We start from the raw sequence: 72089 nt of genomic DNA on the forward strand, positions 1-72089 counted from the left end.
TTTTTGGGTCCAAAATCTTTCGAAGTTTTTTTTTGGGTCAAAATTTTTCTAACTTTTTTTTGGGTCAAAATGTTTTTGGTCCCAAAATTTTTCGAACTTTTTTTTTGGGTCAAAATTTTTTTTGGTCCCAAAATATTTCAAACTTTTTTTTGGGTCAAAATTTGATTGGGTTCAATATTTTTCGAACTTTTTTTTGGGGCAAATTTTTTTTGGTCCCAAAATTCTTCAAACTTTTTTTGGGTCAAAATTTTTTCGAAGTTTTTTTTGGGTCAAAATTTTTCCAACTTTTTTTTGGGTCCAAATTTTTTTGGTCCAAAAATTTTTCGAACTTTTTTTTGGGTCCAAATTTTTTTGTTCCAAAAATTTTTCGAACTTTTTTTTGGGTCAAATTTTTTTCGTCCCAAAATTTTTCGAAATTTTTTTTGGGTCAAAATTTTTTTGGTCCCAAAATTTTTCGAAGTTTTTTTTTTTGGGTCAAAATTTTTCTGCGTCCAAAATTTTTCGAAGTTTTTTTTGGGTCAAATATTTTTTCGTCCCAAAATTTTTCGAAGTTTTTTTTTTGGGTCAAAATTTTTTTGGGTCCAAAATCTTTCGAAGTTTTTTTTTGGGTCAAAATTTTTTTGGGTCCAAAATTTTTCAAAATTTTTTTTGGGTCAAAATTTTTTTCGTCCAAAAATTTTTCGAAGTTTTTTTTTGGGGTCAAAATATTTTTGGGTCCAAAATTTTTCGAAGTTTTTTTTGGGTCAAAATTTTTTTAGTACCAAAACTTTTCTAACTTTTTTTTGGGTCAAAATTTTTTTGGTCCCAAAGTTTTTCAAACTTTTTTTTAGGTCAAAATTTTTTTGCAGTTTTTTTTTTTGGGTCAAAAATTTTTCGCAGTTTTTTTTTTGGGTCAAAATTTTTTCGCAGTTTTTTTTTTGGGTCAAAATTTTTTCGAAGTTTTTTTGGTAAAAAATTTTTTGGACCCATAATTTTTTAAGCTTTTTTTTTGCTCAAATTTTTTTGGGGTCAAAATTTTTTTAACTTTTTTTTGGGTCAAAATTTTTTCAAAGTTTTTTTTGGGTCAAAATTTTTCCAACTTTTTTTTGGGTCCAAATTTTTTTGGTCCAAAAATTTTTCGAACTTTTTTTTGGGTCAAATTTTTTTGGTCCCAAAATTTTTCGAACTTTTTTTTGGCTCAAAATTTTTTTGGGTCAACATTTTTTCGAACTGTTTTTTGGGTCAAATTTTTTTTAGGTAAAATTTTTTTTGGTCCCAAAAATTTTGGAACTTTTTTTTTGGTCAAAATTTTTTTTGTCCCAAAATTTTTCGAAATTTTTTTTTGGTCAAAATTTTTTTCGTCCCAAAATTTTTCGAAGTTTTTTTTGGGTCAAAATTTTTTTCGTCCCAAAATTTTTCGAAGTTTTTTTTTTGGGTCAAAATTTTTTTGGGTCCAAAATCTTTCGAAGTTTTTTTTTGGGTCAAAATTTTTTTGGGTCCAAAATTTTTCGAAGTTTTTTTTTGGGGTCAAAATATTTTTGGGTCCAAAATTTTTCGAAGTTTTTTTTGGGTCAAAATTTTTTTAGTACCAAAACTTTTCTAACTTTTTTTTGGGTCAAAATTTTTTTGGTCCCAAAGTTTTTCAAACTTTTTTTTAGGTCAAAATTTTTTCGCAGTTTTTTTTTTGGGTCAAAAGTTTTTCGCAGTTTTTTTTTTGGGTCAAAATTTTTTCGCAGTTTTTTTTTTGGGTCAAAATTTTTTCGAAGTTTTTTTGGTAAAAAATTTTTTGGACCCATAATTTTTTAAGCTTTTTTTTGGCTCAAATTTTTTTGGGGTCAAAATTTTTTTAACTTTTTTTTGGGTCAAAATTTTTTCAAAGTTTTTTTTGGGTCAAAATTTTTCCAACTTTTTTTTGGGTCCAAATTTTTTTGGTCCAAAAATTTTTCGAACTTTTTTTTGGGTCAAATTTTTTTGGTCCCAAAATTTTTCGAATTTTTTTTGGCTCAAAATTTTTTTGGGTCAAAATTTTTTCAAACTGTTTTTTGGGTCAAATTTTTTTTAGGTAAAAATTTTTTTGGTCCCAAAATTTTTCGATTTTTTTTTTGGCTCAAAATTTTTTTGGTCCCAAAATTTTTCGAACTTTTTTTGGGTCAAAATTTTTTAGAAGTTTTTTTTTGGTCAAAATTTTTTTGGTCCCAAAATATTTCAAACTTTTTTTTGGCACAAAATTTTTTTGGGTCAAAATTTTTCAAACTGTTTTTTGGGTCAAAATTTTTTTAGGTCAAAATTTTTTTGGTCCCAAAATTTTTCGATTTTTTTTTTTTGCTCAAAATTTTTTGGTCCCAAAATTTTTCGAACTTTTTTTTGGGTCAAAATTTTTTTGGGTCAAAATTTTTTCAAAGTTTTTTTTGGGTCAAAATTTTTTTGGTCCCAAAATTTTTTGAACTTTTTTTTGGCTCAAAATTTTTTCAAAGTTTTTTTTGGGTCAAAATTTTTCCAACTTTTTTTTGGGTCCAAATTTTTTTGGTCCAAAAATTTTTCGAACTTTTTTTGGGTCAAATTTTTTTTGGTCCCAAAAATTTTGGATCTTTTTTTTGGGTCAAATTTTTTTCGGTCCCAAAATTTTTCGAAGTTTTTTTTTGGTTAAAATTTTTTTCGTCCCAAAATTTTTCGAAATTTTTTTTGGGTCAAAATTTTTTCAAAGTTTTTTTTGGGTCAAAATTTTTTGGGGCCCAAAATTTTTTGAACTTTTTTTTGGCTCAAAATTTTTTCGGTCCCAAAATTTTTCTAAGTGTTTTTTTGGATCAAAATTTTTTTGGTCCCAAATTTTTTCAAAGTTTTTTTATGCTCAAAATTTTTTCGAAGTTTTTTTTTGGGTTCAATATTTTTCTAACTTTTTTTTGGGTCAAAATGTTTTTGGTCCCAAAATTTTTCGAACTTTTTTTTTGGGTCAAAATTTTTTTTGGTCCCAAAATATTTCAAACTTTTTTTTGGGTCAAAATTTGATTGGGTTCAATATTTTTCGAACTTTTTTTTGGGGCAAATTTTTTTTGGTCCCAAAATTCTTCAAACTTTTTTTGGGTCAAAATTTTTTCGAAGTTTTTTTTGGGTCAAAATTTTTCCAACTTTTTTTTGGGTCCAAATTTTTTTGGTCCAAAAATTTTTCGAACTTTTTTTTGGGTCCAAATTTTTTTGTTCCAAAAATTTTTCGAACTTTTTTTTGGGTCAAATTTTTTTTGGTCCCAAAAATTTTGGAACTTTTTTTTGGTCAAAATTTTTTTCGTCCCAAAATTTTTCGAAATTTTTTTTGGGTCAAAATTTTTTTGGTCCCAAAATTTTTCGAAGTTTTTTTTTTGGGTCAAAATTTTTTTGGGTCCAAAATCTTTCGAAGTTTTTTTTTGGATCAAAATTTTTTTGGGTCCAAAATTTTTCAAAATTTTTTTTGGGTCAAAATTTTTTTCGTCCCAAAATTTTTCGAAGTTTTTTTTTGGGGTCAAAATATTTTTGGGTCCAAAATTTTTCGAAGTTTTTTTTGGGTCAAAATTTTTTTAGTACCAAAACTTTTCTAACTTTTTTTTGGGTCAAAATTTTTTTGGTCCCAAAGTTTTTCAAACTTTTTTTTAGGTCAAAATTTTTTCGCAGTTTTTTTTTTGGGTCAAAAGTTTTTCGCAGTTTTTTTTTTGGGTCAAAATTTTTTCGCAGTTTTTTTTTTGGGTCAAAATTTTTTCGAAGTTTTTTTGGTAAAAAATTTTTTGGACCCATAATTTTTTAAGCTTTTTTTTTGCTCAAATTTTTTTGGGGTCAAAAATTTTTTAACTTTTTTTTGGGTCAAAATTTTTTCAAAGTTTTTTTTGGGTCAAAATTTTTCCAACTTTTTTTTGGGTCCAAATTTTTTTGGTCCCAAAGTTTTTCAAACTTTTTTTTAGGTCAAAATTTTTTTCGTCCCAAAATTTTTCGAAATTTTTTTTTGGTCAAAATTTTTTTCGTCCCAAAATTTTTCGAAGTTTTTTTTGGGTCAAAATTTTTCCAACTTTTTTTTGGGTCCAAATTTTTTTGGTCCCAAAAATTTTGGAACTTTTTTTTTGGTCAAAATTTTTTTCGTCCCAAAATTTTTCGAAATTTTTTTTTGGTCAAAATGTTTTTCGTCCCAAAATTTTTCGAAGTTTTTTTTGGGTCAAAATTTTTTTCGTCCCAAAATTTTTCGAAGTTTTTTTTTTGGGTCAAAATTTTTTTGGGTCCAAAATCTTTCGAAGTTTTTTTTTGGGTCAAAATTTTTTTGGGTCCAAAATTTTTCAAAATTTTTTTTGGGTCAAAATTTTTTTAGTACCAAAACTTTTCTAACTTTTTTTTGGGTCAAAATGTTTTTGGTCCCAAAGTTTTTCAAACTTTTTTTTAGGTCAAAATTTTTTCGCAGTTTTTTTTTTTGGGTCAAAAGTTTTTCGCAGTTTTTTTTTTGGGTCAAAATTTTTTCGCAGTTTTTTTTTTGGGTCAAAATTTTTTCGAAGTTTTTATGGTAAAAAATTTTTTGGACCCATAATTTTTTAAGCTTTTTTTTGGCTCAAATTTTTTTGGGGTCAAAATTTTTTTAACTTTTTTTTGGGTCAAAATTTTTTCAAAGTTTTTTTTGGGTCAAAATTTTTCCAACTTTTTTTTGGGTCCAAATTTTTTTGGTCCAAAAATTTTTCGAACTTTTTTTTGGGTCAAATTTTTTTGGTCCCAAAATTTTTCGAACTTTTTTTTGGCTCAAAATTTTTTTGGGTCAACATTTTTTCGAACTGTTTTTTGGGTCAAATTTGTTTTTGGTCCCAAAAATTTTGGAACTTTTTTTTTGGTCAAAATTTTTTTCGTCCTAAAATTTTTCGAAATTTTTTTTTGGTCAAAATTTTTTTCGTCCCAAAATTTTTCGAAGTTTTTTTTGGGTCAAAATTTTTTTCGTCCCAAAATTTTTCGAAGTTTTTTTTTGGGGTCAAAATATTTTTGGGTCCAAAATTTTTCGAAGTTTTTTTTGGGTCAAAATTTTTTTAGTACCAAAACTTTTCTAACTTTTTTTTGGGTCAAAATTTTTTTGGTCCCAAAGTTTTTCAAACTTTTTTTTAGGTCAAAATTTTTTCGCAGTTTTTTTTTTTGGGTCAAAAGTTTTTCGCAGTTTTTTTTTTGGGTCAAAATTTTTTCGCAGTTTTTTTTTGGGTCAAAATTTTTTCGAAGTTTTTTTGGTAAAAAATTTTTTGGACCCATAATTTTTTAAGCTTTTTTTTGGCTCAAATTTTTTTGGGGTCAAAATTTTTTAAACTTTTTTTTGGGTCAAAATTTTTTCAAAGTTTTTTTTGGGTCAAAATTTTTCCAACTTTTTTTTGGGTCCAAATTTTTTTGGTCCAAAAATTTTTCGAACTTTTTTTTGGGTCAAATTTTTTTGGTCCCAAAATTTTTCGAATTTTTTTTGGCTCAAAATTTTTTTGGGTCAAAATTTTTTCAAACTGTTTTTTGGGTCAAATTTTTTTTAGGTAAAAATTTTTTTGGTCCCAAAATTTTTCGATTTTTTTTTTGGCTCAAAATTTTTTTGGTCCCAAAATTTTTCGAACTTTTTTTGGGTCAAAATTTTTTAGAAGTTTTTTTTTGGTCAAAATTTTTTTGGTCCCAAAATATTTCAAACTTTTTTTTGGCACAAAATTTTTTTGGGTCAAAATTTTTCAAACTGTTTTTTGGGTCAAAATTTTTTTAGGTCAAAATTTTTTTGGTCCCAAAATTTTTCGATTTTTTTTTTGGCTCAAAATTTTTTGGTCCCAAAATTTTTCGAACTTTTTTTTGGTCAAATTTTTTTTGGGTCAAAATTTTTTCAAAGTTTTTTTTGGGTCAAAATTTTTTGGGGCCCAAAATTTTTTGGGGCCCAAAATTTTTATGAACTTTTTTTTTGGCTCAAAATTTTTTCGGTCCCAAATTTTTTCGAAGTTTTTTTATGCTCAAAATTTTTTCGAAGTTTTTTTTTGGGTTCAATATTTTTCGAACTTTTTTTTGGTCAAAATTTTTTTCGTCCCAAAATTTTTCGAAATTTTTTTTTGGTCAAAATTTTTTTCGTCCCAAAATTTTTCGAAGTTTTTTTTGGGTCAAAATTTTTTTCGTCCCAAAATTTTTCGAAGTTTTTTTTTTGGGTCAAAATTTTTTTGGGTCCAAAATCTTTCGAAGTTTTTTTTTGGGTCAAAATTGTTTTGGGTCCAAAATTTTTCAAAATTTTTGGGTCAAAATTTTTTTCGTCCCAAGATTTTTCGAAGTTTTTTTTTGGGGTCAAAATATTTTTGGGTCCAAAATTTTTCGAAGTTTTTTTTGGGTCAAAATTTTTTTAGTACCAAAACTTTTCTAACTTTTTTTTGGGTCAAAATTTTTTTGGTCCCAAAGTTTTTCAAACTTTTTTTTAGGTCAAAATTTTTTCGCAGTTTTTTTTTTTTGGGTCAAAAGTTTTTCGCAGTTTTTTTTTGGGTCAAAATTTTTTCGCAGTTTTTTTTTTGGGTCAAAATTTTTTCGAAGTTTTTTTGGTAAAAAATTTTTTGGACCCATAATTTTTTAAGCTTTTTTTTGGCTCAAATTTTTTTGGGGTCAAAATTTTTTAAACTTTTTTTTGGGTCAAAATTTTTTCAAAGTTTTTTTTGGGTCAAAATTTTTCCAACTTTTTTTTGGGTCCAAATTTTTTTGGTCCAAAAATTTTTCGAACTTTTTTTTGGGTCAAATTTTTTTGGTCCCAAAACTTTTCGAATTTTTTTTGGCTCAAAATTTTTTTGGGTCAAAATTTTTTCGAACTGTTTTTTGGGTCAAATTTTTTTTAGGTAAAAATTTTTTTGGTCCCAAAATTTTTCGATTTTTTTTTTGGCTCAAAATTTTTTTGGTCCCAAAATTTTTCGAACTTTTTTTTTGGTCAAAATTTTTTCGACGTTTGTTTTTGGTCCCAAAATTTTTCGAACTTTTTTTTTGGGTCAAATTTTTTTCAAAGTTTTTTTTGGGTAAAAATTTTTTGGGGCCCAAAATTTTTTGAACTTTTTTTTGGCTCAAAATTTTTTCGGTCCCAAAATTTTTCGAACTTTTTTTGGGTCAAAATTTTTTTGAAGTTTTTTTTGGGTCAAAATTTTTTTGGTCCCAAATTTTTTCGAAGTTTTTTTATGCTCAAAATTTTTTTCGAAGTTTTTTTTTGGTCCCAAAATTTTTCAAACTTTTTTTTTGGGTCAAAATTTTTTTTGGTCCCAAAATATTTCAAACTTTTTTTTGGGTCAAAATTTGTTTGGGTTCAATATTTTTCGAACTTTTTTTTGGGGCAAAATTTTTTTGGTCCCAAAATTTTTCGAACTTTTTTTGGGTCAAAATTTTTTAGAAGTTTTTTTTGGGTCAAAATTTTTTAGAAGTTTTTTTTGGGTCAAAATTTTTTTGGTCCCAAAATATTTCAAACTTTTTTTTGGCACAAAATTTTTTTGGGTCAAAATTTTTCAAACTGTTTTTTGGGTCAAAATTTTTTTAGGTCAAAATTTTTTTGGTCCCAAAATTTTTCGATTTTTTTTTTTGGCTCAAAATTTTTTGGTCCCAAAATTTTTCGAACTTTTTTTTGGGTCAAAATTTTTTTGGGTCAAAATTTTTTCAAAGTTTTTTTTGGGTCAAAATTTTTTGGGGCCCAAAATTTTTTGAACTTTTTTTTTGGCTCAAAATTTTTTCGGTCCCAAATTTTTTCGAAGTTTTTTTATGCTCAAAATTTTTTCGAAGTTTTTTTTTGGGTTCAATATTTTTCGAACTTTTTTTTGGGTCAAAATTTTTTTGGTCCCAAAATTTTTCGAACTTTTTTTTGGGGTCAAAATTTTTTTTGGTCCCAAAATTTTTCGAACTTTTTTTTGGCTCAAAATTTTTTTGGGTCAAAATTTTTTCAAACTTTTTTTGGGTCAAAATTTTTTTCCAACTTTTTTTTGGGTCCAAATTTTTTTGGTCCAAAAATTTTTCGAACTTTTTTTTGGGTCAAATTTTTTTTGGTCCCAAAAATTTTGGAACTTTTTTTTGGGTCAAATTTTTTTCGGTCCCAAAATTTTTCGAAGTGTTTTTTTGGGTCAAAATTTTTTTGGTCCCAAATTTTTTCGAAGTTTTTTTTGGGGTTCAATATTTTTCTAACTTTTTTTTGGGTCAAAATTTTTTTGGTCCCAAAATTTTTCTAACTTTTTTTTTGGGTCAAAATTTTTTTTGGTCCCAAAATATTTCAAACTTTTTTTTGGCTCAAAATTTTTTTGGGTCAAAATTTTTTCAAACTTTTTTTTGGGTCAAAATTTTTTTGGTCCCAAAATTTTTCGAACTTTTTTTTTGGCTCAAAATTTTTTCAAAGTTTTTTTTGGGTCAAAATTTTTCCAACTTTTTTTTCGGTCCAAATTTTTTTGGTCTAAAAATTTTTCGAACTTTTTTTTGGGTCAAATTTTTTTCGGTCCCAACATTTTTCGAAGTTTTTTTATGCTCAAAATTTTTCCGAAGTTTTTTTTTGGGTTCAATATTTTTCGAAATTTTTTTTGGGTCAAAATTTTTTTGGTCCCAAAATTTTTCGAACTTTTTTTTTGGGTCAAAATTTTTTTTGGGCCCAAAATATTTCAAACTTTTTTTTGGCTCAAAATTTTTTTGGGTCAAAATTTTTTCAATCTTTTTTTTGGGTCAAAATTTTTTTGGTCCCAAAATTTTTTGAACTTTTTTTTGGCTCAAAATTTTTTCAAAGTTTTTTTTGGGTCAAAATTTTTCCAACTTTTTTTTGGGTCCAAATTTTTTTGGTCCAAAAATTTTGGATCTTTTTTTTGGGTCAAATTTTTTTCGGTCCCAAAATTTTTCGAAGTGTTTTTTTGGGTCAAAATTTTTTTTGTCCCAAATTTTTTCGAAGTTTTTTTTTGGTCAAATTTTTTTTCGTCCCAAAATTTTTCGAAATTTTTTTTGGGTCAAAATTTTTTTTATCCCAAAATTTTTTGAAGTTTTTTTCTGGTCAAAATTTTTTTGGTCCTAAAATTTTTCGAAGTTTTTTTTTTGGGTCAAAATTTTTCGAAGTTTTTTTTGGGTCAAAATTTTTTTCGTCCCAAAATTTTTCGAAGTTTTTTTTTTTGGGTCAAAATTTTTTTGGGTCCAAAATTTTTGGAATTTTTTTTTTGGCTCAAAATTTTTTTTGGGTCCAAAATTTTTCAAAAATTTTTTTGGTCAAAATTTTTTTCGTCCCAAAATTTTTCGAAGTTTTTTTTTGGGTCAAAATATTTTTGGGTCCAAAATTTTTCGAACTTTTTTTTGGGTCAAAAATTTTTTGGTCCCAAAGTTTTTCAAACTTTTTTTTCAGGTCAAAATTTTTTCGCAGTTTTTTTTTTGGGTCAAAATTTTTCGAATTTTTTTTGAGTCAAAATTTTTTTGGTCCCAAAATTTTTCAAATTTTTTTTGGGTCAAAATTTTTTCGAAGTTTTTTTGGTAAAAAATTTTTTGGACCCATAATTTTTTAAGCTTTTTTTTGGCTCAAATTTTTTTGGGGTCAAAATTTTTTCGAACTTTTCTTTGGGTCAAATTTTTTTTGGGTTCAATATTTTTCGAACATTTTTTGGGTAAACATTTTTTTGGTCCCAAAATGTTTGGAACTTTTTTTTGGGTCAAAATTTTTTTGGGTCAATATTTTTTCGAACTTTTTTTTGGGTCAAAATTCTTTTGGTCCCAAAATTTTTCGATCTTTTTTTTGGGTCAAAATTTTTTTGGTCCCAAAATTTTTCAAACTTTTTTTTGGGTGAAAATTTTTTTGGTCCCAAAATTTTTCGAACTTTATTTTGGCTCAAAATTTTTTTGGGTAAAAAAATTTTTTCAAACTTTTTTTTGGGTCAAAATTTTTTTGGTCCCAAAATTTTTCAAACTTTTTTTTGGGTCAAAATTTTTTTGGTCCCAAAATTTTTCGAACTTTTTTTTGGGGTCAAAATTTTTTTTGGTCCCAAAATTTTTCGAACTTTTTTTTGGCTCAAAATTTTTTTGGGTCAAAATTTTTTCAAACTTTTTTTGGGTCAAAATTTTTTTCCAACTTTTTTTTGGGTCCAAATTTTTTTGGTCCAAAAATTTTTCGAACTTTTTTTTGGGTCAAATTTTTTTTGGTCCCAAAAATTTTGGAACTTTTTTTTGGGTCAAATTTTTTTCGGTCCCAAAATTTTTCGAAGTGTTTTTTTGGGTCAAAATTTTTTTGGTCCCAAATTTTTTCGAAGTTTTTTTTGGGGTTCAATATTTTTCTAACTTTTTTTTGGGTCAAAATTTTTTTGGTCCCAAAATTTTTCTAACTTTTTTTTTGGGTCAAAATTTTTTTTGGTCCCAAAATATTTCAAACTTTTTTTTGGCTCAAAATTTTTTTGGGTCAAAATTTTTTCAAACTTTTTTTTGGGTCAAAATTTTTTTGGTCCCAAAATTTTTCGAACTTTTTTTTTGGCTCAAAATTTTTTCAAAGTTTTTTTTGGGTCAAAATTTTTCCAACTTTTTTTTCGGTCCAAATTTTTTTGGTCTAAAAATTTTTCGAACTTTTTTTTGGGTCAAATTTTTTTCGGTCCCAACATTTTTCGAAGTTTTTTTATGCTCAAAATTTTTCCGAAGTTTTTTTTTGGGTTCAATATTTTTCGAAATTTTTTTTGGGTCAAAATTTTTTTGGTCCCAAAATTTTTCGAACTTTTTTTTTGGGTCAAAATTTTTTTTGGGCCCAAAATATTTCAAACTTTTTTTTGGCTCAAAATTTTTTTGGGTCAAAATTTTTTCAATCTTTTTTTTGGGTCAAAATTTTTTTGGTCCCAAAATTTTTTGAACTTTTTTTTGGCTCAAAATTTTTTCAAAGTTTTTTTTGGGTCAAAATTTTTCGAACTTTTTTTTGGGTCCAAATTTTTTTGGTCCAAAAATTTTGGATCTTTTTTTTGGGTCAAATTTTTTTCGGTCCCAAAATTTTTCGAAGTGTTTTTTTGGGTCAAAATTTTTTTTGTCCCAAATTTTTTCGAAGTTTTTTTTTGGTCAAATTTTTTTTCGTCCCAAAATTTTTCGAAATTTTTTTTGGGTCAAAATTTTTTTTATCCCAAAATTTTTTGAAGTTTTTTTCTGGTCAAAATTTTTTTGGTCCTAAAATTTTTCGAAGTTTTTTTTTTGGGTCAAAATTTTTCGAAGTTTTTTTTGGGTCAAAATTTTTTTCGTCCCAAAATTTTTCGAAGTTTTTTTTTTTGGGTCAAAATTTTTTTGGGTCCAAAATTTTTGGAATTTTTTTTTTGGCTCAAAATTTTTTTTGGGTCCAAAATTTTTCAAAAATTTTTTTGGTCAAAATTTTTTTCGTCCCAAAATTTTTCGAAGTTTTTTTTTGGGTCAAAATATTTTTGGGTCCAAAATTTTTCGAACTTTTTTTTGGGTCAAAAATTTTTTGGTCCCAAAGTTTTTCAAACTTTTTTTTCAGGTCAAAATTTTTTCGCAGTTTTTTTTTTGGGTCAAAATTTTTCGAATTTTTTTTGAGTCAAAATTTTTTTGGTCCCAAAATTTTTCAAATTTTTTTTGGGTCAAAATTTTTTCGAAGTTTTTTTGGTAAAAAATTTTTTGGACCCATAATTTTTTAAGCTTTTTTTTGGCTCAAATTTTTTTGGGGTCAAAATTTTTTCGAACTTTTCTTTGGGTCAAATTTTTTTTGGGTTCAATATTTTTCGAACATTTTTTGGGTAAACATTTTTTTGGTCCCAAAATGTTTGGAACTTTTTTTTGGGTCAAAATTTTTTTGGGTCAATATTTTTTCGAACTTTTTTTTGGGTCAAAATTCTTTTGGTCCCAAAATTTTTCGATCTTTTTTTTGGGTCAAAATTTTTTTGGTCCCAAAATTTTTCAAACTTTTTTTTGGGTGAAAATTTTTTTGGTCCCAAAATTTTTCGAACTTTATTTTGGCTCAAAATTTTTTTGGGTAAAAAAATTTTTTCAAACTTTTTTTTGGGTCAAAATTTTTTTGGTCCCAAAATTTTTCAAACTTTTTTTTGGGTCAAAATTTTTTTGGTCCCAAAATTTTCCAACTTTTTTTTGGGTCAAAATTTTTTGGGTTCAATATTTTTCGAACTTTTTTTTGGGTCAAAATTTTTTTGGTCCCAAAATTTTCCAACTTTTTTTTGGGTCAAAATTTTTTGGGTTCAATATTTTTCGAACTTTTTTTTGGGTCAAAATTTTTTTGGTCCCAAAATTTTTCGAACTTTATTTTGGCTCAAAAATTTTTTGGGTAAAAAAAATTTTTCGAACTTTTTTTTGGGTCAAAATTTTTTTGGTCCCAAAATTTTTCGAACTTTATTTTGGGTCAAAATTTTTTTGGTCCCAAAATATTTCAAACTTTTTTTTGGCTCAAAATTTTTTTGGGTCAAAATTTTTCAAACTTTTTTTTGGGTCAAAATTTGTTTGGTCAAAATTTTTTCGAACTGTTTTTTGGGTCAAAATTTTTTTAGGTCAAAATTTTTTTGGTCCCAAAATTTTTCGATTTTTTTTTTTGGCTCAAAATTTTTTTGGTCCCAAAATTTTTCGAACTTTATTTTGGGTCAAAATTTTTTTGGTCCCAAAATATTTCAAACTTTTTTTTGGCTCAAAATTTTTTTGGGTCAAAATTTTTCAAACTTTTTTTTGGGTCAAAATTTGTTTGGTCAAAATTTTTTCGAACTGTTTTTTGGGTCAAAATTTTTTTAGGTCAAAATTTTTTTGGTCCCAAAATTTTTCGATTTTTTTTTTTGGCTCAAAATTTTTTTGGTCCCAAAATTTTTCGAACTTTTTTTTTGCTCAAAATTTTTTCGAACTTTTTTTTTGGGTTCAATATTTTTCGAACTTTTTTTTGGGTCAAAATTTTTTTGGTCCCAAAATTTTTCGAACTTTTTTTTTGGGTCAAATTTTTTCAAACTTTTTTTTGGGTCAAAATTTTTTTGGTCCCAAAATTTTTCAAACTTTTTTTTGGGTCAAAATTTTTTTGGTCCCAAAATTTTCCAACTTTTTTTTGGGTCAAAATTTTTTGGGTTCAATATTTTTCGAACTTTTTTTTGGGTCAAAATTTTTTTGGTCCCAAAATTTTTCGAACTTTATTTTGGCTCAAAAATTTTTTGGGTAAAAAAATTTTTTCGAACTTTTTTTTGGGTCAAAATTTTTTTGGTCCCAAAATTTTTCGAACTTTATTTTGGGTCAAAATTTTTTTGGGTCAAAATTTTTCGAACTGTTTTTTGGGTCAAAATTTTTTTAGGTCAAAATTTTTTTGGTCCCAAAATTTTTCGATTTTTTTTTTTTGGCTCAAAATTTTTTTGGTCCCAAAATTTTTCGAACTTTTTTTTTGCTCAAAATTTTTTCGAACTTTTTTTTTGGGTTCAATATTTTTCGAACTTTTTTTTGGGTCAAAATTTTTTTGGTCCCAAAATTTTTCGAACTTTTTTTTTGGGTCAAAATTTTTCAAACTTTTTTTTGGCTCAAAATTTTTTTGGGTCAAAATTTTTTCAAAGTTTTTTTTGGGTCAAAATTTTTTGGGGCCCAAAATTTTTTGAACTTTTTTTTGCTCAAAATTTTTTCGAAGTTTTTTTTGGGTCAAAATTCTTCCAACTTTTTTTTGGGTCCAAATTTTTTTGGTCCAAAAATTTTTCGAACTTTTTTTGGCTCAAATTTTTTTTGGTCCCAAAAATTTTGGAACTTTTTTTTGGGTCAAATTTTTTTCGGTCCCAAAATTTTTCGAAGTTTTTTTTGGGTCAAAATTTTTTTGGGTCCAAAATTTTTCGAAGTTTTTTTTGGGTCAAAACTTTTTTGGGTCAAAAATTTTTCAAAGTTTTTTTTGGGTCAAAAATTTTTTGGGTCGAAAATTTTTTGAAATTTTTTTGGGTCAAAATTTTTAGAAGTTTTTTTGGGTCAAAAGTTATTTGGGTCCAAAATTTTTCGACGTTTTTTTTGGGTTGAAATTTTTTTGAAGTTTTTTTTGGGTCCAAAATTTTTTGAAGTTTTTTTGGGTCAAAATTTTTTTGGGTCGAAAAATTTTCGAAGTTTTTTTTGGATCAATTTTTTCCAAGTTTTTTTGGGGTCAAAATTTTTTTGGGTCCCAAAATTTTTCGAAGTTTTTTTGGGCCCTAAACTATTTCGATGTTTTTTTAGGGTCCCAAAATTTTTCGAAGTTTTTCTTGGGTCAAAATTTTTTTGGGTCCCAAAATTTTTCTAAGTTTTTTTTGGGCCCCAAAATATTTAGAAGTTTTTTTTGGGCCCCAAAATTTTTCGAAGTTTTTTTTTTGGGTCAAAAGTTTTTTGGGTCCCAAATCTTTCTAAGTTTTTTTTGGGCCCCAAAATATTTCGAAGTTTTTTTTTGGGCCCCAAAATTTTTCGAAGTTTTTTTGGGTCAGATTTTTTTGGTGACGAAGTTTTTTCGGGTCCCAACATTTTTTCGGGTCAAAATTAGTTTTGCTGAAGTTTTGGCTCAAAGAATTTTGGGACATGAAAAAACTTCATCACCAGAAAAAAAAATTGTCTCAAAATATTTTGGGATTCGAAAAAAAAATCTTCACCAAAAAAACTTTGAACTAGAAAAAAAAAATTAAAAAAAAAAACTTTGTCTCAAAAAAATTTAGGGACCCGAAAAAATCTTCGACTCCAAAAATGTTGGTACACAAAAACTACCTCTCTGAAAAAAATTTTGGAAATGAAAAACTGTCTCCAAAAATGTGGGTACCCCAGAAAAACCTTAGTCACTAAGAACTGTTGGTAGCCGAAAAAACTAAATTAAATAAAAATGATTTTTCATTTCCCTCACGACAAAGATGTGATGGAAAATATGACAGATATTGTGACATAAGTACATTTTTGTAATATATATTAAAAAGTGATCAGAAAAAAAAAAAAATTCCACAAATTTCCCAGAATTCCCACTTTTTCCTAATAGATTTCCTTTGCATTTTTGACATGACATACTTTAGACAAGCACCTGTTTCCTATTGTTTAGAAATGACTACAGAGTAAATACATTAGAGCCTGGGAGACGGGAGTCTTTTAAAGGACGGTCCCAGAGCGCTGTACTTCTTCATGGTGACTGTTTAGAATTACCAAAAACACAAAAAAATGCAAAACAACAACCCTAAAACATCTATTTCACCACAAACTAACACCCCATTACCTCAGAAAAAATCCTCCTTACACAATTCCTTAATAATTAATCAAATTTAAAAAATCAAGTGCGTCCCAAAGCATCATGGGAAAGCTCTATGTCACAGTATCACATGACACTGTGTGGGTCAGTGTTTGTTCCTTTTTATATATTAAAAGGTACACAGTAAATACAAAGCCAGTGCAACAAAATAACTTTACTAACACACTAAAGAGCTCATGACAAAGATGTGATGGACAATATTACGGATAATATTACGGATGTAACATAAGTACATTTTTGTAAAATATATTAAAAAGTGATAAATAATATTCCACTTATTTCCCTGAACTACCACTTTTTCCCATTAGATATCCCTTTTATTTTTGACATTACACACTTTAGACAAGCACCAGTTTCTCAGTGTTCAGTAATGACTACAGAGCCAATAGATTAGAGCCTGGGAGACAGGGGTCTTTTAAAGCACTGTCCCAGCACGCTTTACTTCTTCATGGTGACTGCTCAGAATTACCAAAAACACAAGAAAACCTAAAACAAGAACCCTAAAACATCTAACACCAAAATACCTCAGAAAAAATTTCCCATACACAATCCCTAATAATTAATCAAATTTAAAAGTGTGCCCCAAAGCATCATGGGAAAGCTCTATGACACAGTATCACATGACACTGTGGGGGTCAAGGTTTGTTCATATTTTATATATGAAAAGGTACACAGTAAATACAAATCCAGTGCCACAAATGAACTAAACTAACTCACTAAAGATCTCACCACAAAGATGTGATGAAAAAATAGGAAGGATATTGTAACATAAGTACATTTTGTAAAAGATAATTAAAAGTGATCAGAAAAAAAATAAATTTCCACTCATTTTCCTTAATTCCCACTTTTTCTTCCATGAGATTTCCTTTGTATTTTTGACATCACATACTTCAGACAAGCACCAGTTTCCCAGGTTTCAGTAATGACTATTGAAAAAACTTTGTCTCAGAAAAAATTTTGTTAACCAAAAAATACTTCGTCTCTGAAAAGTTTTGGGAACCAAAAAAACTTCGTCTCCGACAAAAAAAAGGAAAAAGCAAGTTTCATGAATGGTCGAAATTTATATCGCGCCCTCACGTTTTTTTTCTGATTTTGGTAAAAAATGGAAAAATACATTTTGTCACATACCTGAGCAAAATTTGGTCTAATTTGCCATGCCCGTGCATTTTCCACTCGTTTACCTTACTTTTTATGAAAAACAAGGTTGCATGAACGGTGGAAATTTTCACCAAAACGACATACCGCCTTACGTTTTTTCTGATTTGAGTACAAAATGGATAAGTGCATTTTGTCTTTCATCTGAGCAAAATTTGGTCCAATTTGCCATGCCAATGAACTTTCCCACTCGTTTGAGGCATTTTTCATGAAAAAAAAAAAAACATGGTTTCATGAATGGTGGAAATTTTCACCAAAACGACATATCGCTTCCTTGTGTTTTTCTCTGATTTGGGTTGAAAATGGAAAAGTGCCTTTTGTCGCATATCTGAGCAAAATGTGGTCCTATTTAGCATGCCCATGCATTTTCCTAATCGTTTGAGTAAATTTTTTGGGGGAAAAAACAAGGTTACATGAAAAGTAAAAAATGTCAAACAATATACCGCATCCTTAAGTTTTTTTCTGATTTTGGTGAAAAATGGAAAAAAGCATTTTGTCGCATATCTGAGCAAAATTTGATCCAATTTACCATGCCCATGCATTTTTCCACTCGTTTGAGTCATTTATAGTAGAAAAACAAGGTTTCGCGAATGGTCGAAATTTTCACCAAAACCGCATCCTTAAATTTTTCTCTGATTTGGTTCAAAAATGAAAAAATGCAAACTGGGCCACATTTTAAGACACATTTGTTATTACTGTTACTTCAGTCACACAGAGACGAAACAGTGGAATAGAAACAAATGTTTATGAACAAGAGATTTCAGTCCATCAATGAATAGTTACAATGTTGGAAATATAATACAAATATTAACAGTAAAAAGCCATGTTCACCCCAAACTACATCTTAAATTGACATAGAGCTACATTTTTACAACTTTTAATGTATCAAGATACCATCCCACCCCAAAATACATTAGTTATTAAACAAGCAAGTGCACAAAGATCTAGAGATGCTTTCAAGTAGCACTAAAGCTCTTTAATCTTTGTTGTAAATTACAGCATAATATGGTACCATACTTCTGAGCAATCATACAGCAGATTAGCCATCAGATACATCTGTTACAGACGAATCAGAGTCTTGAATTGGTTCTATAAGCTCCTCTTCCTCAGGAAGCTGAGATGGTGACAGTGGAAGGGTATGTGGAGCAGGGGAAGAGCTAGAATTTGAAGTTGTCTCACTTGAGTCATCCAAATTTTCATGCATACTTTCCTGTGCTTTCTGTTCAGTCTCCTTTTTCTTTGTCTCTGCTTCATGACCAGCTGTTTTTGACTCTGCCTGTTTAACATACTCTTTTGTGTGTGGTGATTTCTCAGTGATTAATCTGGTATTTGCCTCCACTGCACCCTCAACACATGTCTCCATAGACTCATCTTCAGATAGGACCTCGGATTCTACTGCCTTTGGTCCAAGCAAGGCTTCTGTCAGTTTATTTATTAGCTCCAACTGCGCATTAGCTTCCTTCTTACATTCCTCTTGCTCAGCTATTACATGAGAAAGGCAGAAAGAGTGCTTAATCAGCTCAGGCCTGCCTGAACAACAAGCCAAGAACTCATCAAGCCAGGTCACCAGGACCTGTGCCAAGCCTACAGGTGTGACCTTGGTTTGTTGGTTGGCAAACTGCGACCAGCGAGCTAGCAAGAACTTCTTTAGCACAGGATTTACACACATCTCCAAAGGCTGTAGCTGGCCAGTGCACCCAGGTGGAATAATGACCGGCAAGGTTTTGGTTCCACTCATAGTGGACACAAAGCCTTCAGACATGTGGCTATGATGGCCATCCATAGCTAGTATGGTCTTACTCCCATTTTGTGAGTTTAAATGCTGCTGCCACACACGAGAATTCCAGATTTCTAGCTCCTCGTTCTCGGAAAAACCATAAACTCGCGATTCAAGAAGAAGGGAATCGGGCAAACTTTTGCTAAAAGGGGTGCCTTTTAAAAACAGGAATGTAGGCAGCATCGTACCATCTGCCATTGACGAAAGATAAATATTCATCCAAGGTTTCTCTCTACCCTCTAACCGAAAGGCAGCCTCTCTGGAAGTGCTGTTCGCTTCAACGAGTGAATCAAAGTCAACAAAAACAGAAAGTTCATCCATGGCCCCGACAGCAGAATGAGGTACACTGTGCATTTGTATCTGTCTCTGTACAAAGCCAGTAAAATGGAGGCAGTTTTCCTCCATGCTGCGTGGAAGCTGATGATAGGACAGCATCATGACAGGACTTTGCAGACCAAGCTTATGCTTCAGCATAAAGCTCACTGCCCACTCGTACGAAATCCGGAAGGAACTGCTCTGAGAAGTTTGCATGTGGATCTCTGAGGCTTTCTGGAAGAGGTTCTTCTCATTGACAATACGCTGCTGCTCTCGCTCAACCAACACCCACTCCACTAAACGCTCTATAGCCTCTTTACTGCTGTTGCCTAGACCCTCCTGGTCCAGTCTTTTCTCTTTGTCTCGAAGCCAGGCTTTGATGAGCTGAGGGTTTGTGTTCATTTCTTTGGCTGCTTTCTTGATCCCAGAGCACAAGGCGAACAGTAGTATTCTGAGCTGCCTAACAGACAGAGTCTCCTCTTTTTCTATACTGGTCTTTGGAGAAATTGGATTTTCTCTGGGCCCATCTTTTGTCCTAGGGGGCTCTTCCTGACTACTGTCGTCTGTCTCAAATTCTGAATCTGAGCCCTCCAGAGGGGCCAATTCCTGATCGAGGTCTTCATCCTGCATAGAGGATGCTTCCATTGATGTAGCAGATTCATCTACTGACGAGCCACGAGCAATGCTTCGGGGAGTGCTGGAGCCCAGGGCAGGGGGAATGCTTTCTCTGAAAAAAGACAAAAGTTTACATAAGGAAATTTTACAATTGAGCAAAGACTACAAAGTTCATAGTACATGCAACAGGTTTTTTGTAGACCTGTTCCCGCACACTGGCAAATGATGACAGCAATTTTATTTTATGAAGGTGGAATAGAATATAGGACAGGTTTTTCAACTGGAGTTGTTTCTATGCAAACCAGCAAATTAAGTATGGATTTATAAAAAAAAACAGGTGCCTAATAGACCCCTGCAGTCATGAGTCATTCTGTAGTCTTTGTACGCCCATATTTGGGGTTTCCGTGTCTAAGCAGCTTTTGTATGTCTAAAATGAATGGCCTTTTTTTTTTTTTTAAACTGGCCTATATCACATTCTATGATAAATATGTTCAGCACCCTGAACGTTTTATTCTGTGCACATTTTCCTCCTGAACACTAGATCCTCAGAATTATTAGATTGTTTAAGAGTCGCTACAGTGCATTGAACTGACCTCACACAGCACAGCAGCAGAAAATGCGAGCGCACTCGAGTTGGCGCAACACCAGCGAACTCCGGTCATATGTTTACAGCATATTACACCCAGCTGAGGCAAACTGGTTATGTTACAGCAGGACATCACTAAAACAAGCAGCACAGCGTTACTCCAGAACCAGGAATAAACCCTGCAGCTTTACCAGTGTAGCCAAAAAGAGTGGTGTGTTTAATTAAAGAAGCAGATTCTACGCTGTTCTACATGCTACTCTGACAATATGAGCTATAATCATACTGACAGACTACCCTGATAATACTGACAAACCACCAACAGGACCATCAAACTCAAATTACATAATTTGTTGTGCTGTTCAAGATTCACTCAGCCAGCCTGTTTACTCCCCAGTGACTCTGAAATTTTACATCGGGTTAACAATGTGGGTTACAGTGGTTTGTTCATCTTAAGAATGATTAAGTTTATTATGCATAAATTAGAGAAGTTTGGTGTTTCTGGCTTGTTGTTTTAGTACATTAAGCAACGTTAAGATTTTTCTTTATAATAGGTTTAGAAAAAAAAAAGAAATCACATATTAAGCCTTTTTACCCTTTAGACTCTTACTGGTGCTTCAGTTAGCTAGGCTAGGCTAGCTCTGTGGTTTTGGAGTAACACTGTCCTGCTTGTTTTCCTGTTTTCCTGCTGTAACACACTCAGCTTGTTTTAGCGAGGGCAGATAGGTAGTTGTTAGTTGAGTATTTGGATCAGGTGTGCTGTAATTTATATAAACCAATGACCGTGATTAAATAATAAATCCACTGTGAAGCGCTGTTTCTGAACCAGGACAGAGAACCACTTAGCAGCTAATGCTTTCTTTATCTATTATTTTCCTTTTAAATCTTAAACACAAAGGCTACACTGCAGAACATCACCAGACAGAAACTGTTTTCACTTCCCTGAATGCTTAAATGATCCTCTGTGAGGAAAAATAATAATCCACTATTTCCAATATTTCCACTGGCCCCCTCTCGTTCTCTGCTGCTGTGCTGTAAGGTCAGTTCAGTGCTTTTTAGCATTAGCTTAAAGCTACATTTTTAAATTCAGAGAATTCAGTGTTGTTTAAGAGCAAAATGTGCACAGAAAAAAAAACATACTGGGTTCTGAACATATTTTACCACAGAATGTGATAGAGGCAGGTTTTTGAAAAGTCAATTTATTTTGGCCATATACAAAAGCCACTTTGACATGGAAACCCCAAATATTGGCATAAACAAAGTGGCGCCGACTACAAAATAATGACACAACTGAAGTGGTCTATGGTGTATACAAAGACTGAGATCTGATTTAGGTTACATAAAAAAATATGTAAGCAGTTTTAATCAAATCTAGGTCATTTGTATTTGTAGTTATTCTAATGCTGGTGCTTTTATAAGCGAATTATTTTTTCTATATCAAACATGTATTTGAAATGGGATAATTGAATAATTTAATGCAAATCATAAATGTTTCTAATGTCCACGTATTCTATAGGGTTTTTTTATATGGTAGTGAGGTCAAGGTAAGTTTGACAGCACATGCAAATTTACTGAAAACAACAAAACATTTACCTCTTATGCTCCACAAATCCAATTGAGGGGTTACCTGTTGAGAAAAAGAAGAAAATTATTAAGAGAACAAATGTTATCCAACAGTAATAAAACGGATGCATAAAATGAATGAATGTTCTGTTAGGCTGCATAACTCACACACATACTCCCCCACCCACCAACACACACTGATGCATAAAGCTGCAAAGAAACCATGGTAGTCCCAGAAGCAGCAAGGACCCTTGCACAGGTTGACACAGCATGCAGTGCAGCCACAGACACACTCATGACACCGTTTCTTTAGGTTGCAATCTTCTGCTCTTACATGCAAGTTTAGCTAAATTCTGCCTGACCCCCTGAAAAACCTCAGAAACACCTACCCTCATTTTTTCTTTGCTGAGCCCGGTCAGCGAGCACTTTCTTCTGGAGAGCTTCCTTTTCAGCACACTTGGCAAGCTGGTATCCTAGGCGTTTACGATAGTCAGCCTGAGAGAAGTGGCCCCCTGGAAGCCATGGGGGTGGGTTGCCTTTTCGCGTCTCTCGCAGTATGATGAAGGAGTTGATGACAGTTAAATTGACAAGAAACCAGAAGAGGCGACGCCAGTTGGTGTCCAGGACCAATCCACCCAGCTGGTTGCAGGCCAGCAGCTGATTACAGATGTCCACACCACGCATGTTATCCTGAAGCAGCTTAAAAGCCAGTGGTCTTGAGATGGTGTCGAGTTCACCTGCCTTGTTCATGGACTTTCTCCACACTGTGTCAGGATGGCCAGCCACCGCATTTGTGGAAAGGCAGTTCATCTCCTTTGCATCCTTCCATCTGGTATACAGTACTGGAGGATGCTTGAATTGAATGAAGTTCCCAGGGCTCTCCAGTGGGGGCTGGCTCCAGAAGTCCACAGGGAGGATTGGACAACGAGTGGGGATAGAGCTGGAGCAGTATATGTTCTTTTTGTATAACTTTTTCATGAGTGGAACACTTGCCAGATGGCTAGATATGAAAATCTGGTGATGTTTTCCTTCCAAACCGTCCACAAGACAAGGCACAACCATGCTTCCCAAGTCCGTGTGCTTCTCCTGTTTTGTCAGGATTACCAGTTTATGACAGTATCCAGATTTCGAGTCACACAACAGCCATATTCGTGGCTGAGAATCTGCGTGATCGTCCCTGTCAGCTCCTTTCTCCTGGGTTGGCAGCAAGGCCCGATCAATGGTCAAACATCTGTTTGGCTTGTATGCTTCCTTCATGCTTGCTTCTAGGATTTTTAGCATTTGCTTGAAAAAAAACTGTTTGTCTGCAGGGTGGTTGTCATCTTCAACAAGCATGCTACTCATTCGAATATGAGACCTGATCTGCTTGAAGCGTGCAATGGACATGGTCCTGTAGAAGGTGGTACAGCTGTGGTAATGCTTCCAGGACCAGTACATGTCTAGTTCAGGAAGAGACTGAACACCCATCAGGATACAAAGGCCTATGAAGCCCTTGACTTCTTCAACGGTCAAAGGGCACCAAGTTGGGTCTCCATTGCCTTGAGATTTCCGATATTTGGCAAAAGCATTAGTCTCAAAGACAATTTGGTCGATGAGCTTGTCAGGGAAACTTTGCTGGAAATACTCAAGGACATCGCTGCTCTTGGACGTGACATGCTGCGCTCCACAGCTGTCTGTAAACTCTGGCACTGATTCTTCATCATCTGGAACCTTCCAGCTCTCCATAGACAGCCAGTCAGGCTCAAGATTTGTCTCAACATCACTAGCTTCTTCCATTGGTAACCCCTCCATAATCTCCTCCTCCTGCTGCTGAGGCTCCTCCTTCTTCTCTTCAAACTCCTCCTTATCCATCTCCTTCTCTTTCTTCTCTTCCTCTTCCTTCTTTTTTCCCTCCTCCTCTTCCTCCTCCTTTTCTTTCTCCTTCTTCTCCTGCTCCTCAACCTCCTGGCAAAACTCAATATCAGTCTCTAGACAACCTGTAGAGGAGGAGTGAGATCACACAAACACACTGTTAGTGATCTTTTCTGGGGGCATATGACCATTACTACTCTACCTAACTATGCTTAATACTTAAGCAATTCATATGTGCCTAGTTATGTGTTAGTTAGGGCTGGTTAATTAAATTATTTTGATAAATCAAATGAATGTTTTCATTTTCAAAATATAATCATCTAGATCATACATCTTTACATCTAGAAGCTGTGATAATTCCAGTAGATAGACATTTGCTTTGAACAGAAACATGTAAAAAAACAAAAAAACAAAAACTTGTGGCAGTGATTTTCATATTTTACACTTTTTATTTAATGAAATACAAGGCTATGTTTGCGGCATATTTGTTCATCTGATCAATTTTATTTACAGAATGTAGGAATGCTGGGTTAGTGCTGGAGATAAAACTAGCTAATTTACACTTTGAATGCTTTACTAAAATGTTTTACTTTGCAAAATTATTTAAAAAATATATATAAATCTTGTTAAATGTAAAGGAAACAATAGCTTGTGCATCACTGTTTGTTGAAATGTTGATGTTCTGTAAGAACTAAAAAAAACAATTGAAAATTATTATATTTAAAGAATATCAAGTTTTTTTAAACAATAATCGCCCAGCCCTACTGTTAGCCCTTTAAATCAATATTTAGTTCAGAAGCATGGCATTTACTTGGAACACAGTCCTTTTGCAATTAACAGCAGGGGGCGATATGGCAATAATATTCTTGGTAATGACAAATACCAAAAATTTTTTTTTAATTTTAGGAGCTGAATTTTTTAGTACTGCAACAGAATTACATGTTACAGTTTTATTTATCATAATGGTTTTAATCATTTAGATTTCAGGTTTCATATTGTTATTGTGTAAAATATTATATGGCGCACCCCTGGAAATGACAGAAAAATACTTTACTCTAAATACTAGATATTCTTAAGGCTTCTGGCTGTCTCTCTTCATGTAAATGACTGAGATAATATTTGTACGCTTAGGTAGACACCTACACCACACACCCATTGTATAATTCTAATGTTTTTTGTTTTGTTTTTAATACATGTTAATTTTAGGCCTGTGACGATACTCAATTTTTGGATGATATACTGTCTTAGTAATATTGTTTCTCCCAATTATTTCTGTCATGTAAGATCATTTAATGCTACTGATAAAATAATAATAATGTGATTAAATAATTTTACAGTTAACTTTTAATTATTTCAAATAGATATTGAAGTATAAAAAAATTAAATAAAACTGAAATAAAATAAAATTACTGTTTTTAAACAAAATTAAAATGTACATTAATGTACATTGGGCATTTTAAGGTTAAAGTCAGTGTGTGAGTCATCCCACAGTAAGGGGGAACTACTACTTCTTAGAGCTTAAGTCTTTATTTATTTCAAACTGGCTTTTGCTGTACAAAATAAGAAGGAAGAATCTAATAAGTGTAATCTTGTGATCTGTGTTTTCCTTCAAAACCAGTAGGTCTCACAGACTCCATACCTTGTTCTTAAATTTACTTTCAGGTACCCTTAAAGCCTTTGCATTTTAAAAACTCATTCATGTTTGGCCCACAAATAAATTTATGTTTAATGGCAGATCAAAACAAGAAAAATAGTGGGCTGATGCCCAGTTACTTGCAGACTGCTTTACATATTTATACATTAAAGGCTTGCGAGTACACTCACCTTTCATGAAAAAGGCACAGTGATGGTGATCTGGGAACTGGACCAGGTGCTTAGCCATCAGGTCTCCCTGAGTAGTCGTGTAGTTACAACATGCACACGTCAGCTTTAACCAACTGCAAAACAAAGTCAGTTCTTAAAAGTAAATTTAAGCCTTTTAATTTGATATTTTTCTGTTTGACAAAAGAACATACAGTACACAAGCGTGGAAGATATAAACATTACCTGACAGTCACCTTCTTAGTGCGGGATTTATGAATTCTGCCTGGAACGTGATAGCTAAAATAAATTACAAAAACAAATGTTACCAGTAATATTCTGGGCAAGAATAACTGCAGATATCACTAGCTTTTAACAGATATTATAATATGCTACATACAATGACATGCCACACCAATATAATATATGAGGTGTTGCAAGTGCTCATGGCAAGGCAAAGTGAATTATCAGATTTCAAACAAGGCCTGATAGCCTAGACCAGATGGATGGCATTTAATTTCTGAAATCATTCAGGCATTTAGCATTCTCAATCCACAGTGCCGTGTTTGTGCTATGAATATGTTATAGAAGGCATTATATTATACACACTCTGCAGTGGACAGCGATGTGGTGGCTAGAATTATCCATGAGAACTGTGTGCTGAGTTTTAAGTTAATTTCAGATGAAAACAGGGTTGTAACTTCACTCACTTGATCATGTGGTTAGCGTATGCCCTGGAGCAGCATGTACTGTACAGGCACAGTGAGCAGTGGACATAGGTAGGATAGTGATTGGCAAAGTCTGGGATGTCAAAGGTGCACTCTACACACTTCTGTCTCCCAAACAATACTCTGAAAAAAGGGCACAAGAAACATGATTTTCAACCAATTTGTCCTAAAGCTATAGACAGATAATTCAAATCAATAACTTTCATAACTGCTTAATCCACTGGGAACAAGACAAACAATTCCATTCTTTCATTCATGCATTAAACCCAAACACATGACACCAAGCTGTTTATTCTTCAAGGTAAAACAATAATAACAATAATAATAATAATAATAATAATAATAATAATAATAATAATAATAATAATAATAATAATAATAATAATAATAATAAATATAGCCGCAAGCGGCAATCATCGGGTTCAAGCACCAACTTGCACAATGGTGCCTACTGGAGCATTGAATGGTGATGTGTAAGAAGGTCTAATATGATTGGAGATGCCCTGTCACATTTAGAAATTATCAAGTTTTTCACCTGTTATTAATGTTGAGCAGAGGCCTTTCAACCTGATCAGTGCTTAAATTCACATGTAAATCTAGTGAACTTTGTAGGATATTCATTAAGTGAGTTAGAACTAGTCAAAAGGTGTCTACATGTTATTGGTATTGATCAGGTGGCTTCAACCAGAATGTTCACAAAGTGGTATTCAGATTGACTTTTGAACCTTTGCAGAACAAGCTGAAATGTTTGACCAAACAAGTTTAAATTAACACAAAGGAGTGAATGTTCTGATATGACATGTAATTACGAAGTTATTATAAATCTAGTTCTGAATTAAATGGCGCTTCATCAAGCACCAACTAGCACAATGGTGCCTACTAGAGCATAGGATGGTGATGTGTAAGAAGGTCTAACACAATTGGAGACATTCTGTCACATTTAAAATGATCAAAAGTCTTTCACCTGTTATTAATGTTGAGAAGAGGCACAAAGGAGTGAATGTTCTGATATGACATGTAATGTCAAGTTATTCTTAATCTAGTTCTGTATTAAATGGCGCTTCATCAGAGTGATATTGTACAGAGGTCTTTAACATTGTGAGATTACAGCAAATACTGCAGAGTTACAGCAATTTAGGTTAGAAATTCCAAGTACGCACAGATTGCTTGATGCCTGGAGAGTATTGTATGTGAAATTTTCACAAATATTTTTAATGAACATTTACCTAGAGACTCTACAGTGTGCAGCAAGACTGAAATGGAGGTGATAGGCCAAATATCCAGAGAGTAGTTTCAATATAGCTATTTTCAAACAATTAGCAATTATGAATGAACAAAGCACTTTTTAAACATAGTTGTATAGAGAAATTTGTCAGAGCCACTGTACTAAATATGGCAAAAACAATTAGATGTCAAAATAGTACAGCATGATTGACATATACTCGTTTTTTTGGAACAGCGCCCCCCAGTGGGCGGATTGTTTCAGCACTTTGCAGGTCACTACAGTGTCTCCACCTGAACATAACTGCCAAATATCATCCAGATTGGGCAACATTCAGCCTGCCAAAATGTCTGCTGAATGCTGATTGGCTGATGGTGTTCAGACATGTTGATTGATTAAGTTGCCCTTTGAACATCCTTTAGAGGCTGTATGATAGATTCTGCATGCAAAGTTTCAACTTGCTAGGTTGCACGGTTGCTGAGAAACAGTGCTCCAAATTTACCTCTTGAAGTGAATGGGGCATATATCCGGAAGGACTAATTTGCATATTGCGGCCATATTGTTTACATATTTCAACTTTTTCTTAATGAATATTGAAGCGCATGCTCTCACGAGTGTTTTGATACCAAACATGCCAGGATTGGTCAAAATTCCTAGGACTAGTTTGCAAAAGTAGGTTTTGCATATTATGCAAATTAGCACAAAATCTATATAGACGGAAGTGCATGGTCCAAATTGGAAAGTTGTTGGTATTGACCCAAGGAATCCATCAAAAAAAGAATTTTGAATGTAGGTCTTATGGTTTTTGAGTTATTGAGAAAATTGTGAAAAATGAATTTCCTTGTTTATAGCACCACCACTTGACCAATCGGTGCCATTTTTGTTGTCCACCGAGATGCACTGATCCTACATCTACCTACCAAGTTTAATTTCTCTATGACTTACGGTTTAGGCTGCACAACTGTTTTTACAGGAGAAAAAGAATAATAATAATAATAAGAAGAAGAACAAGAAGAAGAAGAAGAAGAAGAAGAAGAAGAAGAAGAAGAAGAACAAGAACAAGAACAAGAACAAGAACAAGAAGAAGAACAAGAAGAAGAAGAAGAAGAAGAAGAAGAAGAAGAAGAAGAAGAAGAATCTTAGCAAAAACAAAAACTACGCACCTTCGGTGCTTGAACCCTAATAAACATTTCAGAAATATTTTGACAGTTTATTGTTTATATACGTTTGCAGGCATTCACTTTAAAACATTGCACAAGCTAATGTGTCTCTAATCCTACATTAACCCGAAATAAAGTAATTAAAGTAAATAAAATGTAAAAGTTTCATACAGCTCTCGGTCCTTCACTGTAGTGACAGCTCCTATGTGACATGTACTGGACATCCTGAGAGCATCACAGGACAGTGTTTGAATCTGTGTATTTGTTCATCTGATCTTATTTATACAAGGTAGAAGTGCTGGGTTAGTGCTGGAGATAAAACTAGCTCCTTTAATTTATTTATTTATTTTTTTGCATCTACAGGTCTGTTTTAACACTTTTACAATTTAAAATTGCATAAAACTAGTTCTGACCTGATTTCTAGAACAAAATTGTAAAATTCATTAAAAAAAATGTTGTAACAGGTACATCGATATTTTGACCCTAAAATATTAACCGCCTTTTCTCTTTTTTATTACAGAAGAAAAAAATGAATGAGCTGTTCAATCCATGTATTAGATTTCATTTTAGATTTTGTATAAATGTTTAGAAAAAGCTCCTAAAAAGCTAATTTGCTCCTAAAAAGCAATGAAGCAAATTAGTGTAGGCTACTGTATTTAGAGCTTTGACTGGATTCTTGTTTATGGTATGTTCACAAGCAAGCTTTTATGTTAAAAATTACTGATGTGTATTACAAAGGAGAAATTATGTTTGGTTGGTTTAAAACCTAACGGACTTCTGTTACTGAATATTAGTATTACTTAATATTAGTATTGGTTAATAAATATATTGGTTATGAGTCATTTACCCCAACTAGAATGAAATGTTTCTACTGAAAGGGAACATACTATAAAATGTGTGCTGTTACAAAACATACTTATACATCCTAAAAACAAGCTCATAAGAATGCACAAAAAAGTTCCTATGACTGATACTGTTAACTTAATACTGTTAATTTAAAAGAAACTGTAAACTAAGCCAAAAGACTGAAGTTGCATTGCTTCTTGATCCAACAGCTCCTTCTAGTGGATAAAAACTACAATTTCTAGTGCTAGAAGCTGCTTACTGTGCAATTTTGCCCATGTTAACTTGTATGTGTAAACTTACCTTTGCTCCTGAAACTTGACCAGGTAGTCGTACATCTTGCTGACTTGTTTCCTCCCAGCTGCAGTGTTTTGTGGTGAAAGTAGCTTTAGGTTATTTCCTGCGGAAGCTTGGCCAAACTGAGATGTGTTGGTTGTCTCTTTACCGATTTTTGAAGACAGTGGGCCTGCAGTTTTCTTTGCTGCATATGCCCTAATGGTCACCTAGACAGTAAAGTGAGATAATTAAGACCAACACAATGTTAGGTGGAATGATGATACATGTTATTTTTAACATTGTAACATGACATTATGGAAGGAATGTTTCTCTGAGAATACTGAGAACTGGTAATAAGACTGATTGGCTCCTTTTACAATGAAGGGACAAATAGTTATTAAGGCTGTGCCACCTAGTTCTACAACAATATGGACCTGTAATTTGCCATCAAGATTAGCATCACATAACTTAATTTGTGAGATTGTTATCAGAAACAGCCCTGGAAAAAAAATAAGAGACCACTTCAGGTTTTCAGACCTCAAATAATGCAAAAGAAAATAAGTTCATATTAATAGTTTTCAACTAATAGTTCAGAAATTAACATTTGGTGGAATTATCCTGATTTTTTCAGTTTTCATGCATCTTGGCATGTTTTCCTCCACCAGTCTTATACACTGCTTTTGGATAACTTTATGCCACTACTGGTGCAAACATTCAAGCAGTTCAGCTTGGTTTAATGGCTTGAGGTGATCCATCTTCTTCTTGATTATATTCCAGGTGTTTTCAATTTGGTAAAATCGAAGAAACATCATTTTTAAGTGGTCTCTTATTTTTTTCCAGAGCTGTATGTTCAGTCTTACATTGCATACAAACTTGATGGAAACAGTAAAACAAAGCATATGCTAACTAAAGCAAAATGCAGACCTGTGTTCTCTAAATGGCTACAGGCCTACACACCAGCTACAGGCCATGTCCTACATCACTATAGTGATGCCTACACACCAGCTACAGGCCTCGTCCAACATCAGTACCACATTGTAAGCACACCGGTTACCAACATTGTCTTACATTACTACTGTGGCATTAGCATGGCCTGGCTAGCCCTTCAATGGATCCATATGTTGACAAGCCCTCCCACTGAACAGTTCTATGGCCCAAAGTACTTTTAGCTTACTATTCTGAGGAAACTGGGCTTAGTACAGTTTCTAAGCATTCAGTGCCAAAACATGTCTGTATGGAAAAGCCTCAGCAACAGTTACCTTTTATGTCCAGAACTGTTTGTACCTCCAGTGAAAAAGAAGAATATATTCTTCAGATAAACACAGGTACCAAACACTTACCTTAGTCCCAGCCTGAAGCCCCTCCAGTTGACTTGGCCTGCGGAAAGTTTTGTGGTGATTGACTTTATGCTCAATCTTCTCCTTCGTGGCGAGAAACTGAAGTCGGCATTTGTTACAATGGTACACTGACGAATTCTGCAAACCAAACAAGAAATCAATACTTTACATATGCATCCATTATAGCTTAACATCACACACTACACATACTGTAGAGTGCCAGATATTTGGCAACAGTACATCTTTAAAGAGGTATCTTGCATACCTGATGGCGAGAGAAGTGCTGCTGGTAGGTACTGGAGTGTTTAAAGACCTTTAAACAGTAAATACAGAGCAGGAAGCGTGTATCCTCGTGCCACGTGCGGAAGTGGTCGTGCACATCAGAGTATAACGAAGACCGATACTCACACACCTGAAGATGTAGGATTGACAAAAAGCATTTATGATTTACACAGAGTTCTTGCACCATTTTAAAAGCAAAATTTAATGCTTTTTAAGACCTCAATAAATATAATTTAAGACCCCAAAATGTAGTCTTAATTTTTTTAAGGAGAAAATTATTTGTTGTATTGGAAACTTCTGCTAATCTTCCCAGAAGCTTTGCTAACTCGCTGACAAGGTCAGTATGTATCTTGCTCACCGCTCACGTAAGCTAGCTCTCCGCTAACCTTAGTTCTCTCCTCGGTACTGTAGCTAGCTCTCCGCTTACCTTAGTTCTCTCCTCAGTAACGTTGCTAGCTCGTCGATAATGTTGGCTAGCTCTCCGCTAACCGTAGTTCTCTCCTCGGTAACGTAGCTAGGTTGCTGCTAATGTTAGTTAGCTCTCCGCTAACCTTAGTTCTCTCCTCTGTAACAATGCTAGCTCCCTGCTAACATAAGCTAGCTCTTTGCTAACCTTAGTTCAATCTTCTGCAACTTAGCTAGCTTGCCGCTAATATTAGCTAGATCTCCGCTAACCTTAGTTCTCTCCTCCGTAACAATGCTAGCTTGCCACTTATGTTAGCTAGCTCTCCACTAACCTTAGTTCTTTCCTTGGTAACTAGCTAGCTCATCGCTCATGTTATCTAGCTAACCTTAATTCTCTCCTCAGTAAGGTAGCTAGCTTGCCGCTAAAGTTAGCTGGCTCTCCACTAACCTTAGTTCTCTCCGCTGTAATGTAGCTAGCTTGTCGCTAATGTTAGCTAGCTCTACGCTAACCTCAGTTCTCTCTTCGGTAACTAGCTAGCTCCCCGATAATGTAAGCTAGCTCTCTGCTAATCTTAGTTCTTTCCTCGGTAACTAGCTAGCTCGCTGATAATGTTAGCTAGCTCTCCGCTAAGCTTAGTTCTTTCCTCGGTAACTAGCTAGCTCACCACTAATGCTAGCTAGCTCTCCTCTAACCTTAGTTCTCCCCTCTGTAACTAGCTAGCTCATTGCTAATGTTAGTATGCTATCTAGCTCGCTGCTAACATTAGCTATTTCTACGCTGATGTTAGTTCTCTGATCAGATTAGATGTTGACGGTGGGCCACTGTGTTTTCCCACTGGCATTAAACACACAAATTTAATACCTACAGCAAATTTCTAGTAAATTTAAAACAATTTAACTATCCTCAACTATCAGGATTTTAATTTAAGACATTTTAAGAATTTTTAAGGACCTGCAGGAACCCTGTTACATACTAACAAACACATTACGCATCATGAAGGAAAGCTGTTCTTAATAATAATAATAATTTTGAAAGGTGGTGGTTCACCTGACAGACGTATGGCATCTCTCCAGGTTTATGAGTGTTCTTCATGTGTTGCAGGAAAACAGGTTCACTCTCAAAGGCCCACTCACAAATTTTACACTTGCCTGCACAAACAAACAAAAAATAAAAAGAATAAAATAAAAACCAACCAAGCCAATCACTAAGCAGAAATAATCTTACAAAATGTAGGAGCCATTAGAAAACAATTACTTTCAAAAGAACTGAAATGAATTGTTCATTATCTTAAAAAAGGTATTTTCTTACTAGATGACACACGTGTGTTGTGCACACTCTCCACGTGGGACTGAAGGCGAGACGGAGATGGGAACTGGCGAAAACAGTGTGGGCAACATGTGTGTTTGTCTGCCTCATCACTCTGCTGCTCTACATGGAACTTCATGTGGTTCATGAGCCTGCAAGAGCAGAAAATGTTCGAAGATGCAGCAATTAACCAGACATTACTGACAAGCAAGCATTCCATAGGTCAAACATATGCAAACTTTTCTGAGATATACAGCATTCTCAATCTAAGCCTAAGAGAATGCAAAGCAAGCAATAGCTGACTAAAGAAAATGCATTAAATAATGATATTTATACAAAAAATGTTTAGGACATAGTAATTGTAATACAATCAATAAGTAATATGGCAATATTTATCACACCATTAACAATTGTGTTACATAATCGGTGTGGGTGATAAGGCTCCAAAAAATTACAATATTTGAGGGCATTTTTGCAATAACAATATTCTTGGCAATATGAAGACACTGAAAAATATTTAATTCACTTTAAAAAAAATACTAGTTTCAATCATTCGATACAAACAAAAGAATCTGTTAACTTGTCTCTTTTGTAAACTACAGTAACTTCACAAGATTTTTTGAAAGAATAAAACAACAGCAAAACAAATATCGAAAAATACATTTATCATGAAATACTACAACAATATTAAATTATAGAATTAATATTACTGATATTTTATTACGCGAGTCTGCTGGACCTCTCAGTGCTAAAATATTAACGTCAAAATTAAAGTTTAAATTGCTACTGCTAAAGAAAAAAGAAAATACTGTACATAAATTATAACAAAGAAAATCAGTTAAATTAGTCCTATTTAATCAGATATAGTGCAGACTGTTTATCTGTGGATGAAAATAGTGTAATAAATATTATGTATTGTACAAATACATGTAAAACAAAATGTGTTACAATATTTTTTACCATACTGCACAGCTCTATTAGTTATTAAAATACATTGAGTGGCTTCTGACCTGATATTGCTCTTCAGCTTTTTTCCACAGGTGAGACATTTGAATGATCTAGGCCCTTTCTCGTTGTCTGAGGCTACATAGACTCGATTTCCTTCATAAGTTCCGTAGTAGAAGTCATCCACCAACATCACAATTCTCGGCTGGGGCTCCTCTGGACTGTTGTCTATGCTTTCGCTCTTCACTTGCACTGGGAGGCTCTTGTTCTGAACGATCAGAGGCTTCGCTGCAGGTGCATCAGTGCTGGCGGATCGAGTCACATCCGGACAGCAGAACTAAATAACAAACAAGCAGAAAAAAAATAATCCTCCAGCACCTCCCTGAAAAAAAAACCCCTGTTTGTGTTGCAAATTGGTGCATGTATATACTTACACACATATGTCCCTGGAGAGCCTCAGCCATTTTGAACTTTGCTTTGCATCGAGGGCAGGTGTGGTATAACGGTGCTGTAGGATTAACTGAAAGGAAGTAAAAAAGCTGTTGGACACATCCAGGTTGTATAAGGATTCATGCATAACTACTAGATCAATGACCTAAAATGAAATAGCAAAACATGAAACCAAAATGAAAGCCAGATCACACATAAGAGAGCATGCATACATTTACCTTGCACTGCACTGGTCTGAGTTACGGGAACACTTGTCTGGACAGCAGCAGGGGCAGCAGCGGGGGCAGGAGCGGGGGCTGGGGCAGCAGGGGAAGCACCATTAGCCTTTTGATTGCTCATGACAATCAAGGTCTGAGGCTGGCCCATGCCAGGAAGACTGACAGTGTTCATAAGACTCATCAGGTTCTGCACATCCAGGTTGCCATCTCCTGCTTTTACAGTCACTGACAAAGACATGAGAGCATGCAATGAGACCAACAGATGACAAAATGAACAGAGTAATAAAATAAGAACAAATGTGTGATGTGCATTCTGCCAAGACTGGCCTGAAGAGGACATGAAACATTACAGTTTGTACAAGTTTTCTAAGGGATTAAATATAATGAAATTTATTTGGGGGGAATTTTTTTAATATAAAATGTTTACACACTAAATTATAATATATTTATGTTTGTTACGTTTGCGCTAGGGCGCCGCCATGTTGCCCGTGCAGCACTGGTGACGTCACGAGGTTGGTTGGTGAAGAGCCCAGGTACATAACTAGCGTAAAAGAGCTTATTGTTTGTGGAGATTATGGATGAAGACGAAGCTGAACTTGGCTAACGTGAAGCATTTACTCAGATCTTTCCTGTATAAACCTGAGAAGAATTTTTTTAATGCTTTTCTGAGAGCGAGAGGTTTTGGAGGTGTCTATTCTCTCTCTACGTGGAGCCGTGCAGAAATCCTGCAGCGCGTCCACAGCAGGTAACTTACTGCCATCCCGTTAACTAGCTTGTTTATATAACTTACATTTAACATGTAAAGTCCAGAGTTCAGTAAGACTGAATGAAACGTACATGATTTAAGTGAATATTGAAACACCAAGGCGCTGTTTGGTTGATAAACCGTTCAGTTTGGAAGTTAGAAGGCTTACTGGGTACTCAGCTTCATCAAGTTAATGTTAGTTAGTTAGTTAGCTAGCATTGGCTAGCTATTGTAAGATAACTAGATAAGTAGCTAGCTATGTTATCTTTTAACTGTTAGCTTATCTAGACTTTCGGTGAGTTACCTCTCGGTGCTCTGCTGGGTGAGCACGTTGTTTGGCTCGTTCCGTGCGGCTCACAGCTGCTGCTGTTACAGGACCTCCAGTCGGACGGTCTGTACATCCCAGTTGTTCAGAGGAAGAATAAAAATGGAGGAAAAAAGCCTCGGACTTCAGCTTATTTGTCCGGCACTAATGCTCCCGACTCAAAACCCTCTCCTCCACATAGTCCTGGTCTAGAAAGTGCTCGCTCCTAACCCCTAGCATTGCAGCTAACAGGAGGATTTTCGCACTTCAGCACCGCTAGCCACCGCTGAAGAACAGCTGGCCGAGGTATGAAAGTGAAAGTGAACCTTTTTCTCATTCTTCCCCCTTTAAAAGTATACTATACCCAGTATTACTACACCCAGGGGCAATACAAAAGTGCCCCCTGCTGATTTTTGGTTTGGATTTTATTATCTATTGAGGAAATAAATTACTGTAGACTAGTAGTTTATGTTAGTGAGGCGTTCGGGAACCAACCTTCGCTTTCAGCGCTGGGACAAGATGGCGCTACGCTTACTTAAGAAAATAACAGTTTGATTTTTTTATTATTTTAATTCAGTTTCCCTGACAACTGTTAAACTTATAAAATTTGTTAGAGTGAAAATACATCTTGTGAATTATACTAAATACTTGAACTGTTTCATGTCCCCTTTAATTAAAACTTGGTCTTGTTTTTTCCATAATAGACAGAAATATGGTTTTAAGGTATATTTTAGTTTATGTTTTGCAGTAATAAAACACAAAAACTGGGCGAAGTGACTTTGTTATTTGCTATAGTGTTATTTAAAAACTAATTTAACAATTTATACAGATAAATATTACTTCATCGGTTTAAAGCAAAACTCTCAGATTTCAATTCTGTTACATTACTGCTCTGTAACCAAGTTACTGACTCACCAATTTTAGTCTGCGTGTTAATAGGGATGGTCCTCGCTGTGGCGGAAGGCTGAGTGACCTGGGATACAAACTTCACCCTGGGCTGGCTGACTGGTGCTGTGGTTCGTATGGTGAGGGTAGCAGGGATCTGCACGGTAGAGAAGGGACCAGGAGCCTGTGTCCGGGTCACCACTTGAGTTGTAGGCCTCATTGGAGCTTGCTGGGTAATTATTTGAGCTGGTTTAAAAATCCCAGGTGTCCCAGGGGCTGTTAAAGAAAAACAAGACTGCTGTGTTAATGACAAAAACACTAAAATCTTTCATTTTTAATAAAAAGTTTTATTTAAAAATAAACTAAAGAAGTTAACATTCAAAAGTGTAAATTTAATTCAGCATGGATTACAATGATCTAGCTCTGTTCACACTTAAACCATATGGGCAGAAAACAAAGAAACCAACAAAAAGAAAAAGAAAAGAAAACAAATACACAGATTATTCATGTCAATAAATGCTGGTATAGACTGTGTTCAATTACAAAACAAGATAATTCACTAGATCACACCTCCAGTAGCATGATACTATCCTGACTATAGTCAAACAAAACAAAAATAAAAGCCATCAATTACAGAAACACCATACCTTGGACTAGAGTAATGGGTCGGACAGCTTGGCCCTGCTGCACGTTCAACACAATACTCATTGGGCTCTGAGCAGTCTGGAGATTTTGGACAGGGATCCCCTGTAAAAGTGCAAAATGAATGAGACACTTTAGCCAATCAGATGATGCACGACTCTTTTAACAGTTTTTTTCAATAGTCAATCGATGATCCCATATTCATTTCACCTGGAAAAACATAAAAGACCACTTACAATTATGAGTTTCTTTGATTTTAACAAATTGGAATTTTAACCTGTGGAATATAATCAAGAGGAAGATGGATGATCACAAGCCATCAAACCAAACTGAACTGCTTGAATTTTTGCACCAGACGTGGAATAAGGCTATCCAAAAGTAGTGTGTAAGACTGGTGGAGGAGAACATGCCAAGATGCATGAAAACCAGGGTTATTCCACCAACTTTTGATTTCTGAATTGTATGAATATGAACTTGTTTTCTTTATTTAAGGTCTGAAAGCTTTGTATCTTTGTTATTTCAGTCATTTCTCATTTTCTGGAAATAAATGACTACAATTTTTTTATTTGGAATTTGGGAGAAATGTTGTCTGTAGTTGATACAATGACACAACAATGTTTATTTTACTCTAACATATACCTTTAAAAAGCGAAATCTGAGAAACTGATTCAGAAACTGAAGTGGAATTATTTTTTTTTCCAGAGCTGTACATAAAGTTCAGCAGAACTGCACCTGTGTGGTCAAGTAAATGGGCTGGCCTCCAGCAGCATTTGCTCCAGGCAGAATAACCTGCGACAAAGCCATTGGTGTCAATCCTCCTGCACCCTGTGTTAGAATCAGCTGTTGCCCAGGTGCAGCTTTAGTGATCCCAGCAGCTGTAGGCACTTCAAAAAGAGAAAAGGAAGAAATAATCAAATCATGGCTCAAATGTTATAGAAAAACAAAAGCCAGGATGGTAGCAGATGAGATATCTGACACTTACATGTACTGGTGATCAATGGGACTGAACTTAAGCTATTGGTGGCTGGAGGCATGGTGGAAATTACAACAGGTTTGGGCAAAGCTGGATTCTCAGCTCCAATAATAGTTTCTGTGGACGTGAGAACAACAATAAACATTAAACACAATACAATCTCAGAATTTCACAAAATTGAAGCCATCTAGCCAAATTTAAACCCTGTGAAGAAATCATGAATTTAAGGAGATTTTATTGTCATTTCACATCGCTTGTAGTACATGAGGTGGAACGAAACTGTATTCCCAGTGTTCAGTTACACCCTTTTTAATATGCTGTCTAAATTGTAAATAGGAATTAGTTCTGGTGAAATGTAGGGGTTGGCTGCACTGAGGGCTCACCAACAAGCTATTTGAAGAATTGCCATCACACCAATGCAGATACCAGGAGTTTGCAAATTATCATTAAGATACTAACATGGCCAATATCTGGCCCAAACCATCCCAAAATATCTATTCTATTTAATAAAAAATATATACTATGAAATTTAGATACACACCACCACATGCAGATCCAATGTGTAGGAAATAAATTTTAAAGCAAAATGGATTTAGATCAACGGTTTAGATCAAGCGAACGCAATGTATCTTACTTGAAAGACATATGGAGTCACACAGACAAGATGCAACAAGCTTCTCTACCTCAAGCAGAGCAGTGTAATGGTACAAACCACTGTTAATTAAAAACAATGCAATGAATATCGCAGCAATAAGCTCTCTTGTGTAAATTCATTTTCTGACCTTACACCAAATGTATGAAAATTTATCATTACTGCAATATTTAAAATGTCAAATAAGTTGCAGTGCTTCTGTCAGCTCATCAAAATATCCATAATCTCTAAACCAGGTTTAATATTGATCACAAACTTTTAGTTTTGGCTCATGCAAACTTTGAATTACCAATAGGTGAGCTTTCTCCAGCACTACACAGGATGCAGCTGTTCCCATTCATTTATTCAGGGTTAGGTCCAGATTCTGCTGTGTATTCTATTGCACACAAAAACAGATGTGGCCAAAAGCTGCTTCCGTTTGTGCCCCAAGGGCATGATGGGAAATTATTTTTTAAGAAACCCAGTTTTAACTGCACTTTTCATTTGTAGCCTTTAGATAATGTGTAGAGACCATGCTGACCATGTCTCCCAATCCATCAATTTATCAAACATTTTTGTTTTCTCAGCTTCTGCACAAATGGCAGCACAAACAACAACTGCAGCAGCAAGCTTGTGCCCCTCCATGTTGGCATCTGAATCTCCTAGGTAACGTGAGTCATGTGGTGCATCATGTCCAATCATGTAGTTTGTGCTCCATACTGGTTTAGATTCTAGAAAAAAAAGTCAAAAAAGTTGTGTAGTGTATCCAAGGCTGTGAGCAGCGGTTGCTAAAATTTTCTCTGTAATATTTAAGAATTTCCACAGAACTAACTGTGTAATCTGTTTCCCTATTCTACCCATCTGTTCATGCTTGTCAGCTGACTTCATTTCAGATGTACACTTTTAAAGTACTTAGTGCCTCATTTAAATGTCAATTATATCAGTAATACCAATGAAACTACTTTAAGTATGTAAATGGTATAAAAATAGTGTGTTTCTTTTCAAGGGCAATGCTATGCCCCTGTCTATATAAGCAGACGTGTATAGTAACAAAGTAGAACTACTTCACTACAGTACTCTTGCACTTCCCACTCTTACTTCACTACATATTTTGAATGAATTTAATACTTTTTCCCTGATAATTTTTTTGAGCTGCATCATTATCCGTTACAATTATAAAAATATTATGATTAATTTAAAACCCACATCACTGCCAGAGTAAATGCTCTCTCTGCACTTTTACATGGTTTAATAAAGCTGCTCATTATTGAGCATCAGTCTGCCAACTTTCCACTGTTGTCTGTAATAACTACATAACACAGTACTGTACTTTTACTTCCAGTACTTTAGTACATTTTAGAATAAACTACTTGAAATAATTAAGTACAAAAATGCTTTAGTACTTCTACTGAAAGTGTGGTGCTTAAAGAACACTTTAAATTCTACTCAATCACCGTTTTAATAGAGCACTTGTACTTTTACTGAGGTCGGGGTCTATAGAACTTTATACATCTCTGATTGTAAGCCTATTGGGAGCATCAGCTAAATGCTTTGTATTTCGGAATGCTGAGGATAAATGGGGCTGGACTAATCCCTAAAAGTCCATAATTGTTACCATGTTTTACTACACCCCAAATCCATTTCAAACTGGTTGTTCCCTTTCAAGTGTAATCTGTAAAACCAGTCCAGGAAGATGAACAAGTTCAACAGAGCTCAACAGAGCATTTTTGTTGACCATCGGTCACATTATCATCTCTGTGACCAGAAACGCTTAACGCTAAATGTTCATGTAAAATAAACATACGGACTGTAAATGTACAAAAATACAAACACTTATCAGCAGTCGATTTACTTTCAGAAGTGACCAGTGTGTCCTCTGGCTCATTCTGGTTAAACTGTTGCCATGGCTCCAGCTCCTCCTCCTCACACTCCATAAACAAATCAGCATCCTCCATCTTGCTGCAATGAGCAAACAGGGAGTTGACAATGAATTAATGAATAAACAAATTAATGAATTAATAGTTTCACAGTTACCTCCACTATAAGTTCATGATTCAATTTTCATCTTTTCATTTCAATACAATAAAGATAATAGCAATATGGATTACAGATAAATTAATATTAAGAAAATGACTTAAAACTAAAAACTCACCTTATGCCGTGCCTCCACAGAATTCACCAATTAACCCCTACCCCTTTTCAATTACCTCCAGGGGGGCTGGTCTACAAACAACGATTGTGAGCCTTCAGTACAGGTTAGGGCAGTACTGTATTGATGCAAATGAGGCTGGTGGCTGCCATTGTGTAAAAATAATACCTGTAAATCATGCAGAAATAATAAATTAATTTATGCAAAACACATATTAGTTAAAATTTATAAAATAAAAATACTGTAAAACAGTGGAGAGAATTCACGTAACAGTTATACAGCGTGGGTCTCTCTCTGCTTCTATAAATAATGAAATTCCCTAATGGCACACGCAGTACAATTTCACAGATCTGACTAAAGGGGCGGAGAAGAAAGTAGTCCCTGCGCCGCACTAAACAGCATGCTGCAAAGCGCCAGAACTCGCTTCAGGAGTTCGGCTCTATCATTTATAACTGTATAATGTGACGGAAAATAGATAGAGGCGGAAGCTGCGCACGAAAGGCTAAATATTATAGAGTAAAAAGGCACGTTCTGAAATTGCGCGGTCTCAATTGGCTGGCATGGCGAAGTGCGTCCTGCGGCCGCTTTACTCCGCACATTGTTCACTGCGCGCGGACGGTAAAGAAACACGAGCGCGTGTAGGGGCTGCGCGAGCCCTAAACACCGAAAAAACAGTGTGAGCGAGCGCGCCCGTGTTCTGAATCGTACTCACCGCTTTAAACCAGAATCGAGGAAAGACTTCAGTAAGAAACACAGGATAAAAAAAAAACGACGCGGAGAGGCAGTTTTCCGTTTTCAGGAGCACCTACCCGACTGGTGGAGGCTGCGGTCGCGTCACTTCCTGCTTCCTGCGCCGCGCTCTGATTGGCTACAACCGGTCAGACAGAAAACATTACAGTTCAGGAACAATGGCTGCCACACTGGCACATTTAGTCGGGTTTATGTTGGAGAAATGAGCTCGTATGAGTGCACAAACACGCACACACCAACATTAACGTGTGAATGAATCGGTGGGTGGCTGTAGATCTCTGTAATTCAGCCACTGTGCTTATTGCCCCATAGACCACTATATATTTCACATTCAGCTACTGGGGGGAGGGAGCCTATTTCCCCTCTGTGGCATAGTGTTGACCTCAGGGAACAAACCATATTTTTGGTGATTACACCACACCATACCTTCTGTTTTATGTAGGTATTTATTTGTTTATGTATTTTTAATATAATGTTACAAGGCATATCTACAGCCATTACAATGAGATGTACAAATGGGCCATAATTAAACATATGTAAATGTGCATGTATATGTAAATATGCATAGAAAACTTTATATTCTTATTATATTTTTGTTACTTACTTACTATTACTATTACAGTGTTTTTCATTTGTTGCTTTTGAGCAATGTTATACAGATAGAACACTCCTGTATAATTTGGGTGCTTCCTAGCAAAAATAGAAATTTGCATTTGATATATCCACAGGGACTCCAAAGCTTTCAAAATAAATAAATAAATACATATATTTACATTATAATAATTTTACATATTGCTCTTTCTAGTGAACTGCCAATTTATTGATGTTTATTTGTTTTACTTCCATGTTTATTAATTTTCACCACTTTAATCAATAAACCAGTCCACATTTAAGTTTATATATATTTTTTTTTTTTTGGGGGGGGGGCGGTAATCTGATGAGATTATCTAAATTTAGCCTGCATGCCTTTATAGTTTTGTGTGTAAATTTGAGGAATTAAATGTACTTATCTGTTACAACAAGTTTATTTTTAATGTTTCTCAAGTGATTAATAAAGTCAGCTATCTATCCAGCTTGCTATGGCTATCCACTGCCGTTAGAGTGTGATCCAGAACAAAACACACCCCCAGCAAACAGAGTTACGTTGTGAGAACGTTGTGACAACCTATTATTTTGGATTGTTTTGTTATAGATACATTTTCATACAATTAGTCTAGTTTATGATGACTGTTTGTGTTACAGTGTAAGCATAGAGGGGTCAACCTTTATCTACCAGGTCAGAGGGGTGTACTGTACTGTAGGCTGTTCAGTCGTGCTCCCCCATCTGGGGGAACTGGAGACCTTTAGACCCTGCATCCATGACAATGCACATCATATATTTTCTTTATTTTTAAATGTTTTGTTGTACATGACACTATTTGAGAGCTGTTGTCAATCAGAATAGACCATGAACCAGCCAGTGAACAAGTTTCTAAACCAATGAAACAGTAGCTTAGCCCCCCAGGTGCCCACTGTACTGAAAAAATTTGTAGTACCAGAGCCATTAAGGTAAAGTAACTGGAAATTAAAAAATAATAATAATTTAATGTGATTTAGAACACTTTTTAATCATGGTATTTTTATACTGTTTAAAAAAAATAAAAAAGGTCAATATGAAATATAAAATATTACACACATACTTCCAATGCAGTAGAAATAAAAAAGATATAAAATATTTTAGCTGCATTTATTTGCTATATATATTTTATATTAGAATATTAGAATCGTCTTTTCTGTGCATCGCAGACAGAAAACGGAATTCTTATATATTTTCCATCACTGTAGATAATTCAGATCTGAAAGGGTTAAATTTGGGTTACTGAGAGGGAGCAGGCTGCTACCCTTGAACTTGCCTGAACTAGCTAAACCATTATACAGCCTCCTGTAGCGCTGTGACAGCAGACGCTTTATGACACGAGGAGGCAGGGAGCCAGTGGGCAAAGCTTAGCGGAGTCACTAAGCCGCTGTTTCCATTCGCACCCGAGAGAGAGAAAGAGAGAGAGCGTGAGAGCGAGAGAGAGGTGTAGATTCTCGAGCGGCAGATACTCTTCGCCGACAGTCCACACACGGACAGACAGACAGACGGACTGCACCTGAGATGGGGGATGAAGTTGAGTCGTCTGCCGCTGGGACGTGTGGCGCAGTGCTGGTTCTGACAGCAGTCTGTGAGTTTTTGTTTCAGTCGCGCGCTCCGGCTTATTGACCCACTGCTGCTGCTGATCTGTGATTGTGTGACTGACGGTGTTGTTTGTGTCCTGTATCATCCCGCGTTCATCTTCTTCCGCTGTTATGTACCAAATAACAGTAATTGCATGTAAACTGAGCTACAGATAATTCAAATAAAGTTGTAAAATGATTAAAAACAAAAACTAATGTCTAACAATGTAGAGTGTAGTTATCTATTTAACGCTACACTTTACTGACATTACCCTAGCATTTCTATATAACAGCCTACTGTTACTATTATTCCTATTACTACTATTACTACAATTACTATTACTAACACTATCACTACCACTATTACTACTACTACAATTACTATTACTAACACTATCACTACTACTACTACTACTACAATTACTACTACTAACATTATCACAACTACTACTATTACTATTAATGCTACTACTAATACTACTTCTATTACTAGTATTACTATTACTACTACCTTCTAATATTATTACTACTACTTTACTACTGTTACTACTAATAATTACTACTACTACTACTACTACTATTGGCTACTACAGATGCTACTACAAGCTACTTATATTACTACTACTACTATTAGTACTACTATTACTAGTACTACTATTACTATGACTACTAGTTACTAAGATTACTACTACTATGCTTCTATTACTGTTTATTACTATTATTACTATATTATTACTACTATTGCTACTGCAACTACTATTACTACTATACTACTACTACTACTATTACTACACAGCAGACACAAAGGTACGGTACATATAAAAACAATCAAAGAGTAATTAGTAAGTCAAATATCTATAAATGCAATGAATTATTATTGTACTGTAATATTTATTATACACATTATACATAAACAAATAGTGTATAACTTTTTTTACTTTTTAAAATGACCTTTTTCCCATTTTTTATATTGTTAATTTAATTTGTATAAAATTATGTAGATTTGCATAACAAGCTAAATGTATAATGTAAGGACACATTTATATTTTAGATTTGAACAGATCTTATTAAAAATTAGGGTTGCACTTAATAGCTACCAAAATCATTTAGCGGAAATGGCAAAGAAGCGTCATATTTACACAAATATGTTAAAAAAAGTAATTTATACAATATTGTTGTACTTTGTTAATATGTCTGCTGGGTGTTAAAAAGTTCAGCATGAATTAAATATTTTAAATGGTAGTTTTTAGGGGTGGAAATCTCTAGGACCACTTACAATTTGGTTTGATTATGACTCAGAGGTCTGCAATATGATTATAAAATGATTATCAGTGCATATTGATGAAAAATTTCCAGGTAATATATTTTAGACATGCGCCAATACAGGAATTGTGGAGCAAAGCTGATATCTAATATTTTCAATATAGTATAATGTCAAAAATATTTCTGGTGCTGTTACCTATCATTTAGAAACAAAATGTAGAATCCTTAATCTAAATCTGACATAGCATTGTATAGAAATGTAACATTTCTCTGAGTCATTAAGAAGTTTAAACAACTGTCTGTCAACACCAAGTATGATTTTGAGACCAGAGCTGCAGCTCATTCCTCTCGGCCACCTTCGACACAGTCAACCATGACTTCCTTCTATCTATACTGTCAAACATGGGGATCTTAGACAATGTGCTGTCATGGTTCAGATCATACCTCACTGGGCGCTCGTTCAAGGTGTCATAGCAAGGACAGCTGTCCTCAGCCCACTTCTTATTCACTGGGGTTCCCCAGGGTTCGGTACTGGGACCCCTTCTCAATATACACCGCCTCTTTAGGTCAGGTTATCCGGTCACATGGCTTTTCCTACCATTGCTTTGCTGATGAAACCCAGCTATACCTGTCATTCTCACCTGAAGATCACTCAATCTCTGCAAATATATTGCAGTGTCTCTCTGACAAAAAGGAGCATCACCTTCTACTAAATCTTTCAAGGACTGAACTTCTGGTTATACCAGCAAAACCATCTTTTCAACACAACTTCACCATAACCATCGACTCTCTCTCTCTCACCGACAAAAGGTTGCTAGGAACCTGGGTGTTATGGTTGATGACCAGCTCTCCTTCACGCACCATGTGGCCTCAGTTGCTTGATCCTGCCGCTTCGCGCTTTATAACATCAGAAAAATGAAACAGTTTCTGACGCAACAGGCCACCCAACTCCTGATACAAGAAGTCATCATCTCAAGCCTCGACTACTGCAATGCCCTACTAACTGGCCTCCCGGCCTGCGTAGTAAAACCACTCCAGATGATTCAGAATGCAGCAGCATGTCTGGTCTTCAGCCAGCCAAAACGGGCACATGTCACCCCACTGTTCATTGAGCTCCATTGGCTACCAGTTGATGATCGCATCAAATTCAAAGCTCTTACAATCGCCTACAAGGTGATGACAGAACAGCTCCTTCCTACCTGCACTCACTCCTGAAGACTTACGCTACCTCCCGGCCGCAGCGCTCCTCCAATGTACGTCGCCTCGCTTTGCCAAACATTCACACAAAGCAATCCAGACTGTTCTCATACAGAGTTCCCCAATGGTGAAACAAACTACTTTCCACTACCAGATCAGGAGAATCTCTCGCAATCTTTAAGAAACTCCTGAAGACAGAGCTCTTCAAAGAGCACTTACTCTCCTAACACCTCTAACACACTAACTCATTTCCTTCTTCCCCTCCTTCACTTCTCCTTTTGACCTCCTTTAGGCCCTATCTAAAGATGTTTTTACCTTTAACTTCTATTACTTTTGTACTTCACTATTGTAAGTCACTTTGGACAAAAGCGTCTGCCAAATGTAATGTAATGTAATATAATGTAATGTTATATTTCTCATACAGGCATCTTCCTGTTGCGATTATGGATATCTGGTGGTGTATGCAAAAGTAAAGCTCGACTCGATGGAAAGACAGTGTTGATTACTGGTTCCAACACTGGCATTGGGAAGGAAACAGCACGGGACCTGGCCCGCCGAGGTATGGCACATCTTTCTGAGCTGCTTTTCATGCAATGCTGTCATGCTGCTCTTTGCTGTGAGTGGTATGTGAATTTAAGGGGCTCGAGTGGTGATGGCTTGTCGGAACCTGGCGCGGGCTGAGGCGGCTGCGGAAGAGATTCGGCGGTCTATAGGAAATGGCAATGTGGTCGTCCGCCACCTGAATCTGGCCTCTCTCCATTCTGTTCGTGAATTTGCTCAGGAGTTCTTAGCCACAGAGGAACGGCTGGACATCCTCATCAACAACGCAGGTAAAAAATAGGTAATCATCTAATGTAAAGGCTCTTGTCTGGGGGAATTAACACACCTGTAAAAAAAACTTATTATCAGAGATAACATTTTAAGTCTTTAAGGAGCAGTGACCCCATGTTTAAGTTCTACATGGATATTCCATAAATGTAGTTTCATGTCATATTCAGGCAGAGCTTAGACAAACGCAGGTGTAAAATAATAACTTTAGTATTTAAAGGAGCAGTACAAAGAGTAGTTAGACAAAGCAGGGGTAAAACTGGTAAATTTGGGGCATACAGGGAAACACATACCAGGGTCGAATAAACAGTCCAGAGATCAGTACACAGGAAGGGCAGGCAAAAATCGAGGTACACTGAAAAAAAAGTATTATATGGAGATTAAACAAAGTAGCAAGGAATTGTGTTGTAATGCAGGACAAACTAAAACAATACTGAGCAATGAGGCTGAGTTTTGGGCAGTCTTACGTACCCGGCTCACCAGGTGTTAGTACTCAGGTGAATGACTTCCTGAAGGCAGCACATGATCATGTGAGTAACCGAGTGGTGCGTTCTGGGTAGTGTAGTCTTGTGGCTGGGAATGGCAGGTAGAGCTAAGTGTGGGGGAGACAGGCGTGTTTTTTTGCACAAGGTATGACATGTGACAATCCTTGCTCCAAATGTTGGAAGTAACAGAGATAGTGGTGGCACATTTTAAATATATTTTATCTCACACATTACTTTATTCAGAAAGAAGGTATAATATTTAATATATATATATATATATATATATATATATATATATATATATATATATAAAATGTTTCGTACAGCCTTACATGATAGAGTACATATTTAAATAAGTATCATACCCAAAGTTTTAGATGTGAAGTTTCCAGTAGTGTAAAGTGTTGAAAGTTCAAATCAAGACACAGCAAAAACGTCCTGATAACTGTAAAACTGTGAAAGGTTGTTACTGTAAAAGATTGTATTGGTCAGTAGACTGATCCTAATGTGCAAATGCTGCAAAAGAGATGTTGAACAAGCACTGTTAGAAAAGGCTCTCAGCCAGTGTGCTATCATTGCATTAGTGATGTTGAATCAGGCTGGTAGGAGGCGTGCTAATATTGCAGTTGCAATGGTTTAAGGAGGCCAGAAGCTGGCTTGCTTATAAGAAAATGCTTCTTTTAGACAAACAAGAGCCAGTCCTTGTACATGTACATCCAGTCCTTCAGGATGACATCTATGCTTCCTGGGCCCTGCGGAAGGCATTCAGTATTATTAAGGACCAATATCACCTAGTACATAAACTGTTTGAACGTATTTCCCCAGGATAGAAATACAGGATCATACAAGCACTGACTACAAAATTGCTGAACAGTTTTTACCTAAAATACCATATTGCACTGAAACAGAACACTGGAGTGCACTTTACAGACAACTGTGCAATTTTTGTATGTGCATTTTTATTGAAATAGATTTACATTGAGCATCTCCCCAGGGTATGCACCTGAATTTCGTTTTATATATAACATGCAATGACAATAAATGGAATTTAGTCTAATCTAATCTAATCTAATGTGTGTTTTAAAAAAGTTTAATTTAGTCAAAAAACGAAATTGCTACAAACGGTTCCTTGAGAGATACCATTAACCATTTAGTTTCATGAAGAACTAGAGTGTGAATAACCTTTAAGTAACCTGCATTTCATGAAGAGATTCAATTCAAAGGTTATTCTATAAACATGGTTCTTCCATTGCATCGCTTAAAGAACCCTCTGTAGCACTTCTATTTTTAAGATTTCTTTGCTATATTGTTATTTGCCAAATTCCATTACATTAAAAGATTAGACAATAATATGAAAGAAAATTGTATGTAATTGTGTGTAAAAGAGTATGTAATATAAAAAATGACTGAGAGCTTTAGAATTTGTATTTACAGCTTTAAAAGACAGTCTGGTGTCTTCTTTTTAACAGGTGTAATGATGTGCCCCAAGTGGATCACAGAGGATGGCTATGAGATGCAGCTGGCAGTGAATCACTTGGGCCACTTCTTGCTCACCAATCTCCTGCTAAAAATGCTAAAAAACTCTGCCCCCAGCCGTGTAGTGACTGTGTCTAGCATTGCACATGGTGGCGGTAATCTTCTTTTCCTTTTCATCTTGATCTTGACAGATCTGATTCTAGGTCAGGCTGTCTGAGTATTAAAAGCAGTATAATTCCGGAATTATCTGAGAGCTGTGATTAAATCAGAAGTGCTCATTGCTTGTAAATGACAGTATTTGCTTAGTAATTTGTTTACTTGCAGGAAATATTGACTTTGATGATCTGTTTTTCGACAAGAGGCCATACAGCTCTCTGGTTAGCTACAAACAGAGTAAGCTGGCCAATGTTCTCTTCTCTAAGGAGCTTGCTCGTCGGTTGAGAGGTAAAAATGCAGCTGTTGGGATTTTATTATAAACATTTCTAATTGCATATCACCCATAACTGATGAGTATTTATCTTTCATTTGTTTGTTTTGGGTTCTCCAAAGGTACTGGAGTGAGTTCTTACAGCCTGCATCCTGGAATTATCTACACAGAGATTGGACGGCATTGGGAGTCTTGGTACCCGCTGGTGAAGGCTATACTCTGCTTGCCTTCCACCCTGCTGATGAAAACACCCTGGCAGGGTGCGCAGACATCCATCTACTGTGCAGTGACTGAAGGCCTAGAGAACAAGTCTGGATGCTACTTCAGGTAGGATTAACAGCCTTGGCCAGGTTGGTTGTTAGGAGACCTTATGCTAGAAATATATTTGCCGTTAACTGTGCCTGTCTCTGTTTGGTGCATTTATTGTGTGCATCCTCAGAAAATACTGCATCACGTATATGAGGTGCAGAACACACTAAAATGCTAGGGGCATTGCAGGCTCTCAAAAGCATCATCAGTGTGGTCTCCTTGCTGCTTTGCCAAGGGAGAACATCTAGTGTAAGCCTCTACTAACACATGAAAGTCTAATTATGTCAATGTGTAAACATTTAAAAACTCCAGAAATTGAGACTAAATGTTTCTGAAGTAGCTTTGTAAAAAATGTTTACTTCTAGAGGTACAAATGCAGCCAAATAACATACAAATGCAATAAAAAATAACATATTAGCTCAGTAGTGCAGTATCACCTACATTTTTTTTCTCCCAAATTTTAATGTGTAACGAAACATTGGTTTCAAATATTGGCCAAAAAACGTAAAAAATAAAGGTGCTTTAGAGGATTCTGTCTAGAAACGTCATAGAAGAACCACTTTTGTTTTCGTAAAGAACCATGCCTGTTATATGTCTGTAATATGTGAGAGAAGAGAGAGAAGAGAGATGTGTGAGAGTAAAATACACACAAATTTCTATCACAAACATGATTCTTTATTTTTAATGCTGTCATTTGTTTTCATAAGAATCTGCAGATACAGATTTAATTCCCTAATTAATGTACATTCCTAGCTGTAATTTTTTTATGACATGAGTAGTAAAAATGTTAGTTGAATAATAATGTAATGTACACTCTGGAGAAGTACACCTCAAGACTTAATGTCTTATATACATGAAAAATTTATGGATTAACTATTGCTAAGTGTTTCTAATGTGTGTTTGTGTTTTGGAATCACAGTGACTGTGCTGAGAAGGAGCCAGCTCCGGTGGGTAACGATGATAAAGTGGCTCAGAGACTGTGGAAGGAGAGTGCTCGGCTGGTGGGTTTGCCCGAGGAGGAGTAGACTCAGCTACAGCTGCCTTTCACACTGCACAGACGTCTGGATCGGAAGAAGTTATACCTTGGAATTATGACGAGTGAAATCTCATGGTTATCAGCGCTGTGGATTAGTATCTAAAAACTAACAGCATTTTAATAAATCTGCCTCGTAAATCTGCCTTATATTGGCCTGTTAACCCATAAGAGCCCAGAGCCATCTCTGAATAGCGATGATACATACAAAATTGAATCAGATAAATTCAGTTACCAGCTCATTCATGTACATTTCTTACTGTGGGCACATGAGCTTTTTTAAGGTTAAAATCCTCTTGTAACGTAAATGACACAACAACATTTTAGAACTTGTATTAGTTTTATCTCCAGCACTAACCCAGCATACTTTAGTAAATAAGGGCACATGATCACACATTCACACACTGTTCTGTAGTGATGCTCTCAGGATGTTCAGTTTATGTCACTTACAGACTTCGAGAGATAAAGGGAAGGACAAAGTGCATTAAGGAACTTTACACAGCATTTAAAGGCTCTGCGACACATACGTCACTATAGGTTCTTTTGGGTTAAGTCTTCTCTAATTACCAGGGCTGTTTGGTAAGATTTGCTAAGGGCATGGTCTCAGCAAGGTAAAGCTAAATAGATAACACTTAACACCTACTGTACGTAAGCGCATCATGATATCTGACATTGAGATTCATCCTTCACTGAGACTTATAAAGAATAATTCCAACGAAGAAGAAAGTGCTATGACAACTGGCATTTGTTGGAATACGTTTTTATAATTGTTTATGTAGGTGTGTTGTCTTGGAAAAATAACAAATGTCTCTCAGAGACTGTGGAATCTAAGGCACATATTTGTTTCTTATTAACAGAGATTTTCCTTCCTTTTTTTTTCAAATGATTTCCATCCACACAGAGAATAAATGCATGAGCATGCTAGCCCTGTATATCCCACTCTATTCTCTAAGTAATGTTTAGTGCAAGTCATGAATTAGTGGATTCTATACACTAAAAAAGAGCATTATATATTTATAATAGACCCACATGTAAATTTATAACTTTGCAAATAAACTCAACTGTTTTTTTTTAATCTAGATTCATGTGAATGGGGACAACACAAACATACACATACATTTCTAAATGTTTATTCCAAAAGGTAAATGGTTATAAAAAGGATTGTGATGTGATTTTACCCTAGAGAGTGTGATTACAACTGACATTATAATGTAATGTAGATTTCTATTGTCTTGAAAGATGATAAAGTGTCTCAGAGAGTGTGGAAAAAGAATAACATGAATCAACAAAAAACATTTCTAAAGACTTACTACAACAAGCAAATTCATAAGGGCTGTTTTAGTTGATTGTGATCTTATAATAAATGGCATTTGTTGGAATAAGCCTTTATATGTGTTTTGTCAAGCAAAACTAAAGTTTTTGAAACAATAGAAATAGGGTTTTTGCATGACAGCAAAGTATTTTGGTTTATGTCACTTTTTTATTTACTAATTTATTAATTTATTTACATGGGACAATGCATATAAATCAATATTTCAGTTTCCAAATCTGTTTAGATGTGCAAACGTTAACTAATAAACTAATTGTCATCTGACCAAGTCCCTGAGCATGTTATTATGGATTATAAGTTTAATGACATTTATTTATATATTTGTGATATTTATAGGCATAGTGTTTATATACACTCCTTTCCCTGTTAATTGTACAGTTTTGTCCTGAAATGTATTCTCTGTTTATTGATATGTGTCATTCTGTGTAAGTAAAACACATGAATTATCTGTTTTTTAAAAGTTTTAAAATGTCAAGGAAGTTCATTGTAAAATAAAAAATGTTTTCTTTGTTAAAAATGAGAAACACACATTTTTATTCCCACACATCATTGTCAAATACTAGTTGCAAGAAATATATGATTTTTTTTTACACTGTAGGTTTATGGTTATTGTCACTAAGAGCTCAAATGTCACGTAGCCTTACTAATGGTGCCCTACAGTAAAATGTAACCACTAAATAAATACTGTAGGTGATTTTATGTACCCCTTGCTGCATTATGTCATTTGCTTTTGGCTGATTCTCCGTAAAGCTACTAGACAGGAATTTAATTAGATCCTTGCCTCTTAAAAGGGCAAGCTGATTGCTTTTGGTAGCGATCCCAACTGCAGTCTAAATAGCAGTGACTCATCTCTGCTGTGTGTCACACTCTAACACTTTTCCTCTTTCTCGATACAACTGCAGCCCACGTGCTTACAAGCGTCCGCGTGGCAGAGCCCAAAATAGAAGGACAACTCAAGAAGACACAGAATCACTGGTGTCACCAGGACAACAATCTTGGTTCGCATCTGCAGATTCTTAGGAAACATTTTTCGTTTTCTGCTTCATTTGTAACCTGTTGAAGAAAGGGCTGTTTTAATGAAACTGTTGAGAAGAATATGAGTTTAAGTTTTATGTTTTTTGATTTTCCAGTTCCAATGTCAAAATAATGTTAATAATCCAATGTTCATTACTCTTTAAAAGTAATGTGTAAATACATTATAAATTTACTGTATTATCATTATATAAACTTAATGATAATATAAACAGTAATAATTTTATTGCTATTATGTCTGGGACAATATATCATCCAAAAACTGGTTATTGTAAAAGGCATAGTTATAGTCATGTTTAGATCCCTGGTGATACCATAGCCGTTTATAAATGTAGTCAGGAGTCTTTAAAGAGCACTCTCGGAGGGTAGTAGGCTCTCCTCCACACTTGTTTAGCTGTCCAGTGAGGTTGGATATGCAGCACTTTGAAAAAATATCTGTTAGGGTTTATATGATCCTTGAGTAAGCACACTGTAGCCCCAGGGTTTCTGTGATAGGGGGAGTCCTAGCTACTGGGTGGGAATTGTGCCCAATCTTTTTTCACCCCTTGGCCCTACCCCTTACCCCTTACCCTTATTCAGAGGCACACTTTAAATGAAGGCGTATGAGAATCACTGGTAAGATGGCATATTTTCCTTGAGTAAAATGCTAAATTACCAAAGTTTAAGGTGTAGTTTCAATGTTGTATGGCCAAATTCTTCATACAAGCATCATAAACATTGCTAGTTTGTCTTAGTAGCTAGCTAACTTTCCCGTTACACCTTAAATGATGCAACAGACAGCATGGAAAGAATGGCAGAATGGAAAAATAAAATAAAATTTTAGCTCCACATCACAGAGGAATTAAGGAACAGACAATAATAAATAATTTCTGCACCATCTCCCCCCTTTCTGAAGACATACAAGGCCCTAAAGTTATCTAGTTAACTAACAGCTAGGTTATTCTTTCATTCTTTCAATAAACATTATTGAAAGAATGAGTCGCTTTCAGGAGCTCAGTGAACTCCAGTGTGGTACAATGATAGGAAGCCACATGTGCAACAAGTTATCACTACTAAATAATCCACAGCCAACTGTGACTGATATTATATCAAAGTGAACGCGATTGGAAAAGAAAGCAACTTGCACTGTTAACGCAAAATAACAGAGCTGGGTCAGCGGATGCTAAGGAGCGTAGTGCACAGAGGAACCAACTTCTGTCAAGCGAGTCAATCACTTCAAACCTCCAAACTTCAAGTGACTTTTAGGATTAGCTCAAGAACAGTAGAGCGTAGAGAGCTTCATGGAATGGGTTTCTATGACCAAGCAGCTTCATCCAAGCCTCACATCACCAAACGCAATGCAGGTGAGCGGATGCTTTTGCCAATATATTGTACACTGTACATAATCCTTGTAAAATGTACAAGGTAAAAGTACATTAGAATAATTATATGGATATTTACTATTTACCACAAACATTATGTGAAACATTAAAAAAATATTGCAAAAGCATTATAAAAAGAAAAGACATGGATCAGAGTATTTAATCTGGTGTGGATTTCAGAAAGAAGTAAAATAATATTTAATTTTACAATTATGTTTTAAATAAGCACTGTCCATACTTTTATAATCCATATACTGAGAGTGCATACATTGATAATATAATAGTATAATTTAGTTTTTTCTTGGTGGGTAAATGCTAAGTTTGGAACAGCTTCATTTGTCACTTGAGGGATTCCTATAAGGTTAATTTTATTTTTAAGGGCATGTGAACAATTGGCTTTTATAGGTGTAAGAGCCCTGTTTGTGCACTAGATGGCAGCAGAGTAAGATACAAACATCCCTAAACAGGCTTTTGTCTGGATGTTGGTTTATTGAGGTTTTAACCCACACAAAAGATCTTACATTCCAAATGTATTATGTTTCTTTGAAATGGTAACGGCAGATGCAACAAATAAGAGATGAATACATGAACAATTATGCAAGATCCTGTCAAAATAATACATCGCAGTTTGACACTGAGACTGCCAACCATAATAATGATGTGTTTTTTCTTTGAGTGTATTTGCCTTTGAAATGCATGTAATCTTTAATCTATTTTAATTCCACTAATTACATTACTGATATACGAAGGTGTCAAAAGTATTGACATTTATTACTCAGGTAGAAGTATAGAAACTAGGGTTTAAAAATACTTCTGTAGAAGTATAAACTCAAACTTTTACTATTAAAAGTGTAATAGTACTGATCCTAAACCTACTTAAAGTAAAAGTGAAAGTAATGTAACAGAAAAATGCCATTAAGGACAAAAGCTTAGCCCACGCCACAGGATCCTATAGGGAATTCCTTCCATCCCTCCCCAAAACACATTTTTGTAAAAGCCATAATGATTTTATGTAATATTAAAATGTTAGTGCATAAATGCATTTTAGTACAATGCAAATATAATGAAGAAGCTTAGTTTGGACATTTTTTTTTTATCATACTAGGCTAAATACGTCTGTTGTGTTCTTGCTGGAGTGTGAAGAATGTGCAAGTGTGATGGATTGCGTTTAAACCAATAAGATATTGGAATGCTATATGTTAATACTTTTCATCCAACAACAATCAAATTCACACTATCGGGATGGAGTGATTTATTGGGATAGGTTTTTTTTTTTTATAATGAAAAGCCGGAATGAAAACAAGCTAAAATGAAACAGGACTAATGGGGCTATTTTTAAAAGAGTAGAAAGTACAGACAATTAGGGGAAAATTAATTAAAGTTTCTACTTAAGAAATGTAACAGAGTATTTGTACTTTGTTACTTTACACCTCTGCTGATATACCACAAAAGTGAATGTGTCAGTCACTGCATTGCCTTGCATCTTTGGTTAGGACAATGCTTTAAGTTTGCTGCTGTTTAAAACTGGCTTTATTTACAGCCTTTAATCCTGAACTTCCTCTTGACCTCCTTACACTTGGCACATGCAGGTGAGCTGTCGTAGTCTGTTAACTGACTGCTGCTGTTAATAGAAGAGCTTAGGACTGGATTTATCTTTCTCAGCGATCAGACTGACTTACAATGCATAGACATCATATGAAACAATTCCTCTGTAGGCACTATATATGGTTAACATAGGAAGTGCATGATGCTCAGTGAAAATTTAATAAATCTGTTATGACCCTAAAGCAGCAACAGAATAGAATACTTTATAAAGTATTTATAAAAATGTTTCTTACACTAGCACTATTTAGTCCGGTTAAAACGGACTTATAAAACAGTTAATTTGTACTCTTGTTAATCACACTTGGGTGTAGACCAAAGCAAAGACATCAAGAGCCACAAGAGAAAGTGGTTTTGGTCCAGTCCTAAACAAACACCAGAGCAGTTCCCTGGTGGTGAGTAAGTGATCCGACCTTGACCCAGCTATCACCCTTATTTAATCAAAACGACTGTTCAGGCACAGTTTAACTTGATTTATTACCCAGATAATTACCACAGCTATAAACAAACGCTTTCTCTGCTGCTACTGCTCCATGCTTAGCTGTTTTTATACTGAACACGGTGTGTTCAGCGCTTGCCCCTCATTTCCACGCAACTATCAAATATACTCCACTTCAAATCCTGGTCATGTAGCTTGCCATCAGCTGCCAGAGCCCTGAGAGAGCACAATTGGCCTTGCTCTCTCTGGGTGGGTTGATCGCGCTCTCTCCCCACATCACTCTAAAGGGTGAAGTCCGCAGCATAAAGTGTACCAGAACCGAGTGCGCTGTGATGCTACTCAACAATGCTGCATTTGTAGCAGTTCGAAAAATAGGAGGTGGCTGACTTCAAATGTATTGAAGAAGGCCTGTGCTAGTCTTCACCCTCCTGGTGTTGGAGCATCACTAGTGATAGGGGAAATCCTAATGAATGGGTTGGGTAACTGACTGTGTTAATTGGGATTTTTAAAAAAATAAAATTATAAAACAAGTATACTCCCCATATTTGCACTAAATGGCTGTTCAGATACAGTTAACCTTAAATTAATACCCAGATAATTACTAATACTAATACTTACTCTGCTGCTGCTACATGCTAAGCTGTTTTAACACAATATATGCAGTGTTTGCCCTTCATGTCCACGCAACTTTATGTACCGACATATTTACATTTTTACACTAACCAAATTAGCATGCTTACTATATATGCATTAAAGAACATATATTACCAATTAACAATCTCAATAGATGCATTATGTGTTGCATTTAATAAGAGCAAGCTTTCATATAAAGAAGGTTTAAAATAATATGTACATTTGATCATTTTGGCACAGGCAGGGTATGTGACATCCTGTGAAGTTGTCTGACACAGCTTGAGCCATTAGCTTTCACTTTATGGCCAATATTGCACTTCCCACTGAAAGTAGGAATAAGAACAGTCTAGTCTGTCTAGCTCCATTCAGGAACTCTGGAAGGGGTGTTGGCCGATCAATGAGCTGTCTGTTCATGCTGTCCCACAGGAGTCTGCCGCTGGACTGCCTTCAGTCTTCATGCAGACAGCAGAGCATTGACTCTGACTTTCTGTGGGCTTTCTTGTCTGCAGTCCACTTATCTTTTGTCTGTTAGTCATTGGAGGCAGACACCAGATAAAACACTCTGAATTCTCCAGTGCAATTCAATTCAAAACAGATTCATAACGGATCAATATGATTTTATCAAAAGTGGGTTGCATTCATTTGACTGGCTCTATGCAAAAATGTCAACACTTGTTGAAGATTCAATAAACCTCTAAAACTTTGTGTTTTGCATTCATAGCTTTTCAAATTTAGCATATCATAGCTTGTGTGTAGTTAAGGGATATGTACATTGTCAAAAAAATAACTCTTAACAACTTAAAAATTAAAGAAAATAAGTTGAAAATGAAAGTCTTTTTTTTATTGGCTTCTGTCATAATCTAATTGTATACTGGGTGTGTCCAACAGTTTCTGACTAACACTCACCATCAGTGTGTAGTGATTCCCCCAGGCTACCTTACAAATAAATCAACTTCCCCTTCAGTTGTAATAATGGTGTTTTATTTTATGCTAACTCAGATTTTCATTTCCCATTGTTTAAATAATTTGAGCAAACTGGCTGCCTTAAAAAAGTTACGTAAATTCAACTCATCTGGTCTTACAGTAGAACAAAAGTTAAAAAGTTAAATTAACTTCTCTGTTAGTTGTAATAAAGTGATGTTTTAAGTTATGCTAACTTAAGTTTTCATTACCCATTACTTAACTTTTTTAAGGCAACCGATTTCCTTAAATCTTTTAAGTAAATTCAACTTATCCGGGCTTACAGTGCAGTTGAACAAACTGCCAATTTTATGCTTAATCAAATACATGTAACATACACTAAATGTGATTAAAGGAAACACTGTAAATTAAAGCATTTTTATTCGTGTTGTTAGTTGGCCTCATTTAGGTTATGTGAAATGTGTTTTGTAAGTTCTGCTGAGTATCCTTTAAAAATAACTAAGAGAATTACCTGAGAATTTAGGACAACTACATATGTGTCTTTTTGTCACTCATATATAGTCACACTGAGCAACAAAAAACCCAGTAACTTGCTCTTATAGCGTTTAACACTGAGACCACACAGTTAACTATTGTGTGACACGTATGAAAATCCCAAGAAAAGGCAGCAACTTGTAGAGAATAACTACACACCGATGGTGAGTGAGAGATGGGAGGACACATTAGGTGAAAACCCCTGCATGATGGCTTAGTAAACCCCGTTTAGCTAAATTTTTCGGTGCAGTTAAATATTTCTTGTTCAGATTAAAAATCACCTTAAGGAGAACAATTTTACGTTTTGCTTTTTACAGTGTAAAGAAGATGAGCAAACTTATGATAAATGCTTAGTCAGCTTGCTCTATTTTTATATCATTGACAGCAGAGCAGAGCCTCATATGACGCAGATTAAATCGTACTCATGTAACACTGATTATGAGGAAAATGCATTAGCAAAAGATCATCATCCCATGTGCTTTCTTCCATTACTGTAGACTAATTTATTGTACATTCTGATTACTTTAAAATATAATCTCATTAGGTATGGCACAGTAGCACTATTTCTTTTTGCAATACAACAAGTGAAATCCAGCATGACATATAACACCATCTGAATATGAAGTAATGCATTTTTAATGAAAGCACTTCATTTAAGAGCATCTAACAGTAGGCTATTATTTGCACTGCTCCGACACTCTACTAATATTCTGGGAAAAGCACATTGACATTACACGATGTGTATGCTGTTTCAGACAAGATTTGTTACAGGATTTAGGTTTGGGCAATATGTCTCTATCTTGATATTTCACTGTATTTTCATGATAAGGATACTCTATTAAAAATATTTCAAGAGTACACTACTGCAACAAAATAAAAATGTAATTATAGTATTGCATACAATATGATCTGACACACTCCTAATTGAGATATTAAAAAATACAAGAATTTTCATCAGATTGTAACAGAAGTCTATGATCCAGAATGGATAGTAATAAACATGATTCTAATAATGAACTCCAAATATCTCCATATACCCAAAACAGTGTGAATTTGCTTTTGCTGAAAACAGCACAAATTAGTCCCCTAATGTGATAATTGGTGGTGAGTGATATGGCACAAAATTTTAGGGTATGATATCATTTACAATTTTTCAAAAATGTTGGTGATATTATTGCGTACCGTTTGGCATATTTCCACCAACAAAAATAGGTTCTAGAACCCAAAAGAATTGTTCCCAGCTGGAACCAAAGAACAGTAGGTTCTTCAGTGTGAACCGAGAGCCATTGTTCAACTCCTTCTGTGGGCTATGAGAGGACAGCAACACTCTAAATCACACCCTGGTAGCACTCTAAATCACACCCAATTTTATGTTTTCCATATAAGTCATTAAACCAGATACAGCAAAACAATATAGACAAAGCATTCTTTCCTCCTTCATGACAATCTGGTTCCAATACAATGTTGGCACTTGTGACGCACATCAGCAGTGACCACACAAGACACTGTAAAGTCACTGGGCTTCCTGTCTCTTGCCCCTGGAGGTTAATGCTGAGCATGACCCCTGCCAATGGCTTTTGATGAGGCAATTGGGAGGATTTGTGAGCAGTTGAGCTTTGAATAGATCCCAGATCTCCAAGGGCTTGTGTATGGCTGGCCCTGGGGACTGAGATGTCACAGTAATACTGACCCATTTAGTTGACTTGGACATTTTGGCACTCATTAAACTAAACTAGACATAGAATTACATATTCTAAGAGTAGGTTATTATATTTGCACAGCATGTATTCTGTTTCAGACTAGATTTGTTATATGATTAGATTAGATTCATACTTGTGTCCCTCCAAGCATTTCTAATAATGCCAGACTGATATCAGTACCCTTTGATATGAGTATAGTGTCTTTAAATCTGTTTTGTTTATATGTTTGGTAAATCAGTTACTGCCTCTGCTGACTAATAATATTTATGCACCCCAAAATACAGTAGATATAAGTACAATGTACATAACGAGTGCTATCAATACAAGGCTAAAAGCTAATGCTAGGTCCCTCAAAAACAATCTGGACATAAATATTTGATTCAGAGTGATTCAGAACAAGGAGGATATGGGTAATAGAAGGCCCTGGTAATGGTACAAGTCTGTGATCGGTGGTATCAGGCAAGAATTGTCCATGCGAACAGACAAGCTAAATCATTTTTAATTGATCAATGAGGGAGGTCCTACACACATATCCCACAGGTCAGTCCAGCATTCTTTAGCTTACATCCAACATGGCAAAAGTCATGGGACACAGTACCAGTTCTCATTCCGTGACTTTTGGCATTAGTGTGTATAAACATGCAATGAAAGTTTTTTTTTTAACTTGAGCTACCCTAAGCAAACATTGCTTATTGTGACTTAAAAAATAAAGGCTTACAGTGTTCACAGGAGTATTATAGCTATGTTTTAGGCCACAGCTGTCTTGCCGGCACATCCAGCTTGAGCTAATGGGAGCTGAAGTCAGCAGCTCTCAGTGAAGGAGGATGGGCTGATCATGGCTGGGGTGTAATTAACTCTGAGCTGGGATCGCAGCTTACAGTTGGTGGGGTACAGTAATCACTGCCCTGTATTACACTGCAATCACTGCTACTCACAGAATCAGAGAGATTGTACAGGCCAGCTGGTGGTGCCTTCACATATACATATAAGCCGCGCAGATTCCACATCTCTAGAAGAATGAAGCTTTGGTTTGGAGCTGCTTTTTTGATGCACCATGTGTGCCATGAGAAAGTAATTTGCTGAATGGAGCCACAGAATCAAGGTGTTTTATTTGGCAACCCTTTAGCTGAACTCAGTGGAATAAATAAAATCCTACATGATTTGCATTTGTCTAAATGATATATGCCATATGTTTTCTTGCTGAAAACAAGGAGAACAAATAGAATTTTACTATGTTTCTATAGATATTTTAAGTTTATTATGGTTGCTTGACGGCTTCTTAACAAAATCTTCTTGAATCTATGGAATCTTTTAAATTTGACCAACAAAGTCTGTGTGACATAGATCAAAGAAGTGACGTTCTAATCCATATATATATTTTTTTTATCCCATTTTTTCACCGATTTACACGGCCAAATATCCAACCCACTCATTAGGACTCTCCCTATCACTTGTAATGCCCCAACACCAGGAGGGTAAAAATAAGCACATGCCTCCTCCGATACACGTGAAGTTGGCCCTTGCGCCTTTTTGAACTTATGCAGATACAGCATTGCCGAGTAGCATCACAGCACGTTCGGAAGAAAAGTGCAGTGTCTCACTTCCGATACATCAGCTCACAGAAGCTATGAGCTGAGCGACATCACCCTTTTGAGTGATGTGGGGAAAGAGCACCATCTACCCACCCAGAGAGAGCAAGGCCAGTTGTCCTCTCTCAGGGCTCTGGTAGCCGATGGCAAGCTACATGAACTGGATTTGAACTGACGATCTCCTGATCACAGTGGCAGCGCTTATCCTGCTGGACCACTCAGAGCCGTAATGAAGATTTTTTTGCCTCCAATTCAAAATCTTTTAATACAGTGCCTTCAAAAACACTCATCAAAAGTCATTACATTTGGCTAGATAAAAAAAATAAGTAGACAGATTGTTCCAGGCAGTATTTATACTGTAAACAAATCTGCTCTGTAATTCATTACTATTCAAAAACACAGTTCTACCAGGAAGATAAGTGTGCAATAATAACAACTTTAATTTCGATAATATTAACAATGTACTAGATAACAATTTATGTAAAGTAAGTCTTTGGTGTAGGCCCAATCATCAGCCCAAGTATGCAGCATCTGGACCCTCGCAGATTCTGACGCATGTAGAAGGTAGAGGTGGAGCCAACCCCGGGGTAGCAGGTGGGAAAAACTGGAGGCGCAGGGAAAAAAGCAGGGTAAATGTGCCTGCAAGCAGAGAAAGACGTGTGAGGGGCCGTCTTATAAACACAGATGGAAGTTGTGATTGGTTGAGATACGAGTGAAGAGCACAGGAGTTTTCCTGCTAGAACTAGCGCTGAAGCCTATAGATCCAAAACACTGCTTGCATTTGTGTTTAACTTTGGGTGTACTGATCCGATAATCAGAGACTGATGTTATCGATCAGCCTCAACTCATGTAACTTTCATAATGCTTAGTACTTGGTTGGCCAATAGAATATGTATCCCACAGTTAGAGCTTGATGTTAGGCTTCAGAAAACCATCTAGAAAAAATAAACTTATTTTTTTGTGGGAAAAGGCTCATTGTAAGCCAGCTTTGCCCTCTTTATGTTAACTAAGACTCTGTTCCCACATATCCAGATGTTTAAAAATATTGTTAGATATTACTTTTTCATGAAAATGTCACTATGCTACTCATGTTGAAGCTGAATTTCAAATGGATCCTTTTCCTTATATAGGTAACCAACAACTACAATGTCTGCATGCAGATTACTAGACGTCAGGTTTTAAAATATTAATGAATGTTAAAACTAAACTAATACAAATATATCTGTTTAATTTCAGTTAAACTCTAAATAATACGTTCAGATTGTTGTGAAATTGAGTATTGTGTAGATTGAGATTAAATTGAGAGTTTTTTTTATCTTCTTCATGATGTGTTGATGTCTATCTTTATGAGGTACTATCACCCCATGCAGGAATAACATGCTCATGCAAATACATTAGTCTTTGCGGGGACAGTAATGTATTCAAATAATCTTTAGAAATAATACTTCTAAAAATATCTGGATACATGTGGACATATCGTTAGATCATCCAGTGTACAGGACCTGAATACTTCTGCAAAACACATTTTTTAGGGCTTTTTTTGTCAAGAAAATGTTGTTGCATAAATCAATTGCCATTTAAATTAATTTCTTTTTAGGATCATTCTTTTGAAATATGTTACACAGCACACAATTTACAAAGTTCTATTTGTCTAGGCTACTCGGCACTGCAAAAAATAATAGCAAGTGAAATTCCCTTAAATGTAGTCTAAATATCTTAATATTTTTTAAATATTACAGTATTATTATAAGAATTAATAACTTATTTCAATCTTTGTTGCAATTGTTTTAAGTGACTTTAAAAAAAATCACTATATGGCGCACTTAAAATTCTTTAATTTTTGGCAGTGTGCCTTATAATAATCCGATGCGCCTTATGTATGAAATTAACCAGTTAGGTTGTGAGGAGCAGTAAAACCACTTCGCTGAAATACAGAATTTTATAGGAGTTTCAGTGAAGTTTGTCCAGCAATATTAGGATTAGCTGCTAACTGTGCTAGCTATTTGGCTGCTTAGAGGTGAGTATTATCGGCCTGTAACCTGCAGCCAACGCTGCCTAGCACTGCTGTAGGAGCATTAGCATTAGCCGCTAACCACAGCACTAGCTCTTTTGTTGTTCAGAGGTGAGTATATTGGACTGTTACCTGAACGTTAAAATAAGCTTCGTGGGATGAACGAATCGCCCTGGTTTACCGGAACACCGTTTCCTCAGTGTAGCGCTGTCGGGTGCTCCAGCTTTAGTGGAAATCTGTTCATCTGAGTTTACTGTAAATAAACAAAAGCGCTTTACTCACCAAAATAAGCAGTTTTCAGGAGAGAAATCTGTGTAGATTAACATCCAGCACTTGTTTAACTTGTGTGACTTGTTTGAAATGTTTTTCTTTTTTTTTTTAGAATTAGACTTTTGTTTACTTAACTTAGCTTAGCTTTACATGACGACGCCCCTGTTCCTACTACTAGTTACTAGAATCACATAAAATTTGCTTTATAATGCAGTGCGTCTTATATTGCGAAAAATACGGTATATTTTTTTCACCACTAATTTAAAAATGTACCTCTAATATTTTCAGATGCAAAAGCCTATAAAAATCATTAGATACCAAACAGATTTAAAGTGCACTGATAATAGAGGAGAAATCATTACCAACAAGATATCTCACAAACCACACGAACAGAATCATGTTTACTATCACATCTTCCTCCAGCCTAATGCATCCGGGAGAATGATGCACATATTGTTACACCTTAGCCCATGTCTGTCTTCTGTTTCTCCCTTATTTTGTCTCTTGTGCTCCTGCCCCTCTGTTTACCTGTCATGTTTCCCAGCCATGTGCTATTGTTGTGTTTTGTACCAGTCTCCACCCTAGCTCCGCCCCAGTTAGTGTTCTCACCTGTGTCCTGTCTGTAACCCCGCCCCCTCGTCATCCAAGCCCAGGTGTTTCTCACTCTACTCTTGTATTTAAGCCCCTCTGTTTGAATGTTCAGTGTCGAGTCTTTTGTATCTTTTGTATCTTTGTATCCTTTGTATCTTTGTATCCTTGCCGATCGTTGTATCCTTGCCGTTCGTTTGAATCCTCGTCTTCCGTGCACTCTGGTTTTGTGTTCCTAGTTCTAATTTATCCTTGCCTTGTTTTCTTTGTAGTTTTGTCCGTTACCCGAGTTTTGTTTACTGTTTTATTTTATCTTGTTTGTTTAATAAAATATATATTATATTTGCACTTACGTCCATCCCTCCGTCTCCCGCGTAACACATATTTACTGGCCACTTTATTTCCACTGGTCTACAGTCAATGCTGATGCATTTTTAATGCTCTATGTTTAGAGTCCTCAGGAGTCGAAGGAATGTTACTGACATCTGTAAAAAAATGTTCAAAGCTTTGAGCAGGAACTTGAAGAGACTTGAACAGAATGTTCTGTATTGTTTATGGATGATTCTCAGAGCACTTCGAATTTCCACTCATTGTTTCTGAAGGAACCACTGCAGGCCTTTGTGTGAAAATCTTAGCAATCCAAACTGAAGCTGAAATACTTACATCAAAACAAGTCTCACTCAGGAAATATTGTTGGTTTTTTTCAGTCTCAGATGTTTACTAAATGTCAGTATGACATTGTACAGTGAGCAATTGAAAGGGTGTGTGTGAGAGAGAGAGAGAGAGAGAGAGAGAGAGAGAGAGAGAGAGAGCTTTATTGATCTCGAAAGCTTTGATTGTGTTATCTAACCTAATGTAGCCGCTGGCCATTTCCAGTGACCACCACTGCGCACAGGCCTCTAGATGGAAAACAAATGCAAATCAACTTGCGAAAGAGAAGCTCAGCCATGCAAACCTCAAACTGCAAGGATGTAATGCGGCTCAGCTGGTCAATATCACATTGCTGTGTCCTGAACTGAAGTGGCAGCATGGAGCTTACTATACACTACCAGTGCAAAATAAACATAGAGCCATATTACACAACGCTGACACATTGGCTCTATTAGTTTATGCTCCAGGCTGGAATTCCTGGATTTCAATTACATCACCGCCAAACCTACATCATTCACTGTGTATATATTTAAAGCGACAGTACATCATTTTTCACACAGGGCATGTGAAAGAGGATGTTTAATGCAAGATAATGAAAATACATTTCTGTGTGTGATTCTGTGATTTTGAGTATAGACACTTTTTTATTGTATTATATCTTCACTACTCAACTCTGAGGAGGCAATTTGGTTCCTGGTGCGTAGGCTAGGTACTTTTTTACTACCTGTTTCCTTGTAGCTCTAAGCAAGCCGAATAAGGATTTGATGAATAAGAATATGATGTGTAAAACTTAAAAAGAACACTTGATATACATAGAGAATTGTCCCTCTATGCAATGCAATGCAGACATCCAGCACATACCAAAACACATTTGCTGTAGAATCTACATTAGTTTTTATTTGACTCAATGGCAGCTCATAATATTATGCAATGGGCCTTGAAGAGGTACATATGTTCCTTGGATTGGTGGCCAATGAAACACAACGAGAGCTGTGATGCCACTACTTACAAGCTCCATATATACTGCATATACAGACAGTCAATATTTGTCATGGCCTCAAATATCAATATGTTGACAACACTTAAACTGACCTCAGCATCAAATTCACAGATTAATTTCCTAATTTTATATAGTCTTCATGCATTAAATTATTAGAGCAGTGGTTGAGCATAAGGACCCCTATTTTAGCAATCTTTAGACAAGCCAACTACGGCGCACCACGCAAGTTGATTTAGGACGCGTCAGTACGCCTTTGCTTATGTAACAACGGGAAAAGTATGCCATGCACAACTCAAAACACTCAAAAACTTGTAGTAATTATCTTAATTAATCATGGGTGTGTTTTGGGTGTTACATGTAATAAACCAATCAGCGCATCACCTGCTATTTTTTTTTAAGAGCCATGGGTGCTCTGATTTTGCTAGATTGCAATTTCAATGGCACAGCTACCTAGACATTTCCAACACTTCTCAGCAGAGGAAACTGACCTGCTTGTTCTGTGAAGGTGCACAAGCAGGTCATTTAATAATTAAATTATAAATAAATTTTTTTTTTTACGTTATTTTGTGTAGAATAATGTTCTTTTATTTTGTTTGTTGATGTAAAATTTTGCATAACTGCCAACAGCCACACCCAAAGACTTGCATGTCAGTGTGTGTATAACAAGCGTAACAATGTGTCCGTTTGTGCATTTGGCTGGGTTGACAATTCAATACCATGATAGCAATGAACGTTTGACTGTTGGCGTCTGCCTAGGTTGTTTTCAGACAGTGGCACACCCGTATTTTTTATTATATATTATTTATACCTGATCCACCTAATTTCGAGACCACCACGGCTATCGGCATAGATATATTCACAAGCACTGTTGCTATTTTAACAATGCAAGCACAAGGTGTCAAAAACTGTTGGCGGAGTGTAGAATAGCAATGAGCATTACAAGGCGCAGGGTGTAAGACAGGGCCCAAAGTATCTAAACGTAATGCTGAGAAAACTGATTTTATCATTGCAAAGCTACAACTATCCAACTTGTCCCAAAAGTATTTTAAGCTGTTTTAGTTCAGTTCCCTTATTATACAGTTTCATTCAGTGGAGCTTCAAACCCAACCTAGACAAAAATTAGCACTAGGCATGGTGAATGCTTCAATGCTGATTTTACACCCATTAAGTATGAGCTGTATGATTATACTTTTAATAGGATCTTTTAATTGATTATTTGATATATGTATGGCAATTGAAATTAATTTTTCTTTATTTTTGCTGGTGCGGCAAGTGACAGGCTTGGACAATTTGGTCGCCTTATTTTATGTTCCAAATTTTGTGTGCACCCCTTCTAACAAAAGCATTCAGACATGTTAAGTTGCACACACTGCTGACACGAATGTTCAAATACACATGCACAGCTTGTCCAGTCACTATAGAAAAGTACTGCCACTAGAATAGGATTCTGTGGAGTAAAAAAGAGGTGTACAGCTGTGGTGCAGGAGCGTCAGTGCTTCATCCAATACTTTTGGGATGAGTTGGGGAGCTGGCCATCTAACACCATGACCTCACTAACTCTCTTGTTGCTGAATGCAATCAAATTCTCATAGCAAGTCTCTGAAAATCAAGTAGAAAGCTTTCCCTGGAAAATAGACAAAGTTACTCTAACAAAAGCAGGATTTTATTTTAGAAAAACAATGAATAAGCAGGTGTACCAATACCTCTGTCCATAATGTGCATGTAAAGGAATATGTACAATTACTCTTTGTTTATATTTTATTTATTTTCAGCATTAGAGGTAAGATACTGGAGCCACATCCGTACTACTCTTATCTTTAAGATCGAGAGAGTGAAACAAACAAGAGGCAGAAGTAAAGAGCATGAAGCGTGTGTTTCCGTAAGACAGGAGATGGCATCAGGCTTTTGTCCTGCCTCCACAGGGGGCAGATGGAAGTCTGCATTAGTTTGATTAGCATGATGTGCAAGCCAGGCCTCTACTACAGGTTGAGGAAGAGGACACAGCCTTTTTAAGCCTTATGAATAATGACCAAACCAATAAAAGCTGCTTTAATAATTGACAAGGGGCACCCAGATCTCAGAGGAACCACTGATTAGTGCCTGCACTATAATGGCAAAAGACAATTCCTTGTGAACCATAATAACCAACAATGAGGCTCAAGGTCATATAAACCAAGGCTCAAATATAGAAGCAACACTTACTGAGGTTTTTGGCAGGAAAGGTTTTCTGTACAGGTACCCATTTAAAAATGCCACCCAGTTCATGACCACCCAGTAAAGGCCATCAGTCAGCGGAAAAAGTCCTTATAATTCATCGCTGGGCAGTGTGGAGGAGCGGCCCACAGCTAAGATACACATTCCGAAAAGACATGCTGACCCTCGCGTTCCCAGATTAATGGCAATGCTGCTCGATGTTGCCCGCATGCCAAGCTTCTCTCAGCGCGTGCACAAAAAACAACAAAGAGACTCACTCATTCAAGAGGAAGGGGAAACCACTGTCATATCAGTGTTGCACTGGAATGGATCCAGGGATATTTAGGAAGATGGTTCTTAGAGAAGAGAGTGTGACTGAATGTTCCTGTTCTTGGCTCACTCCATAATTGATGGGTGTACAGAGTAGAGTTTCAAGGCTAGCATTACAAGATCCAGGTGCATCTCACTAAGCCAAATATAGTGCTTTTGTTTGAGCAAAGGTTGACCTTCTTGGCAGCCTAGTCTTAAACACAATCTTTGTCAAAAAAATAAATCTTGGCTCCTTCATATAAAATAAAAATGAACGACCAAAAAGAGAGAGATACCACAGCTTCAGATCCAGATGTTTAAAATATTGTCTTTGAAATGTAAAATGTAATATCTGTCGTAACTTTACTAAGTTATCAACAAAATGCAATTTTACTAGTTGCTTTAAAGTTCCAGTTACTAACAGGGAGAAAATTACTTTACTGACTGTTTTGAATTCAGGTAACTCAGGTAAAAAATAGCAAAAAAAAAAGCTAATTTGGTTTTAACTAAGAGTGCAATGTGAGCATGCTCCAGACAGGACTACAGCATGGAAGCTGAGGAGGCAGTGTATCCTCGATGAGTAAAACTCACACCTCTCCCATTGGCCCCAGGCACTACTTGTTTGAATACCAGGCCTGTGTTCCCGTCACTGACACTCACCGTCGGTACGTAGTTGGGCGCCACGGTGGCTTAGTGGTTAGCAGTGGTTAGCGCCTTCCAGCGCTGGAGTTCTGGGTTCAAATCCCTATATAGGTGGAGATCAGGTAAATTGTTTATTCTAAATTGCCCAGAGTTATTGGATACCCGAAAAAATTGCCCAGGTGTGTTAAAGTGTGTGTGACTGTGTGCCCAGATATGGATTGGTCAACTCCTCAGTGCCCAATGCAGTCCTCCAGGTGGACGGTTGTTCCAGTTGAGAGTATGCTGTGCGCGATTGGCTGCTGCTTCTCACTAGTGTGTGTTGAGTCTGTGGAATGTAATTGTAAGCATCCTTGAGTGCCTTGAGTGGCAGAAAGGCACTATATAAGTGTAATTGTAAGTACGTAGTCATTTTCCCTGGGTTGTTTTCCCTTAGGTTTTGTAATGGGTTACTGCCAGGTCACAGTGTTGTAGACTGTCAAAGCAAGTTACTGTAACTCTGTTTCTCTGCTGCTAAGCATTTGTAAATGTATTTATGCTGGCTAAAAGCTACAGTGATTATTTATAAACTAATATAGAATTATGTAATTAGAAAATGTGGTATCTGTTTATGTTTCAGTCGATAAAAGTCTAAGAGCATTCTCTAACCCAAAATTATAGTATTTAAGAATGTTTGACTTGAAAGGATTTAGTTTTTGTAATTCTGAGTAGTCTATACAAATTCAGGAGTAAGTCTAAAGTAAATATTTAATACTAAGTTTATAATGTAAATTATCCTTCTGTATATCAACTGAAAGTTCTTTGGACCTTTCAATTATGAACATGTTTATTTAAAAGTTGTTATAGCATCTACAGCAGAGACCACTTAAAATGATGAATTTCTTTGATTTTACTAAATTGAAAACCTCTGGAATATAATCAAGATGAAGATTGATGACCACAAGCCATCAAACCAAGCTGAACAGCTTGAATTTTTGCGCCAGCATGAAGTTATCCAAAAGCAGTGTGTAAGTCTGGTGGAGGAGAACATGCCAAGATGCATGAAAACGGTGATTAAAAACCACGATTATTCCACCAAATATTAATTTCTCCACCCTATGACGACCCTCATCTTCATCATTTACCTAAGCTGCAGGGGGGACCTGGCTTGGGAGCTGTACTGAACTGTACCCCAAGTAACATAAATCTCAGTTCACACACCAAACCCCCACAGTCACATATTGTCACATAACATATTGTCACATAATTACATGTACTTTGTGTTGTGGTTATGTAAACAAGATAAAATTCAATAATTCATTCACTCCTACAGTTGTATGGCATCTGTAAATCTTTAAATGGCCTGATATGTAAAAGCACTGTGTTGAATTACAATAGCATTATTAAAAGACTGGTACAGTCTGCCCTCCATTATTTTCACTCTAATCCATCAATACTCTTATATAATCCAGATAAAGTGGGACCTTCTCACATATCTGGGCTTGTACCATTCACAGTGAGATTATTGTTGCACTGATGTAAACTAGGAACCTGCATGTTGGTTAATGCAGTATATTTCAGTGTTTCATAGAAATTGCTTGCATGGATTTATTTCAATGTTTTCTATATTTGCAAAATATTGAAATTTAACAATAATGCTATGATTTCATTCACATGCACAGGAACAATACTGCGACACTTTTCTGGATTATTGCTTTGAAGAGCTTTATGTGTAAATTCAACTGTTTGGATCAGTTGTAGAGGACATTACCCGGACTTTATCCTGCCTGGGTAATGTCCAAATGAGCCCATGTGTGGAGGTACTAGTCAGAAGGTAATAGAAACCAAGGCTCATATCCTATTTCTGCAGAGTACTTTTTGTGTCATGCTGTGGCTCCTGCATGCGCTATACAGGCCACGCCCCTTGCCTAAACTACGCTGAACATTTCCTGTGGTCAAAACACAGAACCTCACTCAGAAACTCCAGTTGTGTGAAATAGCAGCTCTGGACCTGATTACATAGCCCAAATTCTCCAGATATTTTATCTGTACTTTATATCTAAAATTAAAATGGAAGCTAAGTTTTACAAAACTTGGCAACAGTATTAGGTTTCTGAGAAAATAATGTGTAAAACATTATCTGTAAATTATCTGTAAAAACATTTTAAACACAACAAAAAAAATATATTTACAGATTAACCATGACAATATTCAAAATCAAAAGTCAAAGTCAAAATTATCATGCTGCCAAATAAATAATATATACGCATTGGTACGCATTGGCTGGAGTAAACTTTTTTAATGTTCTGATAATGACTTATTGTTTGATGATTACTTAAATTACAATCTAAGGTTAAGGTTTTAGAGAGAGCTATCACATTGAACATGACAAAACTAGGACACAGAAACCTTTATGCAGGAAATTAATGCGACCACAACACAGCTCTCTACACAAACAGTAAAATAACTTCTACTGTTTAACAAGACCTTAACAAACAAAAGCTATGAGAAGAAACACTGCAATTATCACATCTTCACAAAGGTAGCAATGGTGTGTGTGCATGTAGGGTGTGTGTGATTCAGATAAAGAGAGAAAGAGGGAGAGAATAATAGAGAAAGAAAAACAAAGAAAGAGAAATATGCAAAAGAAGAGGAGAGAGGGGGCAAAGACTAAAAGCGAATTGTAAGATTTAATCCATATTTTAACACAAATAAAAGTAATCTACATGTACCTTCTGAACTCAACAGTATGTCAATAAATTCTTTAGCAACAGCTACTTCATCACTAGCCTCTTTGAGGAGAGTGAATCACAGAAGGATGTTAGGCCCAAACTTGGTTAAATGATCAAAGATTACATTTAAATTTAGTATATTTACATTTAAGGCATTTAGCCGATGTCCTTATTCCAGAGCGACTAACAAAACTGCTTTGTTGTTTGAAATAACCTTACCTAGTTTTACAGGCTAGTCTCAAAAGAGACATTAAACTAGATGCATGCTGCTAAGTCCATGTGGATACCTAGAAAATAAGTGATAATATCAAACATTGGA

General features: G+C 35.1%; 2 protein-coding genes across 4 annotated transcripts; one reads left to right on the forward strand and one right to left on the reverse strand.

Moving 5' to 3' along the window:
* Positions 1-17019: 17019 nt before the first annotated feature.
* Positions 17020-41119, reverse strand: pogzb (pogo transposable element derived with ZNF domain b). 3 transcript variants are annotated; one of them, XM_049480420.1, is made up of 21 exons: positions 41006-41119; positions 40297-40461; positions 39997-40103; positions 37523-37630; positions 37273-37424; positions 36546-36645; positions 35929-36174; positions 33965-34189; positions 33731-33816; positions 33362-33633; positions 32355-32503; positions 32094-32194; positions 30624-30770; positions 30362-30496; positions 29049-29248; positions 25503-25643; positions 25039-25092; positions 24817-24929; positions 21531-23117; positions 21172-21205; positions 17020-19107 (listed from the first exon to the last, which is right to left on the reverse strand). In XM_049480420.1, the coding sequence occupies exons 3-21, from the start codon at positions 40097-40099 to the stop codon at positions 17328-17330; spliced, it is 5733 nt and encodes a 1910-aa protein (XP_049336377.1). In that variant the 5' UTR covers positions 40100-40103; positions 40297-40461; positions 41006-41119; the 3' UTR covers positions 17020-17327. The 3 variants fall into 3 exon arrangements, with proteins under 3 accessions (XP_049336377.1, XP_049336378.1, XP_049336379.1); XM_049480421.1 differs by lacking the exon at positions 41006-41119 and adding an exon at positions 40565-40709; XM_049480422.1 differs by lacking the exons at positions 40297-40461; positions 41006-41119 and having other exon boundaries at positions 39976-40090.
* Positions 41120-42953: 1834 nt separating this feature from the next.
* On the forward strand, positions 42954-52063 carry si:dkey-23o4.6 (retinol dehydrogenase 13). Its single transcript, XM_007237272.4, has 7 exons — positions 42954-43247; positions 46124-46258; positions 46338-46529; positions 48482-48643; positions 48813-48932; positions 49038-49242; positions 50144-52063. Exons 1-7 carry the CDS (start codon positions 43181-43183, stop codon positions 50247-50249), a joined length of 987 nt encoding a protein of 328 aa, XP_007237334.3. The 5' UTR covers positions 42954-43180; the 3' UTR covers positions 50250-52063.
* The last annotated feature ends 20026 nt before the right edge of the window (positions 52064-72089 follow it).

Source organism: Astyanax mexicanus, chromosome 6, assembly GCF_023375975.1.
Source record: "Astyanax mexicanus isolate ESR-SI-001 chromosome 6, AstMex3_surface, whole genome shotgun sequence".
Classification (NCBI taxonomy): domain Eukaryota; kingdom Metazoa; phylum Chordata; class Actinopteri; order Characiformes; family Acestrorhamphidae; genus Astyanax; species Astyanax mexicanus.

Coding starts and splice junctions, on each gene's coding strand:
- pogzb (XM_049480420.1), bottom strand. CDS start 40,099: ATGGAGGATGCTGATTTGTTTATGGAGTGTGAGGAGGAGGAGCTGGAG. Junction 37,631..39,996: donor CACACTGGTCACTTCTGAAA/GTAAATCGACTG, acceptor TCACGTCCACAG/AAACTATTATTGGAGCTGAG. Junction 37,425..37,522: donor CCCATTGATCACCAGTACAT/GTAAGTGTCAGA, acceptor CTCTTTTTGAAG/TGCCTACAGCTGCTGGGATC.
- si:dkey-23o4.6 (XM_007237272.4), top strand. CDS start 43,181: ATGGGGGATGAAGTTGAGTCGTCTGCCGCTGGGACGTGTGGCGCAGTG. Junction 48,644..48,812: donor TAGCATTGCACATGGTGGCG/GTAATCTTCTTT, acceptor GTTTACTTGCAG/GAAATATTGACTTTGATGAT. Junction 49,243..50,143: donor AAGTCTGGATGCTACTTCAG/GTAGGATTAACA, acceptor TTGGAATCACAG/TGACTGTGCTGAGAAGGAGC.